General features: G+C 41.9%; 2 protein-coding genes across 2 annotated transcripts; one reads left to right on the plus strand and one right to left on the minus strand.

Moving 5' to 3' along the window:
* The first annotated feature begins 16432 nt into the window (after window positions 1-16432).
* On the plus strand, window positions 16433-39658 carry LOC124676095. Its single transcript, XM_047212179.1, has 7 exons — window positions 16433-16539; window positions 16643-16689; window positions 16774-17199; window positions 18041-18100; window positions 22351-22407; window positions 34852-34953; window positions 39357-39658. Exons 3-7 carry the CDS (start codon window positions 16780-16782, stop codon window positions 39465-39467), a joined length of 750 nt encoding a protein of 249 aa, XP_047068135.1. The 5' UTR covers window positions 16433-16539; window positions 16643-16689; window positions 16774-16779; the 3' UTR covers window positions 39468-39658.
* LOC124676094 lies at window positions 30690-31729 on the minus strand. The gene is made up of 2 exons (XM_047212178.1): window positions 31022-31729; window positions 30690-30777 (listed from the first exon to the last, which is right to left on the minus strand). Exons 1-2 carry the CDS (start codon window positions 31282-31284, stop codon window positions 30714-30716), a joined length of 327 nt encoding a protein of 108 aa, XP_047068134.1. The 5' UTR covers window positions 31285-31729; the 3' UTR covers window positions 30690-30713.
* Window positions 39659-72089: the final 32431 nt, after the last annotated feature.

The following is a 72089-nucleotide window of genomic DNA, read 5'->3' on the forward strand; positions in this document are numbered from 1 at the left end:
TGTCTTGTTCTCCATATCGAAAACACAAAAAAATTAGTTACTTGCATTTACTTTACTTAGTTTGCTTTATTTACTACTGCTAAAATGGGTACTCCTGAAAATACTAAGTTGTGTGACTTCACTAGCACAAATAATAATGATTTCTTATGCACACCTATTGCTCCACCTGCTACTACAGAAGAATTCTTTGAAATTAAACCTGCTTTACTGAATCTTGTTATGAGAGAGCAATTTTCTGGTGTTAGTTCTGATGATGCTGCTGCCCATCTTAATAATTTTGTTGAACTATGTGAATGCAAAAGTATAAGAATGTAGATGGTGACATTATAAAATTAAAATTGTTTCCTTTCTCCTTAAGAGGAAGAGCTAAAGATTGGTTGCTATCTCTGCCTAGAAATAGTATTGATTCTTGGACTAAATGCAAGGATGCTTTTATTGGTAGATATTATCCTCCCGCTAAAATTATATCTTTGAGAAGTAGCATAATGAATTTTAAGCTATTATATAATGAACATGTTGCTCAAGCATGGGAGAGAATGAAATCTTTGGTAAAGAATTGCCCAACCCATGGTCTAACTACTTGGATGATCATCCAAACCTTTTATGCAGGATTGAATTTTTCTTCGCGGAACCTATTGGATTCGGCTGCTGGAGGTACCTTTATGTCCATTACTTTGGGGGCGGCAACAAAACTTCTTGATGATATGATGATAAATTACTCTGAATGGCACACGGAAAGAGCTCCACAAGGTAAGAAGGTAAATTCTGTTGAAGAAACCTCCTCCTTGAGTGATAAGATTGATGCTATTATGTCTATGCTTGTGAATGGTAGATCTAATGTTGATCCTAATAATGTTCCTTTAGCTTCATTGGTTGCCCAAGAAGAACATGTTGATGTGAATTTCATTAAAAGTAACAATTTCAACAACAATGCTTATAGGAATAATTCTGGTAACAACTATAGGCCATATCCTGCTGCTAATGGTAATAGTTATGGTAATTCTTATGGGAATTCTTACAACAATAATAGGAGTGTACCCCCTGGTCTTGAAGCCATGCTTAAAGAATTTATTAGTACACAAACTGCTTTTAACAAATCTGTTGAAGAAAAGCTTGATAAAATTGATATTCTTGCTTCTAAGGTTGATAGACTTGCCTCCGATGTTGATCTTTTAAAATTGAAAGTTATGCCTAATAAGGATATTGATAATAAAATTGTTACTACAGCAAATGCCATCCAAGTTCGAATTAATGAGAATATTAGATTGATGGCTGAATTGCATGCTAGGTGGGAAAGAGAAGAAAATGAAAAACTAGCTAAAGAGAATAATGTAGCTAAAGTTTGGACTATTACCACCACTAGTAATGATAATGCTTCACATGTTGCTACACCTCCTACTATCAATGGTAAAATAATTGGTATTGGCAATGTTTCTACTCCTAGTGCAAAGCGTGCAAAATTGCCTGAAACTGCTAAAACTGCTGAAATTGATAAAACTGCTGAAATTTTTCAAAATGTTGGGGATAATGATTCCATTGCTGTAGGTCATAATGATTTAGATTTTGATGATTGTCACATCTCTGAAGTTATAAAGTTCTTACAAAAACTTGCTAAAAGTCCCAATGCTAGTGCTATAAATTTGGCCTTCACAAAACATATTACAAATGCTCTCATAAAAGCTAGAGAAGATAAACTAAAACTTGAAACTTCTATTCCTAGGAAGTTAGAAGATGGTTGGGAGCCCATTATTAAGATGAGGGTCAATGATTTTGATTGTAATGCTTTATGTGATCTTGGTGCAAGTATTTCGTTATGCCTAAGAAAATCTATGATATGCTTGACTTGCCACCATTGAAAAATTGTTATTTGGATGTTAATCTTGCTGATAATGCTATAAAGAAACCTTTGGGGAGGATTGATAATGTTCGTATTATGGTTAACAATAACCTTGTCCCCATTGATTTTGTTGTCTTGGATATTGAATGCAATGCATCTTGTCCCATTATATTGGGAAGACCTTTTCTTCGAACTGTTGGTGCCACCATTGATATGAAGGAAGGTAATATTAAATATCAATTTCCTCTCAAGAAAGGTATGGACCACTTCCCTATAAAGAGAATGAAATTACCTTATGATTCTATTATTAGAACAAACTATGATGTTGATGCTTCATCTCTTGACAATACTTGATTCACACTTTCTGCGCCTAGCTGAAAGGCGTTAAAGAAAAGCGCTTATGGGAGACAACCCATTATTTTACTTCTGCACTTTGTTTTATATTTGAATCTTGGAAGTTTTTATTACTATAGCAACCTCTCCTTATCTTTATTTTATTGCATTGTTGTGCCAAGTAAAGTCTTTGATAGTAAAGCCAATACTAGATTTGGATTACTTCGCAGGAACAGATTTCTTGCTGTCACGAATTTGAGCAGTAGTCTCTGTAGAAAATTTAAAAAAATCTGCCAATTGAATTGCGTGATCCTCAGATATGTACGCAACTTTCATTCAATTTGGGCAATTTCATCTGAGCAAGTCTGGTGCCTCTTAAAAATTCGTCTTTACGGACTGTTCTGTTTTGACAGATTCTGCCTTTTATTTCGCATTGCCTGTTTTGCTATGTTTGATGGATTTCTTTGTTCCATTAACTTTCAGTAGCTTTGTGCAATGTCCAGAAGTGTTAAGAATGATTATGTCACCTCTGAATATATGAATTATGCACCGACCCTCTAATGAGTTTGTTTTGAGTTTGGTGTGGAGGAAGTTTTCAAGGGTCAAGAGAGGAGGATGATACAATATGATCAAGAAGAGTGAAAAGTCAACGCTTGGGGATGCCCCCGTGGTTCATCCCTGCATATTTTAAGAAGACTCAACCGTCTAAGCTTGGGGAGGCCCAAGGCATCCCTTCTTCATCGACAACTTATCAGGTTCCTCTAGTGCAACTATATTTTTATTCCGTCACATCTTATGTGCTTTACTTGGAGCGTATGTTTATTTTTATTTTTGTTTTTGTTTGAATAAAATCGGATCCTAGCATTCTTTGTTTGGGAGAGAGACACGCTCCGCTGTTTCGTATGAACACATATGTTCTTCGCTTTATCTTTAATGTTCATTGCGAAAGTTGGACTATTTCATTCATTGTTATATGGTTGGAAACGGAAAATGCCGCATGTGGTAAATGGTTTAATGTCTTGAATAATGTGATACTTGGCAATTTTTGTGCTCATATAGATCATGTTTAAGCTCTTGCATCATGTACCTTGTACCTATTAATGAATAACTACATAGAGCTTGTTAAAATTTGGTTTGCATGATTGATCTCTAGAGTCTAGATATTTTCCGGTTGAGGTGTTTGAACAACAAGGAGACAATGTAAAGTCTTATAATAGTTACAATATGTTCATATGTGAGCTTTTCTGCACCTTTTATACTTGAGTTTGCTTCAAACAACCTTGCTAGCCTAGCCTTGTATTGAGAGGAATTCTTCTCGTGCATCCAAATCCTTGAGCCAATAACCATGCCATTTGTATCCACCATACCTACCTACCACATGGTATTTCCCCGCCATTCCAAAGTAAATTACTTGAGTGCTACCTTTAAATTCTATTCTTTGCCTTTGCAATATATAGCTCATGGGAAAAATAGCCTTAAAAACTATTGTGGTGAAGAATATGTACTTATGTGTCTTATTTCTTAATAAGTTGCTTGTTGAGCGGTAACCATGTTTACGGGGACGCCATCAACTTTTACCTTTGTTGAATATCATGTGAGTTGCTATGCATGTTCGTCTTGTCCGAAGTAAGGGAGATTTTCATGATCAAATGGTTTGAGTATGCATACTGTTAGAGAAGAACATTGGGCCGCTAACTAAAGCCATTATTCATGGTGGAAGTTTCGAGTGTGGACAACTAATCCTCAATCTCTTATGAGAATATTAATTGTTGTTGAATGCTTATGCATTAAAGAGGAGTCCATTATCTGGTGTCTATGTTGTCCCGGTATGGATGTCTAAGTTGAGAATAATCAAAAGCGAGAAATCCAATGCGAGCTTTCTCCTTAGACCTTTGTACAGGCGGCATAGAGGTACCCTTTGTGACACTTGGTTGAAACATATGCTATGCAATGATAATCCGTGTTAATCCAAGCTAATTAGGACAAGGTGCGAGCACTATTGGTATACTATGCATGAGGCTTGCAACTTATAAGATGTCTTATACATAACACATATGCTTTATTACTTCCGTTGACAAAATTGTTTCTTGTTTTCAAAATGAAAAGCTCTAGCACAAATATAGTAATCAATGCTTCCTCTGCGAAGGGCCTATCTTCTACTTTATTGTTGAGTCAGTTTGCCTATTCCTTCTATCTTAGAAGCAAACACTTGTATCAACTGTGTGCATTGATTCTTACATGTTTACCTATTGCACTTGTTATATTACTTTGTGTTGACAATTATCCATGAGATAAATATGTTGAAGTTGAAAGCAACCGCTGAAACTTATATCTTCCTTTGTGTTGCTTCAATACCTTTACTTCGAATTTATTGCTTTATGAGTAACTCTTATGCAAGTCTTATTGATGCTTGTCTTGAAAGTATTATTCATGAAAAGTCTTTGCTATATGATTCATTTGTTTACTCATTATCTTCATCATTGCTTCGAATCGCTGCATTCATCTCATATGCTTTACAATAGTATGATCAATATTATGATAGCATGTCACTTCAGAAATTATCTTTGTTATCGTTTACCTACTCGAGGGCGAGTAGGAACTAAGCTTAGGGATGCTTGATACGTCCCAAACGTATCTATAATTTCTTATGTTTCATGCTACTTTTATGATGATACTCACATGTTTTATACACATTATATGTCATTATTATGCATTTTCCGGCACTAACCTATTGACGAGATGTCTGAAGAGCCAGTTGTTGTTTTCTGCTGTTTTTGGTTTCAGAAATCCTAGTAAGGAAATATTCTCGGAATTGGACGAAATCAACGCCCAGGGTCCTATTTCTCCACGAAGCTTCCAGAAGACCGGAGAGGAAACGAAGTGGGGCCACGAGGTGGCGACACACTAGGGCGGCGCAGCCCAAGCCCTGGCCGCGCCGGCCTAGCGTGTGGGCCCCTCGTGACGCCCCTCGACCTGCCCTTCCGCCTACTTAAAGCCTTCGTCGCAAAACCCCCAGTACCGAGAGCCACGATACGGAAAACCTTCCAGAGACACCGCCGCCGCCAATCCCATCTCGGGGGATTCAGGAGATCGCCTCCGGCACCCTGCCAAAGAGGGGAATCATCTCCCGGAGGTCTCTTCATCGCCATGATCGGCTCCGGATCGATGTGTGAGTAGTCCACCCCTGGACTATGGGTCCATAGCAGTAGCTAGATGGTTGTCTTCTCCTCATTGAGCTATCATGTTAGATCTTGTGAGCTGCCTATCATGATCAAGATCATCTATTTGTAATCATTCATGTTGTGTTTGTTGGGATCCGATGAATATTGAATACTATGTCAAGTTGATTATCAATCTATCATATATGTTATTTATGTTCTTGCATGCTCTCCGTTGCTAGTAGAGGCTCTGGCCAAGTTGATACTTGTGACTCCAAGAGGGAGTATTTATGCTCGATAGTGGGTTCATGCCTCCATTAAATGCAGGACAAGGTGACGGAAAATTCTAAGGTTGTGGATGTGCTGTTGCTACTAGGGATAAAACATCGATGCTTTGTCTAAGGATATTTGTGTTGATTACATTACGCACCATACTTAATGCAATTGTCTGTTGTTTACAACTTAATACTGGAAGGGGTTCGGATGATAACCTGAAAGTGGACTTTTTAGGCATAGATGCATGCTGGATAGCGGTCTATGTACTTTGTCGTAATGCCCTGATTAAATCTCATAGTACTCATCATGATATATGTATGTGCATTGTTATGCCTTCTTTATTTGTCAATTGCCCAACTGTAATTTGTTCACCCAACATCTATTTATCTTATGGGAGAGACACCACTAGTGAACTGTGGACCCCGGTCCTATTCTTTACATCTGAAATACAATCTATCGCAATTGTTCTTTACTGTTCTTCGCAAACAATCATCATCTTCCACACAATACGTTTAATCCTTTGTTTACAGCAAGCCGGTGAGATTGACAACCTCACTGTTACGTTGGGGCAAAGTACTTTGATTGTGTTGTGCAGGTTCCACGTTGGCGCCGGAATCCCTGGTGTTGCGCCGCACTACACTCCGCCACCATCAACCTTCAACGTGCTTCTTGACTCCTACTGGTTCGATAAACCTTGGTTTCTTACTGAGGGAAAACTTACTGCTGTGCGCATCACACCTTCCTCTTGGGGTTCCCAACGGACGTGTGTCAACTGCACGCATCAGTGCCTCAAAAAAAATCGTCTTTACGGACTGTTCTGTTTTGACAGATTCTGCCTTTTATTTCGCATTGCATGTTTTGCTATGTTTGATGGATTTCTTTGTTCCATTAACTTTCAGTAGCTTTGTGCAATGTCCAGAAGCGTTAAGAATGATTATGTCACCTCTGAATATATGAATTATGCACTGACCCTCTAATGAGATTGTTTTGAGTTTGGTGTGGAGGAAGTTTTCAAGGGTCAAGAGAGGAGGATGATACAATATGATCAAGAAGAGTGAAAAGTCTAAGCTTGGGGATGCCCCCGTGGTTCGTCCCTGCATATTTTAAGAAGACTCAAGCATCTAAGCTTGGGGATGTCCAAGGCATCCCTTCTTCATCGACAACTTATCAGGTCACCACTAGTGAAACTATATTTTTATTCCGTCACATCTTATGTGCTTTACTTGGAGCGTCTGTTTGTTTTTGTTTGAATAAAATCGGATCCTAGCATTCTTTGTTTGGGAGAGAGACACACTCCGATGTTTCGTATGAACACATATGTTCTTAGCTTTATCTTTAATGTTCATTGCGAAGGTTGAACTGCTTCGTTCATTGTTATATGGCTGGAAACAGAAAATGTTGCATGTGGTAAATTGTATAATGTCTTGAATAATGTGATACTTGGCAATTGTTGTGCTCATATAGATCATGTTTAAGCTCTTGCATCATGTACTTTGCACCCATTAATGAATAACTACATAGAGCTTGTTAAAATTTGGTTTGCATGATTAGTTTCTCTAGAGTCTAGATATTTTCTGGTTAAGGTGTTTGAACAACAATGAGACAATGTAAAGTCTTATAATACTTACAATATGTTCATATGTGGCTTTGCTGCACCTTTTATACTTGAGTTTGCTTCAAACAACCTTGCTAGCCTAGCCTTGTATTGAGAGGAATTCTTCTCGTGCATCCAAATCTTTGAGCCAAAAACCATGTCATTTGTGTCCACCATACCTACCTACTACATGGTATTTCTCTGCCATTCCAAAGTACATTACTTGAGTGCTACCTTTAAAAATTCTATCCTTTGTCTTTGCAATATATAGCTCATGGGAAAAATAGCCTTAAAAACTATTGTGGTGAAGAATATGTAGTTATGTGTCTTATTTCTTAATAAGTTGCTTGTTGAGCGGTAACCATGTTTCTGGGGACGCCATCAACTTTTACCTTTGTTGAATATCATGTGAGTTGCTATGCATGTTCGTCTTGTCTGAAGTAAGGGCGATTTTCATGATCAAATGGTTTGAGTATGCATATTGTTAGAGAAGAACATTGGGCTGCTAACTAAAGCCATGATTCATGGTGGAAGTTTCAGTTTGGACAATTAATCCTCAATCTCTTATGAGAATATTAACTGTTGTTGAATGCTTATGCATTAAAGAGGAGTCCATTATCTGTTGTCTATGTTGTCCCGGTATGGATGTCTAAGTTGAGAATAATCAAAAGCGAGAAATCCAATGCGAGCTTTCTCCTTAGACCTTTGTACAGGCGGCATAGAGGTACCCCTTTGTGACACTTGGTTGAAACATATGCTATGCAATGATAATCCATGTTAATCCAAGCTAATTAGGACAAGGTGCGAGCACTATTGGTGTACTATGCATGAGGCTTGCAACTTATAGGATATGTTATACATAACACATATGCTTTATTACTACCGTTGACAAAATTGTTTCTATGTTTTCAAAATGAAAAGCTCTAGCACAAATATAGTAATCCATGCTTCCCTCTGTGAAGGGCCATTCTTCTACTTTATTGTTGAGTCAGTTTACCTATTCTTTCTATCCCATAAGCAAACACTTGTATCAATTGTGTGCATTGATTCTTACATGTTTACCTATTGCACTTGTTATATTACTTTGTGTTGACAATTATCCATGAGATAAATATGTTGAAGTTGAAAGCAACCGCTGAAACTTATATCTTCCTTTGTGTTGCTTCAAAGCTTTCTACTAAGAATTTATTGCTTTATGAGTAACTCTTATGCAAGTCTTATTGATGCTTGTCTTGAAAGTATTATTCATGAAAAGTCTTTGCTATATGATTCATTTTTTTACTCATTATCTTCATCATTGCTTCGAATCGCTGCATTCATCTCATATGTTTTACAATAGTATTGATCAAGATTATGATAGCATGTCACTTCAGAAATTATCCTTGTCATCGTTTACCTACTCGAGGGCGAGTAGGAACTAAGCTTGGGGATGCTTGATACGTCTCAAACGTATCTATAATTTCTTATGTTCCATGCTACTTTTATGATGATACTCACATGTTTTATACACATTATATGTCATTATTATGCATTTTCCGGCACTAACCTATTGACGAGATGCCGAAGAGCCGCTGTCTGTTTTCTGCTGTTTTTGGTTTCAGAAATCCTAGTAAGGAAATATTCTCGGAATTGGACGAAATCAACGCCCAGGGGCTTATTTTTCCACGAAGCTTCCAGAAGACCGAGGGAGATACGAAGTGGGGCCACGGGGCGCCGCCACACTAGGGCGGCGCGACCTAGGGGGGCCCACGCGGCCCTAGCGTGTGGCCCCCCCGTGACGCCTCCTGACCTGCCCTTCCGCCTACTTAAAGCCTTCGTCGCGAATACCCCAGTACCGAGAGTCACGATGTGTGAGTAGTCCACCCCTGGACTATGGGTCCATAGTAGTAGCTAGATGGTTGTCTTCTCCTCAGTGTGCTATCATGTTAGATCTTGTGAGCTGCCTATCATGATCAAGATCATCTATTTGTAATGCTACATGTTGTGTTTGTTGGGATCCGATGAATATTGAATACTATGTCAAGTTGATTATCAATCTATCATATATGTTGTTTATGTTCTTGCATGCTCTCCGTTGCTAGTAGAGGCTCTGGCCAAGTTGATACTTGTGACTCCAAGAGGGAGTATTTATGCTCGATAGTGGGTTCATGCCTCCATTGAATCTGGGACGGTGACGGAAAGTTCTAAGGTTGTGGATGTGCTGTTGCCACTAGGGATAAAACATCGATGCTTTGTCTAAGGATATTTGTGTTGATTACATTACGCACCATACTTAATGCAATTGTCTGTTGTTTGCAACTTAATACCGGAAGGGGTTCGGATGATAACTCTGAAGGTGGACTTTTTAGGCATAGATGCATGCTGGATAGCGGTCTATGTACTTTGTCGTAATGCCCCGATTAAATCTCATAGTACTCATCATGATATATGTATGTGCATTGTTATGCCTTCTTTATTTGTCAATTGCCCAACCGTAATTTGTTCACCCAACATCCGTTTATCTTATGAGAGAGACACCACTAGTGAACTGTGGACCCCGGTCCAATTCTTTACATCTGAAATACAATCTACTGCAATTGTTCTTTACTCGTTCTTCGCAAACAATCATCATCATCCACACTATACATCTAATCCTTTGTTTACAGCGAAGCCGGTGAGATTGACAACCTCACCGTTACGTTGGGGCAAAGTACTTTGATTGTGTTGTGCAGGTTCCACGTTGGCGCCGGAATCCCTGGTGTTGCGCCGCACTACACTCCGCCACCAACAACCTTCACGTGTTCCTTGACTCCTACTGGTTCGATAACCTTGGTTTCTTACTGAGGGAAACTTGCTGCTGTGCGCATCACACCTTCCTCTTGGGGTTCCCAACAGACGTGTCAACTACACGCACCATGGGGTGGGTACCTAAGTCGAGGTTACGGGCCGCAGCCCGCCTCTCAGCCTGCTTAGCAACCGTCGGCTCCATCGCCTCCGCCCCGGTATGGGAGCGAGCGAGCCTAGCGCTGTGGCGGGACGGCTGGGTGGACTGGCGCAGGCACCTCGGGGCCCTCGCCTTGGCGCCAGCCACGGGAGTGTCGGGGAAGACCGAGGCTGGCTCCAGGACGGTATGACCCGGGGTCGCAGGGCCCATGGGTGAGGTGGGAGTAGAGCCCGGGGAGCGCGTGTAGCAGACCAGACCTGGCGACCTCGGCGACTGCGGGGGGCACACGTCCAACCCCACGCTCGCCGACGACGTCTCTTGTGGGAAGTTGGACCTGTACTCCATGATGGGCAGGCCGCCGGACGCCACGGTGACGACCGGGGAGCGCGGGGGAAAGATGTCCCCAGCTTGGCCAGCGCGCTCTTGTGAAGCAGTGCCGACCCAGGTAGCGCCGACTGCGCCCCAGGTCTGGCGTCCGGAGCCGCAGCAGCCCCGGCCCCGGTAGTAGGAAGCTGACGCAGAGCGGACTCCTCGCCGTCACCGCCCCCGTCATCCTCAGAGTCTCCGTCGGAGGAATCATCTTCATCCTCGGCGTCATCGTCGGGGTGGGGCTGAGAGGGTTCGGGGGAGGGAGACTTAGACCCCGCCTGAGCCTCGTCCCCCTCCACCTCAACCGTCAAGGCCCGGCCACCCTTCCCGAAGAAGACGTGGGGAAGAGTGCAAGCGAGCTTCACGGGGTCCGGGCATAGGATCAGCATGCGCACCGGCCCGGCACCTGGGAGGGAGAGAGGGTCCACGGTGACAAGCTTGCCAATGGTCTGGGAAATGAGCTCGATGATATGCTCACTCCTCGCCTCCTCAGGAATACCGTGGACCCGGACCCAAACCTCCGACAAAGTAGCCACAGTAACGGGATCCACACAAGACGGCCTGACAGAGACGCCGATGTTGTTAGCAGGAAGGATGGTCGTGTTGCTCCAGGATAGGGCGCGAAGGAGCCCAGCCGAGGGGAACGCCACTGCAAACTCAGTAGGCGAGATCTCTCTCACGTTCCACACCCAAGTCGACTCCAACTGAGCGAGCCCGGCGCGGATCGTGTCGACTGTCACCTCGATCTGTAGCGGGGGATCCTGCTTCGGGAGCACGGTGATCACGGCCAGGTGCTGAGGGGTGCTAAGCTCCGCCCCCCCAAGGTCGATGTAGTAGAAGCCCCCATTGATCCCGTGTCCGAGGTACTCAATGACCTCCCGCCTCCTGCGACTGTTGAACCGCTCAGTACAAGCAGCAGTACGGGTAGACAGACATGTACCGAATGCCCATACCGCATCTAGGATCAGTAGATTGAGGGCCACTAACAGATTACGAGCATTGGTACGGGCATGCCCGTCCGTACCACGCGCCCGTACCAAGCCCGCAACCACTCGTATCACACGAGAAGGTAACCGTAGATCGCAAAACTTCATTTTCTTGGTTCTTCTTCCTCCAAACTCTCCAACAACCACCTTTGAGGATCTCTTTATTTATTCTATTTTGGATCAAGTTCTTTTGCATCAACGATCTACAATGCGTTTCTCTTTCGATCCTCCAAGTACTTTATGAAAATCTTTGCACAACATATCGATATTGCCAATCTTAGTTCATAGATGAGTATGAACCGTTTTTCTTTTGAGCATGTATTGTAGTATTATTTTGAGGAGATCTTTACACGTAATTTGTAGAGAACTAATTACTGCTCTAATCTATTGGAACCAAAGTGTGCTAATTTTTTTCCAGGGTTACCATTGTAAGATGTTAACACAAGGGCATCCAAGAGGAGCAAGGCCACAGAGGATGAGTTTCTCGGAATCAGGTCCACCAAATGGGCATGTCCCGTTGTTGTTAATAATCTCAGGATATGTAATGACTAGCATTTTTATTACTAGGACAACTGCTCGTGCGTTGCAACGGAATAAAACTAAGAAGTTTGCTTTGGAGTATGTTGGTGACAGGTGCCAAACGCGAGAAACTAGTAATAATTTTTTAATAAATTAACATGCGCCAGCGCGACCATGCAAGCTTGATAGTATTGCCAAGAGACCAGCGACGATGTTCATTGCAACATGACAACACAACAAAGAAAGAATAGATGTTAAAATAAGACACATGGGATCATTTCCGGCACCACCATAAGAAATTCATTGCTGTGAAATTCCATTCAAATTCTTATATTCCACACCAATAAAAACCTTCACCGAGCTTTTTTCCGTGGGCAATGGAGATGGTCCAATATGATCACTTTTGAATGCACCAATCTTTAAGCGAAAAATCCATAGAAGCCAGTCACGTTGGGATAATATGGAAAATCGAGCTTTAGAAACAAAGCAAGTGGGGGTCGTGCTCCAAAAAAAGTCTGATCATCAATTGAACCTGACTTAAAATGTGGCAGCAGATCCCACCTTACCAATAGGAGGGTGTGTCCCGATCCAAAAAAGAAGCCGGGAATAGTTTTTTTTTTTGAAACAAAGATGGGAATAGTTTTCATCTTCGCTAGACCCTAGGAGGCAGCAAATCGGCAGCGGACGCAAATCACATTTTATGTGGCGCTGATGGCCTCGATCTGCTATGTGCTCGCCTCAATCCCGCCAGCGGCGGCCCAGGCCGGCGCCTCCTTTGGACTGTGGGTTTAGTGCAACCATCACAAGGTGCTATGTTGAGCTGCTCACAGTTATCCGTTGCAATCTCCGCGTTGTCAGCGGCGCCGAGCTGGCCGCGACGAGTTCTATATGGACTTGTTTTCGACGCACGCCTCGCACTGGCCAGGCTCGTCCTCGTCCTCATCACGCGGTGTGTCGGGAACATCTGCTACCTAGCCGCTTCCACGCGCGCAAGCCATCAGGCGCCTCACGATGGCTCGCAGTTTTCGGAGTTGTGCACCAATTTGACCGTGGCCTCAAGTGTTGCCTTGCCGCTCCAGCTTGCCGCCGGTCATCATAAAAACCCGCGTCGTCCCCACCACCGGCCATGGTATTGCCCTCCTTGCCACGTCGCGCGTGTGCGCGGTGGCTTTTCTGCCCTCCCGCCGTCCACGCGCTCGTCTCTCTGCCAAGGTCGTCTGTCGAGCCACTTCCGAGCGATATTGCAGTGCCTTTATATAATTATTAGGGCGAGTGGGCGACGACTCACCTAGAGCAATATTGCAGTGCCTTTATATAATTATATCCAACAACATCAAGAATTCAAGATACAAACATCGTATATGCAACGCAGCTAGCAACATAACACGCTAGCACTCACCAGCTAGATTCTCCTCGTTCTTCTAGAAAAAGAAGGCTACTCCATGCATGTTCTGCTAGCACCCACGAGCAGCTGCTGCGCGCGGAGGTGACACGCCGGGCAAGGATCGGCCACTCCCGTGGTGCTGCACACGGAGATCGACGATGCGTCGGAGGCGGTTCTACCAGTCATGCGCGTGGAAGCAACGCGCCAGGCCAGAGCTTGAGGCATTGAGATGCTTCTCCTGGAGTCGACGCTACAGCGATCGACCATGGCAGTGGTGCCCCACGATTCTAGGGCGTCCTTGTTTTCATGATCCGCCTTGTTCATGCGAGTCGCGCCGCCGCCCTGTCGTCAATATCGATCGATTCTTGGAGGCTCGATCGAGCACTCGAGCCGCATAGCTGCGGAAGCAGCCGACGAAGTAGGGCTCGAGATGGAGTTCCTTTTATTGCCAATGGGCCAAAGTGGAGACTATATCGGGCAACCAAAAGATCCCTTGCGAGTTGCGAGTCGTACGTGACAGGGAGATCGGGCATCAAGAGATTGCTTGCTCGTTAATTGTGCCTGACTCAGTGTTGGAGCGATGGGTCGTATAAGGAAACCGAGGGAGACAGGTTGATACAATGCGCTGTAGAGATACCGTCGAATCGCACCGATAAGTTTCCTTTAGGAACACGAACCAACGAATAGGAGTATGAGGGGGAGATAGGAAAACGTATAGTGGGTTGGACGAAAGCGCAGTTCAACAGACGAAACCAAGGAAATATTAGCTCATTTATTATTAGGTACAGATTTCGGTTTAGACTCCTCATTCCTTATGATTTTTGCACCTTGCTCAAGGACGCTCAAGGTTTAAATTTGGGGATGTTGATGGCTCGTGAAAATGATCACTTTATCTCCATATAAACCAAGAAATTTAGTTATAATATGAAGCGAATATCTTCCTAGATCCACTAATAAGTGCTAGTGAATGCCAAGATGTTCAAATCTCCCTTTTCATTTGTTTTGTGCGGAAATGGAAGTATTTAGGAGGAAATCAAAAGCAATTAATGAAAAATCACGAGCTCGAAACATCACCAAGTCAACCAGGATCCAGAGCTGAGTTGAAGAAGACTGAACAAGCATTAGCAGGGTCGGGCCTGCCTATGTGGCCTTACTATACCATGTGTCGGTGGCTTCGCCTCATCAAACCCAATATAAAACATTACCGATGGCATTTGAGAGACACACGTAGAGAAAAACCACATTCTGACATAGTGAGATCTAATGTCCACTGAAGCCCAATCGCCGCCGCCATCGACTTAACCTCATCATCATCATCATTTCCATCCTCTCCCCTCTACTTTAAATCTTGATTTACTCACGATTGGCGACATTGTAAGACTAACCATCATCCATCTCGTTGAGATTTATAATACAATGTTTACACTATTGTTGATCTAATCATGTGTGAATTTCGTCTTGGGATATGGGCCGAGGTCTAAATTCGCAGTATCATGTGCATGTAACTACTTATGAGATATTGCGCAATATGGGAGTAGATATCCATTTCTAGTATTTAATTTTTTTATCACGATCTTGAAGGTTTGATAGGTATCCGAACCAGAGAGCTTGGTAAAATTATTAAGGTTTGAATATAGTTAGTTGCATGATTCGATGCCATGCTCAACTAACAACATTTATGTCTCATTTGTGTAATTATCTTCTAGGGAGTAACGGTGACATCAACAAACTGAAGGTTGTTATCTGATTTATCTTAAATACCATGATTTCACATGCTGCGTTGGAACTCGAGGTGGATTATTGATCCATACCACGGTCCGCAACATTACGGTGTTCATTAGGACGCATCACCTACAATTGCATCTTCACCTTGATATATATATCCTTACATGTGAGATTCATTTTATCTTTTAAATCTCATATACTAACGCACATCTGCAGGTGAAGCCTCATGCCCAGACCTATCTCCAGCCATTGATACACAACCAACACAACAAAATCATTCTTTCGGTAAGAGAAGAGTTAAATGAAAACTAAAACTCTTGTTTGAGTGATCTTACACCAAAAGTGATTTTCTTATGGATTCAATAAACCTAGGTCTTTAGAGAAAAAAGCTTCAATAACATAATCCGTAATTCGGATTGAAGTTATTGGTGACCTAGCTCATTCCCTGAAAGCCTTGTATCTTCGTACATGCTAGCTCAGTTATGTGAGCAGGTTTTTCGAATAACTGTCGTATTGCAAGTTTGTTATTTTTTCCACTAACTAGGTTACATAAGATGACAACATGGGTAGATTTGTTTTATTTAAATTAGTTATTCCTAAATTAGAACTCACATGTAAGGATCCAACACGCCAAAACAGACGATTTGTGGCACCGTAGGGAATCCCGTGAATCAAACATCATACCTCCAATAAAATAACTCCTTATGCACCTAAAAAAATATTTTTTGGGAGAAAAAAATCAGTAACAAGTAAGTTCTTTGCCAAGTGGGACTGTTTGCCGAGTGTCTTTTTTTTTGTTCCTTGCAAAGTGTAGTTTGTTTGTGGAGTGTTTTCTCGTTTGACACTTGGCAAAGAGCTTGTTTGCCGAGTTCCAAACCAAAAACTCTCTTTGCCGAGTTTCAAACTTAAAACTGTCGGCAAACCGGTGTACACTCAGCAGAAACAAAATTTCCGGTAGCATCATGAGCTACTAACTGCTCACGAAACGTACAAAACAAGATTGCCAATTTCCGTGGTACTGAACGACTCAGTAAGCAAAGTTCATTACTGCACATTTAATTTTTTTCGTATACATGCGATTGCGATAGCTGAGAGCACACTTGCTATGTTGTTACCGCACATTTTGTTTTTATGTAAACCATTTTCTTTCATGTACTTCAAAAATAAATAGTCTAATTTAGCCTGTCCTTGCAATTTCGTCGTAATGTTTCCGGCTGACCAGTTCCTTACAGTTTCCGGCGAAGACTTCGCACTAGTCGTCCCTTCTTCACTATCTCTCTCTCCCTCCCTTCCTCTCTCTCCCTCTCGCGTTGCAGATAAACGCATCATTTGTCTCAAAAAATTGGACTAGCTCGTTCGTGGGGCGAGCATGCCTGGCTTGCTGCTGAGCTTGGAGGAAGAGATTGGGAGGGAATAAAATTGACGATCCAACAAGGTAGGTTGCTGCTGTTTTGTTTGTTTTTAAAAGAGAATCAGCATAGTTTCACTCTCTTTTCATCAGCTATTTTTACGGGTAAAACCAGACCTTTATTAAGCAGGTCGGACTACAAACAGATCAGATCAGGTTCCTGAAACAAACAATCAGGTCCTGACCCTAACCAAACAAATGTGTGTTTCTCCCTCTTTTCATCAGCTTATATTCATTTGATTTTATTGGATCGGCAGACAGACCAGGATGGCCGATGCAGTGGGCAGCGTAGCGAAGATTGTCGAAGTCGCTCTAAAGATCAAGGAGGCGGCAACCACGGCTCGCCAGAATAAGAAGGATTGTCATCACATTAGGGCCCGCGTTGATGTACTCAACAAAACACTTTCGCGCCACGAGAATAACGATGACTTGATGGAGGACCCTGCGGTGATGGCTGCACTTGAGGCGCTCCACGGGATACTCGCTGAGGCACTTGAGGTCGTCACCCGGTGCCAGGAGAAGAGGAACATCTTTTGTTGCCTCTATTGCACCGCTGGGAATTTCTCCCGGCAGTTAGGCAAGGTGGAGCAGCGGATAACGTACCTAAGCACGGACGCAATATTGACCATTACGAGCTACCAACTACCCAGGAAATTTCAAGAAGCTGCTCCATATCCGCCCCCACAGGTCTGGTTATAAATACTCTAGTAAATTCGAAATTCATTACTGTACATCTTTTTTTTTTTTTTGCGAAATGCTGCACATCTTTTTTCTAGACTTGAGATCAGAGACCACATATGCCAGGTGGTGACTGCATATTTTGTTTTATGTGCTTTAAAAGTATTGATTTTAATTTAGTTTTGTGTACATTTTGTTTGTCACCATGCTTGACATGTGTGTTTGGAATTTTTAATTTACTCCCCTCGAACACGCAGTCCATTGCAACCACCAGGTCCGGCGTGAAAGCTAGTAAGAATGATGTTGTACATACATATTACTCCCTCCGTCTCATTATATTTATCTACGAGTTGAGAAGATTTAAATGTATCTAGCTACATACTAAATAGTTATATATATCTAAATTTTGACAAAAATTCTCAAACAACTTATATTTCTCGATAAAGAAAAATATATTAATATTGAAAGGTACCAATTAAATGATAGTATGATCATATCTACCACACATGTGGATTCCCCTGCGCTACGTGTACATATTATAGCCATGCAAGGTGGTAAAGTAGTACACGTAACCCATGTGCAACTTTGAATTTTCAAGCTGAGCTCAAGGCTGGCTCATCCCGAGCTTTTTGTCTTTAGATACTTACATGTGGGCCACATGTGTCAGATATTCAATCATTCGGCTAGCTGACAGTAATTAAAGTTGTTAGTCAATACCCTGAGTTTGGATTATGTACTGAAATATTCTAAAGTTGTAGTTCTTTGTTACAAACTTACAACAGCTTCTGAATGTGTGTTTTGGTGTAATTTCCTCATGTATAATTGATGGTCTGTTTGTATCCTTGACTAGGAGAGGTCGAAACAAAATCAGGATGAAGCCAACAAGAAAGATGCGGCTCAGATATCACAGGTATACTTGCCTAAATATGTACAATCTACTTACTCTTGTCACACTAACAGCTCGTGTTCATACTTGCAAGTTGTATACAGCTAAGACTAGCCACAATGGAAATATCATAAGTAGTATCATGCATGTCATGTTGGCAAAAATCTGATGTGGCTCACCAATTAATGAGGTGAGAGATGAGAGTGATATCATAATATGATACCGTATCATAGCACGTAAAACTAAAAAACTTAATGGTAAACATATCATGTAGACAAATTTACATTGAGATTCTACAAAACATTAAATATGATGATACTGTGATACTATCTTATGATACTATGCACTATGGGGTAGTATCATAAACTAGTATTATGGGCATGATACTAGTGTATGATACTTCCCATTGTGACTAGTCTAAGAGAGTTCACACTGCATGCATGCAGAGAGCATCTCATGTATTTGCATTTAATGAGCCAACTTTTCAGCATGAGGCACGCTCTCACAAGTTACTGCATGCATGCACAGAGCATCTCGCTCTTTTTTTAGCACGAGACAGGCTCTTAATTCTCTTTATTTGCAATTCCCTTTTAGTTAGTTATTTGGTACGCTAATTAATGTTTCTTTCGATGAATTTTTATTATTTTGGGCTTACTTTCAACAATTCCCTTTTGACAATTCTCTTATTTTGCAATTCTGTTTTTTTGTTATTTCGTACGGTAATTCATGTTTTTTTGAATTAATTTTTATAATTCCCTTTTTCGGGCTAGTGGTTTTTAGGGGGAGAATAACGGGTGGGGAATTCACTTGCAACTCAAATGAACTACCACTTGCTACTCAAATTAAATACTCTTTTAAGTTGTAAGCCAACAAAAGTTGCTAAAATATTCTAAAAAGAGTTGCTAAAATATTCTAAATCAAATACTTTTAGGGTTGGTAGTTATTTATATTTACTGTTGATGCATAACGGGGCACCGGGTTGATAGCTTGTAAATTAAGCAAAGTTGAAAATATTCTAATGAAATACAATTTAGGGTTGATAGTTATTTATATTCACCGTTGATAAATAACTGGACACCGGGCTAATAGTTATTTATTTTTACTGTTGATAAATAACTGGGGCACCGGGTTGATAACTTGTAAACAAAAAAAGAGTCGCTAAAATATTCTAAATTAAATTAACTTTTTAGGGTTGATAGTTATTTATATTTACCATCGATAAATTACGGGTAACCGGGTTGATAGCTTGTAGACTAAAAAAGAGTCGCTAAAATATTCTAAATGAAATACTTTTTAGGGTTAGTAGTTATTTTTTGTACCATTGCTAAATAACGAGGCACCAGATTGATAGCTTGTAAACTAAAAAAGATTCGCTAAAATATTCTAAATAAAATACTTTTTATGGTTGGTAGTTATTTATATTTACCATTGATAAATAATGGGGTGCCGGGTTGATAGCTTGTAAACTAAAAAATGGTCGCTAAAATATTCTAAGTGAAATTAACTTTTTAGGATTGACATTTATTTATAATTACCGTTGATAAATAACGGGGTAGCGGGTTGATAGCTTCTAAACTAGAAAAGAGTTCCTAAAATATTCTAAATAAAATTAGCTTTTTAAGCTTGATAGGTATTTATATTTACCGTTGATAAATAACAGGGCAGCGGGTTAATAGCTTCTAAACTAAAAAGAGTCGCTAAAATATTTTAAATAAAATTAGCTTTTTAGGATTGGTAGTTATTTATATTTACCGTTGATAAATAACGGGACACGGGGTTGATAGCTTGTAAACTAAAAGAGATTCGCTAAAATATTCTAAATAAAATTAGCCTTTTAGGGTTGGTAGTTATTTATATTTACCGTTGAAATAACGAGGCATCGGGTTGATAGCTTGTAAACTAAAAAAATAGTCGCTAAAATATTCGAAATGAAATTAGCTTTTTTGGGTTCGTAAATTTTTAAATTTACGGTTGATAAATGACGTATCTGAGGGTTGATAACTTTTAGCCCGAAAAAAAGTTGTCGAAACATATTAACATGGGTGCTAGTTTTGAAGATCTCGTCGAGACGAGTTCATTAGTGAAAACGTATCTTAAATTGAAGTTGTCATTTGGGAGATAAAACATTTTGAATTTTAGAATTAAGAAAGATTCTCGCTTACATTATTATTTTTTATCTCGTAGGGAATGCATGCAAGATTTTCCATAAATAGCAAATTTCGTTAAACAATTGTTAGAAAAGGAAATATCGGCTAATAATATGTGAGCTAAAAAATTCATCAAAATATTTCAAATAAAACTAGCTTTAAGGGTTGATAATTTTATACATTTACCGTTAATCACTCAAGTACGGATGGCTGATTATTCAAATAGAGAGGGTTGATAACTTTTTAGCCAAAAAAGTTGTCGAAACATATTAACATGTCTACTAGTTCTGAAGATCTCATCGAGACGGATTTATTGGTGAAAGCGAATCTTAAATTGGAGTTGTCGTTTGAAAGTTAAAACGTTTTGAAAATTTAAATTTGAAAAAGATTCCGCTGACATCAGCGAATCTGTCTGCTAGCGCATGCATGTAGAACTTTCCCTGTATAGCAATTTTGGTCAGAATTTTTTTTGCTAAAACCGGAAATTTTACCATAAATAGAAATTTCGAATATTACTAAAAATAGAATTTTCTGGTTGGAATTTGACCGCCCAGACGGTCGACCGCCAGCTAGGGTTGCCCGTTTGTATGGTGATTATCATGTATACATCTGTATAAGAACAAGTAACCGAGTAGAGTTCGACATACATATGCATGCACATATACCAACTAGACAAGGTGACCAGATCGCTAGAAGATAACATAACATGCTATGCATAAGTTTATTAGCTATGCATCGTGGTCATGATGAAGCTGAGCTCAAGGCTGGCTCATGTCAAGCTTTGTCCCCTTTCTCCATCTCACTCGCTACAGTAACCCCTGTGGAGACTACCCTCGTGGATACTCTTCCTTGAGCCTCTCGCCAGTTCCCACCACTGGCCTCCCCCCCTCCCCCCCCCCCCCCCCGTCGCCGGCGGCCATGGTGGCCGGCGGCGAGTGGGAGGGGGGCCTGGTTCTTTCTGGTTAGCTTCTTTCCGGCGAATAATATGGCGTCTGGATCCGGATCCACCCCCAACCTTTCTCGATCTCCTCTTCTTCAAGGCCATGGAGGCAACGGGGCTCAGGGATGGAGGTTGAACGATGGTGAATCCTATGCCAGAACCTATCTGCCTAAACCATGGCAACGCCTAGCTTCAGCGGTGGCTGCTCCCACGTTTCCCCCCTTTTCTCTTTCTTCAGTAAAGTTGGAACCTCGGATTTTCTGTGATCCTGTTCATCCAGGCCACCGAGGTGGTGCAGGGAGAGACGATAGGCAAGATTTGGAGAAGGTTCCTACTGGTTTGGATTCGGGTTCTCCAGATCTTGGCGGCGGGATCTATTCGATTCTTTTCTTTGGCTACCGAGGTGGTTGCCAAGAAAAGGAGTCTCGGCCTGATGCGATCGTCTGCAGATCTGTGGAGCATGCAGCTATGGAGACTACGACAAATTTTCAAAGCACTCTCTGGGAAGCTCATCATCAGGGGATCGATGCTGGCAACTCTGCCTTGCACCTGCTCCTCATGGCCGAATGGCGGCTCTCTCCCAGGAGTTTATCCTTCATCTGGAGGTTGTTCTTCTCTACCAAGCGCCGGAGCTCGCCATCGAGACACCCCCAAGTGGTTTGTCCCTAGAGGTGTCGAGAAGGCCGGCGTTTTTGGTACTGCATCGACAAAGAGAGTACGATCTCCTTCCTCTCGGTCCTCGGCGTGGCTTGCGCCTTGAGGTCGCCGGCGAGCGGCGGAGAAAGGCCACAAGAACCTGATTGCTTAGAGTTCTTTTGTGCTAGGGTCCTTTTTGCAAAGTGGAAGGCCTTATCTTCAAATAGTAGGTTTTCCAGGGCAATAGAAGCCAGAGTGCCTTCTTGTAATTATGTACCCGCTGCATTTTAATGAAGCTTCTAGGCCTCTTGAGGATGTTGTCTGTGCAAAAAAAAAAGTCAAGCTTTGTCCTTAATAATTACATGCGAGCTCCTTGTGTCAGATTGAGTCAACTGGCTAATCGTCATGATTACCGTTGTTAGCCATTACTTCTAAGTCGTTATGTTTTGAGGTCTTGTAAGTTGCAGTTTGTCACTCTAATCCTGAAATGTGTGCTTATGTGCATTTTTTTCATCTATAAATGATGGTATGTCGAAATCCTTGACCACCAGATGTCAAAACAAAATCAAGATGAACCCAGCAAGAAAGAACAAACTCAGATATCGCAGGTATGACTACAATACATTAAATATGTACATTAATATGTCTTGCCACTATGTTATGGTGATTATCAAACTAGTAAACCGATTTGTGTTCTGATATGCATATGCTTTCACATATACGTGGTACCAACTAGACAAGATGACTAGATAGTTATAAGGTAATAGGCTATGCACATATGAATTACTATGTGGCATTCTCTTGATGAAACTGTTGTCTCGAAACTCGGTTTCCGGGATGAAAATCCGATGTTGTACCTTTGGTTGGACTTAGAGCATCTCCACCGGCGCCCCCCAAATAGTCGCCGGCAGGGGCGTCGGCACTGTCATATGGAGGACGCCGGCACAACATCCTCCATTTGGGGGAGCTGCTCCCACACCGGCGCGCCTCATACGACAGCCCCAATAGATAATTTGAATTTGAAATCTCAAACACAAGCATAGAAATTCGAATAAGTCTACGAATATGAAGTTTGGGCCAACACACGACCACCAAATTCGAATAGGTTTTGGAATAAGAAGTTTGGGCCAACACACGGCCACCAGATCGCCGTTTCCGGCGCAAAAAAGGGCTTCCAAGCCAGATGATCACATGATCACATGAAGGAGGTCACGAGCGGCTCAACCTCGACGACTTCCTCATCGGCGGCCGGCGATAGCTCCGTCGCTGCAACAGGATCCACGGTCGCCGGGGAAGGCATGAACGTCGACGGTGTCGGGGGAGACATGAACGCGGACGGTGCCGGGGTAGACATGAACTCAGATATCGCAGGTATGAGAAGATCCACGTTCTTTCTTGCTGGGTTCATGGCAGCGGCGTGAGCTTCTATCTTTGCCGCCTCCACCCTCTCACTCTCCAACTCGATCTTCATGTCTTGCTTGTCGAGGATTGCCTTCCACACGACGGCGGCCTTATCGGCAGCTTCCTTGTTCTCCACCGAGAATGAGGTGATCATCTTCTCGATGGAGGCGTCCATGGCTGCCAATACCGGCGCCGCATTCCTGTCGGCCTTGGCCTTCTTGTTGCCAATGGGGCGCCCGGTGGAGGCGCCGGCTGGATCGACCGGCCCATCTTCCCCGTCCTTCAATAGAGTGTGGAGGAGGTCGTCCCATTTCTTGCAACCTTGGAGCTTGTTGTAGCAATGCATGAAGGGAAGTCTTTGTCCTCGTGTTGGTGCTTGTACATTTCGAGAGTTTGGAGCATCTAACAATATATGATGCAAAACAATGGAACAAGTTGGATCATCAAATAGAGATGAAAATAGATGGATCATCAAATAGATATGTAACAAGATTGATGATCAAATAGATATAGAACAAGTTGGATCATCAATTCATATGTAACAACATGGATCATCATTTCATATGTAACAACATGGATCATCAAATAAGATAGGCGTAGATCATACCCAATCCACCATCGTCTTGCCACTCTCCTTCCGTGCCTTGATCTTCTCATAGTAGCCATGAAACTTGCTACACGCCGCCTTGATCAAGTTCCAACGGTGAGAGAGGGCGCCCTCGTTCCGATTCATCTCTATGGTGGCGTAATCACCATAGTTCTTCTTCTCGTTGAAACAATCGAGGATGCCTTGTAGTACTTGCCCCCGGTTTGGTTTGCGCCGGTGATGGGGCAAAACCTCACTTGCTTCCACGCTTCGATGAGGCATTCATCCTCCAAGGACCTCCACCTCGGACCACGAGTGCCGGCGGAACGCCTGCGCGTCGTCATCGTGGTCGCGCCGGTGTCGGCGTCGATCAGCTCCTCCTGGACTTCTTCCTCACCTTCTTCCTCGTCGGCCTCTTCTTCGTAGTCGTCGATGGGGGGTTCGTAGGCATGGCCGCGTATGATGCCATTCAGGATCTCCTCCTCGCCGGCAATCTATGCATAAAGTTACAAACTTTCAGTCGCCGCCGGTGTCTACGATGCACACAACACATAAAAAGTAAGGAAACGCACCTCGTCCTGGCCCATGGACACGCCGGACGCGCTGCCGAATACCTGGTGGGTGTGCCTGCCGTCGTTGGGGAAGAGGTGGCGGGGAAGGCCGGTGCCGTCTGTCACGTGGCCCTCGGTGCGGCGCAGGTCAGGCGACGAGTTCAGGTCGGGGAAGCGGAAGGCACCGCTGCCCCGAGCCGCTGAATCCGGCGAGAACGGCGCGTTGTTGTCGACGGTCATGTCGCTGTCCCCGAACTCGGGGGAGTAGCGGGCGCGGCCGTCCATCTGCGACAGCCGCATCTGCGAGATCGACGACGCGTCCGCGGTGTACCCCGCGTAGTAACCCGGCGACGACGGGGAGCTCGAGATGCTGTTGAGGCCGCCGCCCAAGCTCAGGCACGCTTCCGCAGAGGCCGCCGCTTTCGCTGCGTCGCGGGCGGCGATGCGGCGCCTCCTGCGGTCGGCCGTGACGAAGGCGCGGCGTTCCATCTCCGTCTCCCACTCCTCCTGCGACATGGTCGCCGGCTTCTCCTTCGGCGCGACGGTGCGCCTCTTCAGCGGCGGCTTCGCTGCCTTCACCGGAGCCTTTCTCTTAGGTGCCATGGCGCGGCGGCGAGGGTTTTTCGGGTTGGAGGCTAGATGGGAGATGGAGCGGCTGGCGGGAGAAATGAGCGGTGGAGGGGACGGGGTTTTGGGGGAGAAGATGTATATTTTGTCGTTGTGTGGCTGACAGGCGGCTCCCACGCCCAAAACTTTCAGCCTCGCGAGGCGCCGGCGCGCCCGATTCGCGCCCTTGGCGAAGGGGCCGGCACGGGGTTGCCGGCGCTTCTACTGGGCTCGAAAAATCGCCGGCGCCGTTTGGGACGCGCCGGTGTGAGCCCATTTTCGCTCCCGGTCCCCAAATCGGGCCGCTATCGGGGGCGCCGATGAAGATGCTCTTATTGAAGGCTTTGTCTATGAGTGTTAATTTTTTTAATGTTATGTCACATGTCACTTGACATGGATTAATGGTGTGCATGTCAGAGGATTTGTGATAGGATTGTGGAGATACTACTACTACAATAAACGTCCAATTTGGTGGCCTGGGGTTTCTTTTTCGTTCTATCAAACTATGTCTCTAGGGCATCGATGCTTGACTTCGCTTAGCATTATTTTTTGATTCCGTGTACACATGGACATAACTTTGTTACATCACATGCATTGCTCGTTGGCCGGCGGACCAAACTATGGAAAAAGATACGACGGCCATAACTTTATTACTGTACTATGTCGCATGCGGGCATATTCGGTCACTCATTCGGCGGCCACGCGCGACGCGGGGACGAGATTTTATTACGTCGCAACACTGCCGTTTCCTACGTCGCGCGCGCGGGCGAGTGACCGCGGGCGTTCGGGTCTGGCGCGGCGGACAGGCGGGGTGCAGAATAATATTTTGCCCCAGGAAGTCAAATAGCGCATCTCTATATAGAGACGCCGAGAAACTCTATTAGACACCCTGGGTGCAGAATTACTTATTCTGCACCAGATCGATCGACCGAGCCGGTTTCTCTGGGCTCACCGAACCTGACCCGCCGCGCCCAGTACTTTTTCCCCTTTTTCTTACATGGACGGTTCCTCGATGTTTATGGTCGTGGGGTGCTGCCGTGCTGGGAGCTAACCCATATTCATCAAATCCAGTGCGTGCGTGCGGTTGTGAGAATCGCCGGGAGGAGTGGTGCGGCCGGCGAGCGACTGTTGTGCATTGAGGCCGGCGGCGAGCGGTTTCAATCGAGATTGCTGCCGGCGGCGAGCACCTTCGTCTTGGGATTACGGCGCGCGGTGAGCGGCGTAAGCTGGGGATCGCGGCGAGCGGCGGTTGTCCTCGGCCGCCTGAATCGATTGGGGCTTGAAGTTTCTGGACTTGGGCGGCGACGTCGTCAGCGGAAGGCGGCCAGATGGGCGTCGGCTTCCACACTTCACCGGGCGCCGGACGAGCGAACGCGAGCGCCGCTGGCCCGAGCCGCCCGCTGTCGTCTGCCCCCAGGGAGTCAAATAGCGCGTCTCTCTACCGTGACCTGGCTACCGTCACCGGTACAAATTGTCAAAAGGAGTAAAAAAAGCTAAATTTTCGCACGACGGATGGTCATCACCGTTGCCGACACAATGTGTGAAATGATGTTAAAAAAAGGTGTGGGAAAGTTGTGGCAACGTTTTTTCCTGCCTTTTAGACTGCCTGCAATCACGGAGCGCAAACGTCCGTTCAGTGAAAGACATGAGTAGAATCAAAACTCCTTCTATCCAACGGCTGCTTCCCTATGCATAGCTACCATCCTTGGTAGAAAATCCGCGTCGTACACAGCAAAGCCCAGAATTTAACAGATTCTAGTCAGAAAGAAAATGCAAAGTGCGTAGATCTGGCGGTGGCCACCACCATGGCCACAGATTAAAAATCAACATGGACCTGATTCCCTCAAACCGTGAAGAATCCAGATCAGGAAGGAAAAAAGTGAAACAAAATAGATTAAGGAAAAAAATGGCAGGACTGATTCTCTGAAACCGTGAACAAATCCAGATCGAAAAGAAGAAGAAGAAGAAAGTAAAGCAAAACTGACTGAAAGAAAGAACGACGGAAAGACCTCCACCGGCGTCCCGTATTTCCTGGTTCCGTCCCAGATTCGCCCGATGGAGACAGCGCCTCCCGCCCCAACTGTCTGCTCGCACCGCCAGCTCCCCTGGCTCCTTTCCGACGCCGACTGGGACGTGAGATGCAGGCCGGTGGCATGGAAAAATGAGGCGCAGCCGCCGGTGATTAAAATGAGGCGCAACCACCGACGGGGCGAACGAGGTGCGGCCGTCGACAGGGCAACAGACCAGGAAAAAGATCTGAGAAAAAGGGCAAAGTGAAGACCAAGAAAAGAAGTACTAGAAAAATAGGACACGGTGGGGGTCGCCGGTGGTGGGATTCGCGGTAGAGGCGGCGTGGCGGTTTCCCCGGCAAGGAAGCCGCAAGGAGGCAGGGTGGACCGCCCGCGGGGATGAGCTGCTGATCCCGTCGCGAACCCTTCACAAGCATGCTCCGGTACGCACGCCACCTTGATTTCTCCCCGCGTATGCTGCCGTGCGGGAGGAGGCGATGTAGCGGCCAGCCGCCGGGGGAAGGATGTGAGCAGAGCTTGGAGAGGGGAAAAGGGGACGGGTGGGGGATGTGGGGTTGGGGAGGCAATGAAGAATGGCTACGGCATGTGGGGAACGCGAGGTTGTGGATATGCTATTCTCGGTGTGACGACGTTAGCTAGTTCTGTTAATAAGTTATGCTCCCTGACATGCAGTTTCATGCTTCCTATAGAAGATCTAATTGTTGATGTATATGCATAGCTACCACTCATGGTAGCCCGCTATTTTCCATATAATATATATATATATATATTATATATATATATATATATATATATATATATATATATATATATATATATATATATATATATATATATATATATCGACGCGGATTTTCTATCTAGGGTGGTAGCTGCGCACGGGGCAAGGGCCGTTGGATCATGTCCATCTTAACATGTTGATTAACGGCAAACTTGACGGTCTTCCCAAGCTATGCACGAGAAACAAACGCGAGGTGAGCCTGTCCTTACAGTAGTAAGAGAATCTCCACTCGTTTGCCCTCCCCACGCCGAAATCCGGGGGATTGGACGTAAATTTGGCGTGGGGAGGAGTAGTTTCCCAGCCGCGATCTCAGGGGAAGACGGTGTTTTAAATTTGAAAAACGGAAACTTGGCAAAGTACGGCATAAAACGGTCGAATTTAGACTAAATTTAATGATATTTACTATATAGAGGGCGAAGTTCGTACATAGAGACCGAATTCGACTATATTTCGAATTCGGCTAGGGGAATACAACTGTAAATATGAAAACACGGCGCTCTACATGCCGAAATGGCGGTAGAACACCGCGTAGTCGCCGCCATCGTCGTCCGAGCTGTCGTCGTCGAACTGTGGCGGCGCCGAAGCCGCCTGGCTGCTGCCTTGGCCGGCGTCTCCCCACCGGCCGCTGGTGCGAGGCGGGGACGGCGATGGCTTGTACAGCTCGTCGTCGGAGGCTTCGAGGTCGATGACGGGGACGACGGCGCCGGATGGAGGAGTCGCAGGCCGCCGGAAGCGAGCGGCGTCCTGGAGGTGCCTCGCCTGCCGCTCCGCTTCCTCCTTCTCCCACTGTGCCCTCGACCGGGCGCGAGCCTGGTCGAGCGGCATGGCGTTGTCGGCGGGTACGAGGTCCTGGAGGGACCTGGCGATGACGGCTTCGAGGATGGCGGCGTCCTCGGCGCTTTCTTCCTCCTCGACCTTCACCTTCGCCGGTTTGCGCTTCCGCTCGCCGGAGGTGTCATGGTCGCGCTTGGGGCGGCGCCGTCCTTGTGCCGTCGATGGTTCGCGGATGACGATGCCGCCGCCGCCGCGCGTGCGGTGGCTCGGCGGGGAAGCCGGCTCCTTTTTCACCGGCGCCAAGGATGGCGCCGACCTGGAGATCGACCTCGCCGCCGAATCGGACGACGAGGAACTGGCAGCCATACGCCGTGGCTGCCAGATGTTTCCCCGTTGGCGGCTGTTCGATGCCCTCGATAGAGGGGGCATCGTGAGCCTCGGCGAATTGCCGCCCTCGATGTGCTCGAGGACGTGGTGGAGCGTCCTATCCGGCGCGCTCCACCAACGCCGGCGACCCGCGTCGTTGTTGCGCGGAGGCGGAGGTGGCGGGCCGTCGTAGGACGCCAGTTCGCGCTCCCACCGCCGGAGAAAGAACGAATTCCACCGAGTGTAGTTCTCGGGGTGGTGGCGCGGGTCGGCGCGTTCTTCCTCCGTCATCCCCATCCCCGCCTCCTCGATGGCGACGTCGAGGGCGTGGCCCTGGGGCGACGGCGGGATTGGCACGCCACCAGCGCTTAGCCGCCACCCGCCGCCGGGGGGCCTCGTGTCCGGCGGGCAGGGGTACCCCGCCTGGTGGAGGAGGTGCCCCTCCCACGTGTGGAGAGATCGGCGGGGGAACCCGTTGTTGGATGGGCCGTCGTCGTCGTAGAACGCCATCGTTGGAGGTGGAGGTGGAGGTGGAGGGTGAGTGGAGGGAGAATGGAGGAAGAGTGGAGCAGGGGCGTCGCGGCGAGCGGAGTGGCTTTAAATAGGCGCGGCGGGCGTGGCGGGCGCCGGCGATTAATGCCACGTGGAAGACGATGCGTGCGCGGAAGACGATGCGACGGCATTAACTCGCCGCGTGGAAGCTACGCGACCGGCGAATGCTGACCGGCGGCAGGCTTTTACAGCGCGCGGAAGACGATGCGATGAGGACGACGATCGGTGTCTCTCGCCGACAAGTTGGGGCCACCAGACGCGCGCGAAGTTTCCTCGCCGTTTCACGCGCTTTTGTTTCGTCCGGAGTCCCCGAGAGCTCCCCGGGGGGCCGGGGATGGCGTGGGATCGCCGGATGAATTTAGGCCCAAATCCGGACGAAATCGAGGAACCGGGGGCGCGACTGGGCCGAATTTCGCTGTCCGGATGGAAAAAACGTCGTTCGGGGGCCTCGTCGGGGAGACGAGTGGAGATGCTCTAAGGCCACGTCAAAATTTGAATTTGATGGACGTGTCCCCACGCGGCTTGAATAATTTGTTTCTGGGCAGGTCCATGTAGTACAGTAGTACGGATGATCTGTGTAAAAAAACCATTACAATATAATTAACATAACCTTTTCCCTTGTAAAGTTAAACCTTTATTTGAATATAAACATCAGAAAATTTTGAACCATGCAACAAAAAGAATCTGAAGAATTATAGCCTCATTTCACCGTTTTACCAATCTGAACAAAAATCAAAACGAACAATTCATGGAAACTGTAACCTAATCACCATTAAAAACCATGGAGAACCCAAATCCTGAACGTTCATGTTCCACTGTTACAAACTCATCTTGGAAGAAAAAATGCAAGAAAAATAAAAAAAATTGAAGATGCACATGGAGCTTAGCAAAATAGCACCCACTCCGTGATTTATTTTCTATTTTTCAAAAAAGGTTTGGCATTCACGCTTGAAATATGGCAGGACAGGCAGCATCCATTAATTTTTAGAGCAACAACCCATCAATCCATTAATCTACTGACAGCAAGAGAAAGAAGAAAACAAATTCAGAGTTCAACACATCACTCTGTCCACTCCACAGCATTTAAGCGGACAGGTTGAGGGGGAATTTGGCCTACGAAATATATTTAGCTCCTTCCATCAATTAGAACGAAATATTTCTAGGCTACAAAACCAGACATGATGAACCAGAAGATTTTTTGTCCAACAAGAATCAGCAAAATTTGCTTAAAAAGCAAAACGCCCGATTCAGTTTGAAACTGATTTTATCAGTCTCTCCTTAAAAAAGAATGTGATTTGTTTTCTGCACCATAAAGCACGTCAGACATACGCCTGAAATTTCAACAGAAAGCCCACTTGGATCAGAAACGCACTTCCAGCACAAATTTCAAAAAATAAATAACATGGATCTGGATCGGATGGGAACACACCATGTACAAAAGAAACAAAAATGGATCTGAATCCCTCAAAGAGATCGGCAAAAGAAAACATGTGGAACAATTCTAGATCAAGTGGAGAAGGCAAGAGGATCTGGTGCAGGGAGGCGCCATCGTTGGTGGAGAAGGCGAGTGCAGACCTCACATCCACCAGCACCATGCGGGAATCCAGTTGCGCGACTACGGCACCAGGGCTCCACCTCCGCCGCCCCATGCCTCCACTCAAGTCTCCCACAGGGATCCCGCACGCGAGATGCCCGTCGGTGATGAAGAAGTAGACGCGGCGCGCGGGGTCCAGGCTGTGATGGGCGCGCCGGCCTTGAGGTCGACGCCCAGGCTCGCGGACGTGAAGGAGATGGAGTCGGCATCGAGCATGACGTGGTTGCCGGTCGCGCAGCGCCATGACGCAGCGGAGAAGGATTCCTCCGTTCGGCCGCGGGAGCTCTGCCAGCGGGATCTTGACGGGGACGGGTCACCGGGGAAGCGCGCTATGGTGGTTTCGAGCGGGGGCGGCCTTGCCGTGGCCGAGAAGGAAGGCTGTGTGGGCCGGCGGGGATGCGGTCGCCACGCCAAAACATCCAGATCCACAATCTTGAGCAAGAAATTGTGAGACGAATCAACCACCTAGAAAGTTGTATAGTATAATTTATGCAGATGGAAACGAAATCCTACACAATCTAGGAGGATGCGAGAGAATAAATCTATGAGCATGAGAGAGAAGAAATCCAGGAGAGAGAAACCCGCAAAAAAAGATCTGAGTTGACAAATCGCGTGGAGAACAGCCGAAAAAATCAAATGAAAAAAATGTCCGCGTTCGCGTAGTATCGTGCTCCTAGCCTCCTAACTTCGCGGGGTATATACTACACTCGGGTGTAGTTACACCCACGCGTGTTTCTTATAATCTAGAGAGTATCTGTTATACCGGATAGTATGTACATGTAGTATGAAGTATATAAAACTATTTTGAAAGTATATATATAAAACTTTATAGGTAGTATGTATATTTGTTTTACGTAAACTCATTTTTTACGTAATACATATGCATGTATTTCAGATCTATAGTGCAAACTATGGGTTCACTTGCATTTTTTTCACCAAACTTGATTTGGAGTATCTTAGATATAGTATACGAACGTACTCAAACCGATAAAGTATCGTATATACTTCCGTATGGTACTATATTAGATATGGGTGTAACTACACCTAGAGGTAGGAAGTATTTTTCCTATATATATATATATATATATATATATATATATATATATATATATATATATATATATATATATATATATAGGACATATTCATACTACACCCGGGTGTAGTTACACCCACGTGTGTTTCTCATAATCTAGAGAGTATCTATCATACCGGATAGTATGTACATGTAGTATGAAGTATATAAAACTATTTTTGAAGTATATATACTACTTTGTAGGCGGTATGTACATTTTTTTACGTAGACTCATTTTTTACGTATACATATTCATGTAATTCGGATATATAGTGCAAACTATGGGTTCACTTGCATTTTTTTCACCAAACTTGGTTTAGAGTATCTTAGATATAATATACGAACATACTCAAACCAATAAAGTATCGTACATACTTCCGTATGGTAGTATATTAGATATGGGTGTAACTACACCCGGGAGTAGGAAGTATTTATCCTATATATATATATATATATATATATATATATATATATATATATATATATATATATATATATATATATATATAATCTACATAGTTTGAAATTCGGTATCAATTATATATAATGCAAGCATATATACGTACGATGGGAGCATCATATGTCTATGTAAGTAAGTATACCTAAGTTTGAAATTCACCGTCAAATCTACGGGTACAACACTCCAGTTCTCAGTTGTAAGTATGTTTATAAGTTCATGGGACCAGCGTTTTGGTTGTAGGATGCATATGCTTCCTTTATATAAACGGTTTTGCTAAATCTCAGGCGACTGAGATTTCCTTATGTCTCAGTCGACGTTGAGAACCGTTGGATCAACCTTTGAGATTCGTGCACAGTTCGCGAACAGGTAGAAAAATTATTACACGGGAGGAGCAACGCGCAAAGTCGAACTCAAGACCTGTAGAAAAGGGGTGCGACACCTCAGCCACTAGGACAACATTTTCACGTTATTTTCACTCTCTACGGTAGCTTCTTATATTTTTAGCTCTGTTTCCATTTAGTACAAAGAACAAATGATAGGGCATTTGTGCTGATTTTATTTTCTTCTGCCTTCTTTCTCATTATTTGTATACTTTTTGTTTCATTTCTGTGGTTGCGCCTTTAAAAAAATGTGTAAATACCTCATTTTTTATATTTTTCATTTTTTGCCATCTAAATAGATTGCACTTTTTGTCGACAAAAGTACAATTATTTTTTCTAATTTATTATCTTGTCGAGCCATTTTTTCAAAATTGTTGATCAACATCCAATTTTATCTGATGGAGAAGATATGTGTAACTAGCAAAAAAAAATTAGACACTAATTGCACTTTTCTCAAGAAATACACAACTAGCAAGCTATATTCATGAATTGCACTTTTTCAAAAGAAATATGAAACCGTATCTGGTTTCAATATGAGTTGCACTTTTTCTCGAGAAATATGCAACTAGTAACTATTTATTGATACGAGTTACACTTTTCTAAATAATTGTGTAACTAGAAGTTTTCTATATGAGATGCACTTTTCTCCAACAATATGTAACTTTTCAATATGAGTTGCACTTTTTCTGAAGAAATATGCAACTAGCAGCCTATATTTGATGCGAGTTTCACTTTTCATACGAAATATGCAACTCCATCTGCTTTTTCATTTCGAGTTGCAGTTTTTCTCAAGGAATATGCAACTAGCATCCTATATTTGATGTGAATTGCACTTTTCATAAGAAATGTGCAACTTGATCTGTTTTTTTTTCATTTTAAGTTGCACTTTTTCTCAAGAATTGTGCAACTAGCATCATGTATTTGATGTGAGTTGCCACTTTTCATAAAAAATGTTCATTTTGAGTTGCACTTTTCCCTAAGAAATGTGCAACTAGCAACCGACTATTGATACCAGTTACACTTTTCTAAAGAAATGTGCAACTAGCATATTTTTTTGGTTTTTATATTTTTTTCCTATATTTTTGGGTTGGGTTTGTCTATGTCTTAGCCGAGCAAGATTTTCCTAAGTTTCAGTCAAATAAAAAAGTGTAACTTGGTCCAGTTGCACTTTTCTGCCAGAAAAGTGCAATTGCACTTTTTGATTAAAAAAAATGAAACCGAAACACTTTGTTGTGGATCACTGCGATTTAAGAAATTCTCAGTCGGCTAAGACGTAGCAAATCCGTAATTTGTTTTGCTTGTTCTTGTATTTCAAATCACTCACTCTTTTCAACTAAATTTTATAAAATGTCTAAAGCATGTTTAATTTTAATTTTCGTTCAAGTACTAGTACTAGGCTAAGTGAAATCCAAACTATTGTAGTTAGCTTCGTCCAAATTAAAAGTTTGTACGTCATGTTCTTCAACATGTACATCCGTACATGTAGGTTGCTAGCTAGCAAACCATGGATACACATGCTGTTGTGCATATGCGCGTCATCCGATCGACTGAGACATAACAATATCTCAGTCGACTGCTCCCTAGTCGATCCCTTATATAAATGGTGCTAAAATAAAGGTTTTCAAGAGACATTATTTTTTGTCTTCTTTTGCATAGAGCACAAAAAGAATCAGCTTTTACGAGACTTTACGTGCCCACATAAAATATCAATATGTGTGTGTGAAATATATTTTTCTCGAATTTTTTTCACATTTAAAGATGTGTTTTTTTTGGTAAAGGAAACATATGCACCTAAGACTAAAAGTGAATTTACCTGTATGGATCTATATACAATATCCGACTACTACTGCCGCATACCCCACGATGCATGACATGTTACTTTTTTTCAATTCCTAGGTTCCCGCGTTTGGAGAATGGGGCGCTGCGAACTCGGACCAGACAGAGGACGGCACCATGGTATTCTGCAGGGGCAGGGCCAATAACTACGAGTCGGGGATGGTAAAGTCTTCCATATTTTTCTGCCGTGCTACGAGAGTGTCTACTTTCGCGTTTAATTAGAAGTTACTGTGCAACACATAAATCTTACATTTGCAAGTATGTCAAAACAACCTGGTCATTGCATGGCTTTGCCAATTGCCAATTTCTTCTATACCACTAGTAGAAAACAGGGCTTTCGTCCAATGCCCCTGTGAGTTTTAGTCCCGGCTTAAAAACAAACCGAGACCAGTGGAGGACATTGGTCCCAGTTCATCCGGCGTGGGGCGACGCCACCCACTAGTCCCGGTTCGGTTGGGGCCTTTAAAGGGGTTGCAGCAGAACCCTTCAGGCCGTGTTAGGCCAAGAGCCCCTTTGGTCCCGGTTTGCCTTACCAACCGGGACTAAAGGCCCATATTTATATATGCACCCGAGCCCTGCCCAAGTGTGAGCCACACTTATCATTTTCCACTTTTTAGCACAAGAGAGGTGTATGTTGCGTTGCTCTCTTTTTATGCATAAGAGGTGTTCGATGAAATGCCTAAAAGCTTTTGCCACTTGGGTTCACTCAAAACAAGCCACACTTAAAGCTTGCTCCTGTCTTTTTCCTTCTCCATCGATGTTAACAACTTTATACTTTCATCGGTCATTGATAAAATGCATTTGTATATATATACATCGCTTCACTAATCATGATATTCTGTAATGGTTTTTGATAAGCTTAATTATATCATGCAGATGATGTACATTAACCGATGCCTTCATGAGTTCACTTCGGGCCTGAAATTTTTTATCGATGTGGCCGAGGAAAACAAACGGGGTGGTTTTACCATGTGGAGGACCCTTTAGTCCCGGTTTATCTTTAAACTGGGACTAAAGATAAAGACATTTAATCCCAAAGGTTTAGTCCCGGTTTCAAAACCGAGACTAAAGTCCCAAATGCACCGGAACTGAATCTCTGTTTTCCACTAGTATACAATAACAATGTAAGAGCATCTGCTATGTATGTACAAAGGCTACCATAGGACCGGGTTCTATTCATGAAAATAGTTTGGACCTTGGGACATGGCTTAGGTCAAGGACTGGATCTATCTGTAGACACGGGCCAGTCTCATGAAGGAATCATGTTTTTCTATTTAGTTTTTTTCTTTCAAAAGGGAAAAACCACGCATAAGTGGAGGAATCGCTAAGAGTAGATAGAGAAAATGCTCATTTAACCCATAAAACCGACGCACGCTCACCCACACATTGAGTTGTTTTTCCCACACCGAGTAGTAGTACCATGCATTGTTGACACTCTACCAACGGAAATTTTTAAACCCAAAAATAAATCGGGGGTTTAAATATTACAATGAAACATGTGCCATGAAGTTTTTCTGGGAAAAAAATCATTGATTTGAGGTCTGAGCGAAAAAAAAATGTAGCAAACTAGTCGTGTAGAGACGTTTTCTATTAGACGTTTTTTTATCGCGTCTCTACACGCAGAACCCACTGGATCCTAAGGCTGGTGCCAACGCGGGCGTTAGGGCGGGCGGTACCGCCCGCCGGGAGGCGATAGGGAGGCGATAGTGAGGCGAGACGGCAGCGCGGGGCGGTGGATCCACCGCCCGGCGGTAGCGCCCGCTACCGCCCGGCTGCCGCCCGCGCTAGCGCCGAGAGGGGGGCGAGAGCGAGGCGGTGCGTTGGCGGGTCGGGGCGAGAGCAGGGGCGAGAGGGAGGGGGTAACGGCTAGCTGATGTGGCGCGATCTGATTCATCCACAGATGGTGGAAAAAGAGATTGGTCTGGAAGATGATGACAACGAGGAGGAGGAAGAGGATTAGAATTTATTTTTTATTTATTATGTAATTTTTAAAATTTATTATGCAATTTTATTTATTATTGCGTAATCGGTAACATTTTGAGTTGAATAAAATAATTTTCTTGCATTATTTTGAATGTCTAAAAAAAATCGAGTGAAATAACTTAATCTGAAAAAGAAATGGTGATGTGGAGGAGAGAGAAGTGAGAGCTGGCACTATAGCCCGTGCACTGGCACCGTGGGATAAGAGTGGGGTGAGAGTAGGGTGAGAGTGAGGGTAAAAGCTGACGTGGCGAGGCTATAACAGGTGATGCACTGACACCAGCCTAAAGACGTTTTTTTGAGACGTTCCGTATGTCGTCTCAAAATCAATAGGTAAAAAATCCAACTCGCTAAGTCGGAACCTTTTCCTTTGTGTGATGCTTCTAGAGCAGGTCACGTGTTTATCGCCGCAAAGTATTGCAGAACCTAGAAACCGCCGCTCTGAGTTCACGTCGTCTCCGATCTATTGTTCCTCCTGTAGCCAGATTCACCGCCGGCCGACGTTCACCTGGATGCGGGCGCTTTCACGACCAAAAGCGCCATCGATGAGGCGCCCACCCACCACACGTCACCTCCATCCTGCGCTAGCTGGCATGGTGCGCGGGCGTGACTCGCAAATGATCCTATTTGCAGGTACATGGGTTGGTTCCTCCCGATTTCCATACCTTCAACTTGCAAATGATCCTATTTACAGGTGAATTCGTTTGGACAATTGATGAAGTTTCTATGTTTTGTCCTGTTTACATGCTTGTTTGATTGTACCCAATCTGTTTTGACCCCTTCTGCACATTTTCTGATCGAAATTGCAGTACCGAACTACTCATTCATCTCGAAGAAGTTCTTGGCCTAGAGGGTATGTCCTAATGTATATCATCGTATTGTGCAGTTCGTAACTACATTTGTACTTATTTTTTCTTTTCTCTTTCCTAATCAGGCTGCCATCACGTGTTTTCAGTAAAGATATAAAATATGTTGCTTTTTTTTTAGCCTGTTAGTTTACTTTAGTTTCTATTTTCAAATCTAGTTATATTCAGAACAATGAAGAAGCAACGTAATACTTCCACCGGTAAATCTTGTCATTTTCTGTATGCTATGTTAAGAAGTCTATTTCCACTATTACGTTCTATAATTTATATGAATATGTAACATGTTCTTATTTATTCGACAGGCTGCCTGATGGTTGTTCTATGTGTTCTATACATACCATGACGAATATGAGGATTTGGAAAGCTCATAAGCAATCTACATGATTATTTCCATTGTATTTGTATGTTGATGCTTTTTAACGCAATATTTATCTCTACAACAATAATAATATTCCGTTATTTTATACATGCATGGGAAGAATGATGCTAGCCTCGGTTGCATACAGAGAAGAAGTAGCAGAGTGATTAAATTGTGTCTCACATCTGAGCTAATTCGGGTATGAGTTAGCCTGTTGTTATGTAAGACTCCAACATCTTGGTTTCGGTAGCTACATCTGAATTGAATGAATATCCTTACACACATTGTGTTTAACTCCTTTCTATTACTGCTTTTCAAGTATTTCACTTCAATTTTTCTATGAGTGACTAATATTAGTCAAACTATGGTTTCATTAAGACTTAATTTAGTGGAGTCATAGGCGTGAACCATGCCAACTATTTTTTTTTAATTCTACTAGCTTAATATACAGACATTTTGTTCCATTGTTCTGCAGCTTCGCGAGATATATGCATTTCTAATCTAGTCATTGTTGTTAACTGAAAGAATTAGTCCTTCAGCATGATGTACTCGTAAAGGCAATGCTAAGGTACATTCCATTTTGATTTATTCGAAGTTCTTAACCTGTTTCATCAGATACCACGAGCAATTATCTAATCCTCTAAAGTATGTCTTATCTTTTGTTTTCCACATAAGTAAGCACTCAAATTTTCTGTACAACTGATTAGTATTTAATTAGTAATTGGTTTTTCTTGCAGCAGCCAGGAAGTATGCAACGTTATACCAATGTGAAGAGATACTGCTTCATTATACTGATACTGCTCTCATAGTAAAACACCCGTAATACCTGCTTGACTTGTACATGTGGAAAGTAGAACTTGTTATTGAAATTTATTTCCAGCTAATTTCTTTATGTTTTAGTTGACTTGATCTACAGCGAAATTGTTTTTGAAGATTTTTATGCAACTACACATGGCGATGGAGAGCTGATGTACCATTTCTCCATGCGGAAGCTTGTAGAAATGTTCCAACTACTAGAAGATGAATAAGATTTAGAGGATTTTTTCCGGTCAAGTTTGTAATTGTTTCATGAAAATGAACAAATCACTTGTAAAGTACTCATTACAAGTGAGGTGTATGTTGCGTTGCTCTCTTTTTATGCACAAGAGGTGTTCGATGAAATGCCTAAAAGCTTTTGCCACTTGGGTTCACTCAAAACAAGCCACACTTAAAGCTTGCTCCTGTCTTTTTCCTTCTCCATCGATGTTAACAACTTTATACTTTCATCGGTCATTGATAAAATGCATGTGTATATGTATACATCGCTTCACTAATCATGATATTCTGTAATGGTTTTTGATAAGCTTAATTATATCATGAAGATGATGTACATTAACCGACGCCTTCATGAGTTCACTTCGGGCCTGAAATTTTTTATCGATGTGGCCGAGGAAAACAAACGGGGTGGTTTTACCATGTGGAGGACCCTTTAGTCCCGATTTATCTTTAAACTGGGACTAAAGATAAAGACATTTAATTCCAAAGGCTTAGTCCCGGTTTCAAAACCGAGACTAAAGTCCCCAATGCACCGGAACTGAATCTCTGTTTTCCACTAGTATACAATAACAATGTAAGAGCATCTGCTATGTATGTACAAAGGATACCATAGGACCGGTTCTATTCATGAAAATATTTTGGACCTTGGGACATGGCTTAGGTCAAGGACTGGATCTATCTGTAGACACGGGCCAGTCTCATGAAGGAATCGTGTTTTTCTATTTAGTTTTTTTCTTTCAAAAGGGAAAAACCACGCATAAGTGGAGGAATCGCTAAGAGTAGATAGAGAAAATGCTCATTTAACCCATAAAACCGACGCACGCTCACCCACACATTGAGTTTTTTTTCCCACACCGAGTAGTAGTACCATGCATTGTTGACACTCTACCAACGAAAATTTTTAAACCCAAAAATAAATCGGGGGTTTAAATATTACAATGAAACATGTGCCATGAAGTTTTTCTGGGAAAAAACAACATTGATTTGAGGTCTGAGCGAAAAAAAAATGTAGCAAACTAGTCGTGTAGAGATGTTTTCTATTAGACGTTTTTTATCGCGTCTCTACACGCAGAACTGATGTCTACGGGTGCTTCTATTCTTGTAGACAGTGTTGGGCCTCCAAGAGCAGAGGTTTGTAGAACAGCAGCAAGTTTCTCTTAAGTGAATCACCCAAGGTTTATCGAACTCAGGGAGGAAGAGGTCAAAGATAGTCCTCTCAAGCAACCCTGCAATTAAGATACAAGAAGCCTCTTGTGTCCCCAACACACCTAATACACTTGTCAGATGTATAGGTGCACTAGTTCGGCGAAGAGATAGTAAAATACAGGTGGTATAGATGAATATGAGTGGTAATAACAATCTGAAATAAATATGGTAGCGAGTAAACATGCAGTAGAACAGTAAGTAAGCGGTGTTTGCAGTATTGGAAACAAGGCCTAGGGATCATACTTTCACTAGTGGACACTCTCAACATTGATCACATAATAAATAAATAACTTCTCCTCATTTGTGCTACATACACTCTTTTGTTGGATGACAAACACCATTCATTGTGTAGGGCTACAAGAGCTCCCTCATGCCGGAGTTAACAAGCGCCACAACATTCAGCATTCATATTTAAGTAACCTTAGAGCATAATGGATCTTTGCAATTTAAACCGAGTACTAACATAGCATACACACTGTCACCATTACACTATGAAAGGGGGAATAGATCACATCAATACTATCATAGTGATAATTAACTCCATAACCTACAAGAGATTATGATCATAACCTACGACAAGAACCACACGATGCACACACTGTCACCATTACACCATGCAGGAGGAATAGACTACTTTAATAACATCACATGAGTAGCACATAGACTAGTAGCGATACAAAGCTCATCATATGGATCTCAATTATGCAAAGCAATTCATGAGATCATTGTATTGGAGTACAGAGAGAGAGATTAACCACATAGCTACCGGTACAACCCTTAGCCTCGAGGGAGAACTACTCCCTCCTCATCATGGGAGCAGCAGCGTTGATGGAGATGGCGGTGGTGTCGATGGAGAAGCCTTCCGGGGGCACTTCCCCGTCCCGGCGGCGTGCCGGAACAGAGACTCCTTTCACCCAGATCTTGGCTTCGCGATGGCGGAGTGATACGTCTCGAACGTATCTATAATTTCTTATGTTCCATGCTACTTTTATGACAATACTCGAATGTTTTATACATACTTTACATCATTATTATACATTTTCCGGCACTAACCTATTAACAAGATGCCGAAGCGCCGATTGCTGTTTTCTCGCTGTTTTTTGTTTCGAAATCCTAGTAAGGAAATATTCTCGGAATTGGACGAAATCAACGCCCAGGGTCCTATTTTTCCACGAAGCTTCCGGAAGACCGAAGGGATAACGAAGTGGGGCGACGAGGCGCCGCCACCATAGGGCCGCGCGGCCAGAGGGGGGCTGATGCGCGTATAATTGACACGTCCGTTGGGAACCCCAAGAGAAAGGTGTGATGCGCACAGCAGTAAGTTTTCCCTCGGTAAGAAACCAAGGTTTATCGAACCAGTAGGAGTCAAGAAGCACGTCGAAGGTTGATGGCGGCGGGATGTAGTGCGGCGCAACACCAGGGATTCCGGCGCCAACGTGGAACCTGCACAACACAACCAAAGTACTTTGCCCCAACGAAACAGATGAGGTTATCAATCTCACCGGCTTGCCGTAACAAAGGATTAGATGTATAGTGTGGATGATGATTGTTTGCGGAAAACGAGAGAACAAGTATTGCAGTAGATTGTATTCAATGTAAAAGAATGGACCGGGGTCCACAGTTCACTAGAGGTGTCTCTCCCATAAGATAAATAGCATGTTGGGTGAACAAATTACAGTCGGGCAATTGACAAATAGAGAGGATATGACCATGCACATACATGATATGATGAGTATAGTGAGATTTAATTGGGCATTACGACAAAGTACATAGACCGCTATCCAGCATGCATCTATGCCTAAAAAGTCCACCTTCAGGTTATCATCCGAACCCCTTCCAGTATTAAGTTCCAAACAACAGACAATTGCATTAAGTATGGTGCGTAATGTAATCGATAACTACATCCTCGGACAAAGCATCAATGTTTTATCCCTAGTGGCAACAGCACATCCACAACCTTAGAACTTTCTGTCATTGTCCCAGATTTAATGGAGGCATGAACCCACTATCGAGCATAAATACTCCCTCTTGGAGTTAAGAGTAAAAACTTGGCCGGAGCCTCTACTAATAACGGAGAGCATGCAAGATCATAAACAACACATAGGTAATAGATTGATAATCAACATAACATAGTATTCTCTATCCATCGGATCCCGACAAACACAACATATAGCATTACAGATAGATGATCTTGATCATGTTAGGCAGCTCACAAGATCCGACAATGAAGCACATAAGGAGAAGACGACCATCTAGCTACTCCTATGGACCCATATTCCAGGGGTGAACTACTCACACATCACTCCGGAGGCGACCATGGCGGTGAAGAGTCCTCCGGGAGATGATTCCCCTCTCCGGCAGGGTGCCGGAGGCGATCTCCTGAATCCCCCGAGATGGGATTGGCGGCGGCGGCGTCTCTGGAAGGTTTTCCGTATCGTGGCTCTCGGTACTGGGGGTTTCGCGGCGAAGACTATATGTAGGCGGAAGGGCAGGTCAGGGGGCCACACGAGGGCCCCACACGCCAGGGCCGCGCGGCCAGGGTCCAGGCCGCGCCGCCCTGTTGTGGCGGCGCCTCGTGGCCCCACTTCGTAAGTCCTCCGGTCTTTTGGAAGCTTCGTGTAAAAATAGGCCCCTGGGCGTTGATTTCGTCAAATTCCGAGAATATTTCCTTACTAGGATTTCGAAACCAAAAACAAGCAGAAAACAACAGAATCGGCTCTTCGGCATCTCGTTAATAGGTTAGTGCCGGAAAATGCATAAATATGACATAAAGTATGCATAAAACATGTAGATATCATCAATATTGTGGCATGGAACATAAGAAATTATCGATACGTCGGAGACGTATCAGCATCCCCAAGCTTAGTTCCTGCTCGTCCCGAGCAGGTAAACGATAACAAAGATAATTTCTGGAGTGACATGCCATCATAACCTTGATCATACTATTGTAAGCATATGTAATGAATGCAGCGATCAAAACAATGGTAATGACATGAGTAAACAAATGAATCATAAAGCAAAGACTTTTCATGAATAGTACTTTCAAGACAAGCATCAATAAGTCTTGCATAAGAGTTAACTCATAAAGCAATAAATCAAAGTAAAGGTATTGAAGCAACACAAAGGAAGATTAAGTTTCAGCGGTTGCTTTCAACTTATAACATGTATATCTCATGGATATTGTCAATGTAAAGTAATATAACAAGTGCAATATGCAAGTATGTAGGAATCAATGCACAGTTCACACAAGTGTTTGCTTCTTGAGGTGGAGAGAGATAGGTGAACCGACTCAACATAAAAGTAAAAGAAAGGCCCTTCGCAGAGGGAAGCATTGATTGCTATATTTGTGCTAGAGCTTTGGTTTTGAAAACAAGAAACAATTTTGTCAACGGTAGTAATAAAGCATATGTATCATGTAAATTATATCTTACAAGTTGCAAGCCTCATGCATAGTATACTAATAGTGCCCTCACCTTGTCCTAATTAGCTTGGATTACCGGATTATCATCGCAATACACATGTTTTAACCAAGTGTCACAAAGGGGTACCTCTATGCCGCCTGTACAAAGGTCTAAGGAGAAAGCTCGCATTTGGATTTCTCGCTTTTGATTATTCTCAACTTAGACATCCATACCGGGACAACATAGACAACAAATAATGGACTCCTCTTTAATGCATAAGCATGTAGCAACAATTAATGTTCTCATATGAGATTGAGGATATATGTCCAAAACTGAAACTTCCACCATGATTCATGGCTTTAGTTAGCGGCCCAATGTTCTTCTCTAACATTATGCATGCTATAACCATTAAATGAGTGGTAAATCTCCCTTACTTCAGACAAGACGGACATGCATAGCAACTCACATGATATTCAACAAAGAGTAGTTGATGGCGTCCCCGTGAACATGGTTATCGCACAACAAACAACTTAATAAGAGATAAAGTACATAAGTACATATTCAATACCACAATAGTTTTTAAGCTATTTGTCCCATGAGCTATATATTGCAAAGGTAAAGAATGGAAATTTTAAAGGTAGCACTCAAGAAATTTACTTTGGAATGGCGGAGAAATACCATGTAGTAGGTAGGTATGGTGGACACAAATGGCATAGTGGTTGGCTCAAGGATTTTGGATGCATGAGAAGTATTCCCTCTCGATACAAGGTTTAGGCTAGCAAGGTTATTTGAAACAAACACAAGGATGAACCGGTGCAGCAAAACTCACATAAAAGACATATTGTAAACATTATAAGACTCTACACCGTCTTCCTTGTTGTTCAAACTCAATACTAGAAATTATCTAGACTTTAGAGAGACCAATTATGCAAACCAAATTTTAGCAAGCTCTATGTATTTCTTCATTAATAGGTGCAAAGTATATGATGCAAGAGCTTAAACATGAGCACAACAATTGCCAAGTATCAAATTATTCAAGACATTTTAGAATTACTACAAGTAGCATTTCCCGATTCCAACCATATAACAATTTAACGAAGAAGATTCAACCTTCGCCATGAATACTATGAGTAAAGCCTAAGGACATATTTGTCCATATGCAACAGCGGAGCGTGTCTCTCTCCCACACAATGAATGCTAGGATCCATTTTATTCAAACATAAACAAAAATAAAAACAAACCGACGCTCCAAGCAAAGCACATAAGATGTGATGGAATAAAAATATAGTTTCGTGGGAGGAACCCGATAATGTTGTCGATGAAGAAGGGGATGCCTTGGGCATCCCCAAGCTTAGACGCTTGAGTCTTCTTAAAATATGCAGGGGTGAACCACCGGTGCATCCCCAAGCTTAGAGCTTTCACTCTCCTTGATCATATTGTATCATCTCCCTCTCTTGATCCTTGAAAACTTCCTCCACACCAAACTCAAAACAACTCATTAGAGGGTTAGTGCACAATTAAAATTTACATGTTCAGAGGTGACATAATCATTCTTAACACTTCTGGACATTGCACAAAGCTACTGGACATTAATGGAACAAAGAAATTCATCCAACATAGCAAAAGAGGCAATGCGAAATAAAAGGCAGAATCTGTCAAAACGTAACAGTTCGTAAAGACGAATTTTATTGAGGCACCAGACTTGCTCAAATAAAAATGCTCAAATTGAATGAAAGTTGCGTACATATCTGAGGATCACTCACGTAAATTGGCATAATTTTCTGAGTTACCTACAGAGAATTAGACCCAGATTCGTGACAGCAAAGAAATCTGTTTCTGCGCAGTAATCCAAATCTAGTATGAACCTTACTATCAAAGACTTTACTTGGCACAACAATACACAAAACTAAGATAAGGAGAGGTTGCTACAGTAGTAACAACTTCCAAGACTCAAATATAAAATAAAAGTACTGTAGTAAAAACATGGGTTGTCTCCCATAAGCGCTTTTTTACGCCTTCGGCTAGGCGCGTAAAGTGTATATCAAGTGTTATCAAGAGACGAAGTATCAACATCATAATTTGTTCTAATAATAGAATCAAAAGGTAACTTCATTCTCTTTCTAGGGAAGTGTTCCATACCTTTCTTGAGAGGAAATTGATATTTAATATTACCGTCCTTCATATCAATGATAGCTCCAACAGTTCGAAGAAAAGGTCTTCCCAATATAATGGGACAAGATGCATTGCATTCAATATCCAAGACAACAAAATCAACGGGGACAAGGTTATTGTTAACGGTAATGCGAACATTATCAACTCTCCCCAAAGGTTTCTTTGTAGAATGATCAGCAAGATTAACATCCAAATAACAATTTTTCAATGGTGGCAAGTCAAGCATATTATAGATTTTCTTAGGCATAACGGAAATACTTGCACCAAGATCACATAAAGCATTACAATCAAAGTCATTGACCTTCATCTTAATGATGGGCTCCCAACCATCCTCTAACTTTCTAGGAATAGAAGCTTCACGTTCTAGTTTCTCTTCTCTAGCTTTTATGAGAGCATTTGTAATATGTTTTGTGAAAGCCAAGTTTGTAGCACTAGCATTAGGACTCTTAGCAAGTTTTTGTAAGAACTTTATAACTTCAGAGATGTGGCAATCATCAAAATCCAAACCATTATAATCTAAAGCAATGGGATCATCATCCCCAATGTTGGAAAAAATTTCAGCAATTTTATCACAGGCAGTTTCAGCAGTTTTAGCAGTTTCCAGCGTTTGCGAGCTTTGCATTAGAAGTGGAAACATTGCCAACACCAATTATTTTACCATTGATAGTAGGAGGTGTAGCAACATGTGAATCCTTAACATTACTAGTGGTGGTAATAGTCCAAACTTTAGCTACATTATTCTCTTTAGCTAGTTTTTCATTTTCTTCTCTTTCCCACCTAGCATGCAATTCAGCCATCAATCTTATATTCTCATTAATTCTAACTTGGATGGAATTTGCTGTAGTAACAATTTTATTTTCAATATCCTTATTAGGCATAACTTTCAATTTTAAAAGATCAACATCAGAGGCAAGTCTATCAACCTTAGAAGTAAGAATATCAATTTTATCAAGCTTTTCCTCAACAGATTTGTTAAAAGCAGTTTGTGTACTAATAAATTCTTTAAGCATGGCTTCAAGACCAGGGGGTACACTCCTATTATTGTTGTAAGAATTCCCATAAGAATTACCATAACTATTACCATTAGCAGCAGGATATGGCCTATAGTTATTACTAGAATTGTTCCGATAAGCATTGTTGTTGAAATTATTATTTTTAATGAAGTTTACATCAACATGTTCTTCTTGGGCAACCAATGAAGCTAACGGAACATCATTAGGATCAACATTAGTCCTACCATTCACAAGCATAGACATAATAGCATCAATCTTATCACTCAAGGAAGAGGTTTCTTCGACGTAATTTACCTTCTTACCTTGTGGAGCTCTTTCCGTGTGCCATTCGGAGTAATTAATCATCATATTATCAAGAAGCTTTGTTGCTTCACCAAGAGTGATGGACATAAAGGTACCTCCAGCAGCTGAATCCAATAGGTTCCGCGAAGAAAAGTTCAGTCCTGCATAAAAGGTTTGGATGATTGATACGTCTCCAACGTACCTATAATTTCTGATGTTCCATGCTTGTTTTATGACAATACTTACATGTTTTGCTTGCACTTTATATTGTTTTTATGCGTTTTCCGGAACTAACCTATTAACAAGATGCCACAGTGCCGCTTCTCGTTTTCTCGTTGTTTTTGGTTCCAGAAAGGCTGTTCGGGCAATATTCTCGAATTCGACGAAATCGAAGACCAAACATCCTATTTTTCCGGAAGCATCCAGAACACCGAAGGAGAGTCGGAGGAGAGCCAGGGGCCACCACACATGTGGGCCGCGCGGGCCACACCCGGCCGCGCCGGCCTGGTGTGGGGCCACCCCGTCGCCCTCTCCGCGCCGCCTCTTCGCCTATTTAAGCCCTTTCGACCTAAAAACGCAGTACCAATCGACGAAACTCCGGAAAGACTCCGGGGTGCCGCCACCATCGCGAAACTCCGTTTCGGGGACAGAACTCTCGTTCCGGCACCCTGCCGGGACGGGGAAGTGCCCCGGAAGCCATCTCCATCAACGCCATCGCCTCCATCATGCTCCGTGAGTAGTTTCTCCATGGACTACGGGTTCTAGCTGTAGCTAGTTGGTATTCTCTCCCCATGTACTTCAATACAATGATCTCATGAGCTGCCTTACATGATTGAGATTCATCCGATGTAATCGGTGTTGTGTTTGTCGGGATCCGATGGATTGTTACGTTATGATTGTCTATCTACAAAGTTTATGAAGTTATTGTTGTCTGCAATCTTGTTGTGTTTAATGCTTGTCACTAGGGCCCGAGTGGCATGATCTTAGATTTAAGCTCTATACTTATTACTTAGATTGTATCTACAAGTTGTATGCACATGTCTATGTCCGGAACCAAAGGCCCCAAAGTGACGAAATTGGGACAAGCTGGAGGGAAAGGCTTAGATATGAGGATCACATGTTTTCACGGAGTGTTAATGCTTTGCTCCGGTTCTCTATTAAAAGGAGTACCTTAATTTCCAGTAGATTCCCTAGAGGCCCGGCTGCCACCGGCTGGTAGGACAAAAGATGTTGTACAAGTTTCTCATTGCGAGCACGTATGACTATATATGGGAAACATGCCTACATGATTAATGATCTTGATATTCTATCTTAATGCTATTTCAATCCTATCAATTGCCCGACCGTAATTTGTTCACCCAACACTTGTTATTGGAGAGTTGCCACTAGTGTAGATAGCTGGGAACCCCGGTCCATCTTTCATCATCATATACTCGTTCTACATGTCATTGGAAGTAGTATCAACTATTTTCTCGGTGCCATTGCTCTCATATTACTATTATCGCTCGCTCGTGTTACTATTACTACTTGCTCTCATATCACTGCTACTTTCACATCACCCCTATTATTAGTGCTTTTCCAGGTGCGAGCTTGAATTGACAACTCGGTTGTTAAGGCTTATAAGTATTCTTTACCTCCCCTTGTGTCGAATCAATAAATTTGGGTTTTACTTCCCTCGAAGACTGCCGCGATCCCCTATACTTGTGGGTTATCAAGACTATTTTCTGGCGCCGTTGCCGGGGAGGAAAGGTAAAAGGCACTCATACTCCGGTCCCAGGTAAAGTACTTTTCTGTTGCCGTTGTGTGTGTGCTCGAAGCTATTTCCTTTAGATCCTGCAATTGCATCTTTTTGTTTCTTGTTTACACTAGTTTGGCATAATGGACAACAATGAGCTTCTTATTCTATTTCCTGATTTAAGACATGGATGGTTTGATGCGAAAATTAAAAAACCCATGGAACATATTAGTATGAATGCTTTGAACACCATTGTTGCTAATGATATGGAAAATTCTAAGCTTGGGGAAGCTGGTTTTGATGAGCATGATCTTTTTAGTCCCCAAGCATTGAGGAGAAAATTTACTTTGATGATACTTTGCCTCCTATTTATGATGATTATAATGATAGTAGTCTTTTAGTACCTACTTGTTATGGAGGATAAATTTGATTATGATTACAATATGCCTCCTATATTTGATGATGAGAATAATAATGATAGCTACTTTGTTGAATTTGCTCCCACTACAACTAATAAAATTGATTATGCCTATGTGGAGAGTAATAATTTTATGCATGAGACTCATGATAAGAATGCTTTATGTGATAGTTATATTGTTGAGTTTGCTCATGATGCTACCGAAAGTTATTATGAGAGAGGAAAATATGGTTGTAGAAATTTTCATGTTACTAAAATGCCTCTCTACATGCTGAAATTTTTGAAGCTACACTTGTTCTATCTTCCTATGCTTGTTACTTTGCTCTTCATGAACTTGTTTATTTACAAGATTCCTTTTCATAGGAAGCATGTGTGGTGACCCGGCATACCACTGCATGGTGTAGTATGCAAGTCTGATATAACACCAATGAAACACCGTTCCACTAGTATTATATCGCTCAGAGTGGTACAACAGAAACATATGCGGGTCCAAGGTATGTCTATCGAATTACAACATCGACTCTGTTACATAAGATCATCACAGACCTCCTCGCTTTACAATGAGGTAAAACCGCAAATAAACTTCGAAGAACGACTCGTAGTCTAATCTTATCACGAACTCTATTTGTAGAGTATTTAACTAGCTACGAGAGGCTAAGAATAGATTCTAGCTAATTAGGAGCTAGGTTTAGGAAGCTAGTTCCCTTCTATGGCTAAACTAGGTTTTTTCCTTGATGGATGTGGTATCTGACTCCTCTGACAGGGTCTTGTCTATTGAAGTAGCTGTTGACTCCTCGGCCTTCGAGTTGCACTCTGTGGATCCTCCTTCGATGCCTCCATATCTAAGCGGGGATTTAAGAGTGGGATGAGTACGAGCGTACTCAACAAGTTCATTATAGGAAAGAGGTGTTTAATGCACTAGCTACGGCATTAGACCAGAAAGTCTAATACCAATGCAGGTGTTCATAATCATTTCTTCAAGAGGTTGCTTTTATTCAGAAGAACTATGTCCGTCAGCCTTCACCGGTTTACTAGAACTTCATGGAGCTCCTTTCCGGCCGCGTTCGCAGTTCCATATCCCGGAACATGGAGTGACAGGTCACGGTTCTTTACACTCGCAGAGGTGTGTTGCTTTACCCATAAGAGATCTTAACCTTGGTGCCAACCGGTGATCTTCCCGTCCACACTTCCTATGGTGTGAGGCCCGGTATAAGGTCTAGCCAATCATGTTCCTCCGCTACCTCGAACACCCACCCTTTGTTGCATGCCCCGACCCCGGGTCCACGTCGGTCCCATTATTCCCGTAGATTTCAAGGTGGACCCCGACCACGACAACGATGCTCGGGCTCTACCATACACTCCTACGCCGTAGCTGCAACCCATCCTAGACCGCAATACCGTGGGGACTTAGGACTCCCCGACCTCACCATCTTGCTCCTTCGGGCGACAAGTGTACTACGGACTATGCCGTGGGGACTTAGGACTCCTCAGCCTCACCAGCTTGCCCCCTTGGATTACAAGTGTACTACGGTAAAGCGCATCCGTTGATGAACGAGAGGTGGAAACACTTTTGACTACTCCGTCCCACTCCGGATCTTATGGTTAACACGGGTATTACGGCACAAGAATCACTCGGCGACATTTGTTGTTTAATCCTAGATGGATATTAACCCTTGCAATGGAACCTCCACCATATCAACACAATCCATGGTTCCATTGCCCACCACATAGTCATATTCATAGTTATGAAAGTAGTGGTTTTGGTTTTTATGCAATAGTGATAATCATAGTACTTTGCAAGTAATTTGATAAAGATACTCAAATGACATGAGCAAGCGATGAACTTGCCTTTCTTGACTGCAAGATTATGCAGGCAAGGCCTTCGATACGCAATAACTCCAAATTCTGAAATAGCAATCATCGTCCGTAAGGACGATGTTTAAAAGATTGGCAAGGATGCAATAATGCATAAGTATGAGATGCAATCGCTCTAAGCGTGTCCTAACCCCGATGATTTAGGATCAGTGAGTTGTAATGATTGGTTCAGAGTGTGTTGCACTTTTAGAGTGGTTCACAAACAAGGTTCTTATTCAGGTGTGATTACTTGGAATTATAAACAAGTAGATAATAAGGCATAGTAATCAATTGGGCACACAAAGAATGATACTTGGCATAATGTTAACAAGTAAAGAACAAGTAGTCATTTTTAGTACTATATGGCATGGTTAATGATTAATTAGCATATACTTTAAAAGAATAACTTTTGAAGAACATGTACTTTGATAAAGAACAAGTATGATAATTAGACTGGTGGGGTTCTATGGTTGACTAGGGTTTCATCTAGTTTCTGAAGTTAGTATTAGATGGATCACAACCTAGTTGGATTCATCAGCTACTAGGCTTGTATGGTTGAATTAAGACTAAACATCTAGTTACCAATAGTTGTTATCAAGGTGGTATACCTTGTTGGTGATAGTTGGCTAGGGTTTATAGGTCCTTATAAGCAGGGTTGGTGATGATTCCTTATTTTCTTCAAAAGAATAACTTTTGAAGAACATACTTCTTAAATAATAAGAAGTATATCAATTAGGGTTGAGGTTGTCTAGGTTTGCTATTGGATCTACTAAGTAAGGAATGGTGGTTTCCTAAATAGGATGTTTAATAATTATCTCACACTAATAGGGTTTAGTGTGTATGGGATGTGATGTCAATATTAGCATGGTTGTTATTGGAGTTCATTACAATGATGTGATGCTAAATAGGGATAAATAAGGATGATGGTTTTGGTAATAGGATCTAGGGTTTACACTTGGTTGATCTTAATTGATTACCTTGGTTAAATGGTATGCATACTTGGAATACTAATTTGCTAGTGATAGGATTCTACATTTTATGTGGACATGGCAAGTATTTATTTGCTAATTATGGTTCTATGGATCAAAAGGAAAATATCATGATCACCTATCCTAACCTAGGGTTTAGGTTAGAAGCAATTTAAGTTTCATGTTGATTATTGGAGCTAGGGTTCCTAATTGAATTAGGGTTTTGGGATTACACATAAAATGATGAGGTTATCACTTTATTTATAATGGAACTAGGGTTTCCTAATTACCTTATAATTATTGGATTAATAACTTCAATATAAAGTTGAAGTTAATAATAACTTTGAATTAAAAATAATATTAGACTTGACATTTTCTTATTTTTAAAGAATTAATAATTAAGATAATTATTAATTAAGTTTTAAATCCTTCTATTAAGGATTTAATGAGTTAAAAGTAAAGGAAAATTAATTTTAATGTTTTCCTTATTTACTTACTGGTTTTTATTTATTTTATGAAATTTTTACTAATTATTGAATTTTAATTGTATTTAGAATTAAAATTAAAGACTTAAATAACAAGTATTAAATAATTGAATTTTTATTAAAAATAAAAATTTCATTTTATATTTTTATTGGATAGAGTTTACTTTTATAAGAATTTTGATATCTTATATTTGTTTTTCCGAGTTTTTATGAATTTTCTAAGCATTTGCAAAGTTTCAGCAATTTTCACGTATTTAGAATTAAATGAAAACACGATTTCTACCGTGGCCTACCCTAGCTACTGCCACCGATCGGTGGGGTCATGTCCACCTCAGCTGCCACATAGGTGGAGACTAGTCAAATTGACTCCGGAGTTGACTAGCCACGTCACCTCGCCGGAGAGAGCTCCGGCGATCGACGGCGACGCCGATACTGAGCTCCAGAGGTGGTGAAAATGATCTCGTTCGAACCGGTACTCGATGCGGAGTCTTATGGTACCATCGCCACCAACTAGAAGTCACCGGAGTAGCTCCGGCGAGCTCTACTGCGGCGGTGCAATTCCGGTGATCTCGGAGAACATGCTACGGTGGACCAAATCATGCAAATAAATAGTCCAGAGATGCGCAATCATACCCTGGTGGCGTTGGTGTGGTCGATGGCGCCATTCGTGGACGGAAACGAGCTCAACCTCGCCGATACCGGCGATGAGCTGCGGAAGGAAATCACCAAATTCGCCCGTCTCGAGCCATCACTGGAAGCTATCTTCCTCCCAGAGGGAATAGAAGACGAGGCGCACCTCCAGGACCTCACCGCTGGGCTTGAGACGGCCCCAATCGGCGGCGAGCCGAGATGGCCGGAGAGCTAGGGTTTCGGGATGGGGAGGAACTGGGGCAAAACGAATGAAAATGGAGAGCTCCCGCGCTACTTATACGTCTCCAGGCATGTGCTGGCGGTCAACAACGTCGGCGGCGACGCGGGACGTGGCCCTGGTGGCTCGGTGGCGAGCTCCTGTGCTCCCAGCGAAGGGGACGAAGACGACAACGTCTCCTTCGTTCTTATCCGAGGCGAATGGGTATTGGGCTGATTTGGGCTGTGCTTCAGGCTGGGCCTTGGGCTGCTCCTGGGCTGCCACGGCCAGGCTGCTGCTGGCTTCTCTGCAGGCTGCTGCTGGGCAGGTAAGGTCCAGGTGAGTTTTTCTTTTCTTTTCCTTTTTCTGTTTTTATTTTTCCTGTTTTATATTTTCTATTTGAATTCATATTTGAATTAAATTTCTATTTGCAGGTATTTGTAATTATATTAATTCAATCAAGATATTGTATACTGACTAAAGTATCAGTATTCTATTTGGACAAGTATTTTATTTTGAGGATATTGCATACTTTTGGGCTTATTCAAAATATCAATTAAGCATGAATATAGGTGTTCTTTAAGTTCCTTTTTCATTTGGAATGCAACTCCCTTTTTACTGGTTATGGTTGATAATTCCCACTTCAATTAATTTTAGAGGTTATCATTAGGACTTGACCTCTTATTTTAGAAGTTGGTTAGTTGCATATGATTTCATGTGAGCACCTATTTGTTAAGGTCATTTAGATTTTTCTCATAACCCTATTTTAGAGTTAGCTCTAGAATTATATTTAATAACACTTTGAATTACTTGGAGTAGATATTACTCTCATCATGGTTTGGTCTTGGTTATAATGTTAAGTGGTTGATCAACACCTATGGTTCTTAATAATATAATTTAGCACTATGATAATCTTAAGTTCATAATTGAAATACAAGATGTAGTTTGTGAGCAATTCTAGGGTTCTAATGAGGTTCACCTAATGGCATGTGGTTTGGAACTCACATGTGCACTAGGTTCATATTATGATCACCATAGTGATGCATAAACTGGGGTTGAGATATAATTCTAGGTTATAGAGATGGGATGACACCATATTGCATGTGCTAGGGTTTAATCTCCCCTAACCATGATAAAGTGGTTACTTGCTTAATATTTCATGTGCTTCCCTAATTGCTAAGGATTTGAGAATTGGTTTTATCTTGTACCAATTAACTTCTATTATTATTCTCAATTAATCATTAAAATAACTACAGTGGTTATAGTTTTTTTTATAGTTAACTTTGGTCATATGGATGGATGGTTTCTCACCATATAAAGTATAGAGTTTGACTCTAAAGGTTTTCTTAGGTTCTTTAATTTATGAAATATTGAAATGGTAGGATTCTACTGATGATCACCAAGTGGTTCACAAATTAAGGTTGGGATATAAGCCTAGGTTTGCTTATTAGTGATCTCCCTATGATTTCATGTGGTGAATTAATATGTACTAATCATATAAGTGTTAGCATTTGGATTATTCTCCTATTTCTCCAAAGCATGGTCAATGATTAGGCATGATCCACTTTTTATTACTATCCTTAACTCAAGTTCTTAGGTTTGATGATCATTACTCAATTTATAATGATCAAGGTTTGGCTTCTAAGTTATTTCTCAAGAATTTAGGTTTCTCACTCCCAAGTTAGGTATTGTCTTGATGAACTAAGGTATAGCACTTCTATTTTACTTTCTAGGACAGGCATATTATAGTTGTCTCAATAATTTATACCCCAGAAGAATTGTCTGAGATATTCACTTAGAGTTCTTCTTAATCAATGATGATATGATCATCTGGTTATATGGATAGTTCTCTTCCTTACTTTATCAATTCATGGATAGGGTATTATTTCATGTGATATTAGGTTATCTCACCACTCCAAGGGAAATGGTTTACAACCTAATACTTTAGTTCAAAGATTGTCCTATATTCTTAATAGGTAAAGCTAGAACTCGTATGATTGGTCTCTCTCTCATTTGGGAAGGACTTGAATAATACTCTAGGGTTCCTCTTGAAGATGATGATTTGAATACTTGGATGTATATCCAAAGTTTAACTCAAGGTTTGTTAATGCTTCTCTAATAATTATAATAGAACTCTCACCTCTCTAGGTTTGATGCTTAATAATTTGGGATAGAGAAGAATATATATTTCTTGAGTGGATCTCCTTGTTATAGTTCCAATGTTGAAGTGGAATGAATACCATGAGGTTTCATGGTAGGATCATGGATTAGTTTTCAGACATGGAGAAGATAAGTGAAGAATGGTTTCTCCATTTTATTGTTACTTGTTTTGTAATTGCACAGATGTTCTTATATTATGGCAAGGGTTACCATATTATAATCTTTTATAAGATTAAGCAATTGATCATTAAGTAAAGTGTTGTTGTGTTGATTATTGGTTCCATTTGATCTAACTCCTTAGATCAAATCACCTCTACCCAAAACAAAGTTTTAACATAGTCACATTGAGGTTTATAGCGCTTGACTTGATGAGCTACTTCAATTCCACCAAGGTCAAGTGAAACTTCAGTTACTGTGACTGTTTTACTTTAAAGCGCGAAAATTCCCAGATTTTCTATGCATGAATGCAATGCACACATCTGTTTCCTCTATTTTTGTAACCCCATTACCTGGGATATTACAGTCTCTACCCCTTAAACTAAACTTCGTCCTCGAAGTTTGAACTCTCTCACGTTTCCGAAGTGTGGTTCTGACTTGTGCAGACTACATCTTTTCTCAAACTCCTTAGTGATCTCATTGGATATAATTGAATATATCCCTTGTCCAGATTCTTCCTGGAATCCATTACTGTTTGACATCAAACAACTATTACTTCCTTTTCTTCCATGATTTCCTCCAATATTATAAGCTTGTTTCCTTTCTCATTGAATATTCAATGATTGGGACTTCTTCTCGTCTTGACAGTCCTAATTGAGGACTAATTGGATAACATTCCCTATTTGATAAAATAGGTCTTTGTTTTCCCTTAGTACCAAAATTGCAGTAATGGTGCGTAATAAGGTAATAACTATGAAATTGGTCGTGATGGTTTATTTCCCTAAGAATGGATTAGACTCATTTAGTCCATCCAATCCTGGTTTATGGTTGATACTTATATCTATTTTGGATTCTTTAGGTTCCATGAAAGGAATCATTTTAATAGACTTTAGTTTTGGTATGGTCAATCTGCTTCGGTCTTTGGCCTTCTTGAGCTATATTTGGTCTATGTTATTTCCTTCGTCCAACTTCTTTATACTTAACTTACTTGAGCTTTAATTCTTCTGAGGAGGTACTACTCATTTTCTCAAGTTATAGTCCATATCTTACTTCCTCGAGGTATGAACCTCGGCTTCTGGTCTGACATCCTTCTGAAAGTAATGTTCAACAATCTTATGAAAATAAGATCGAACTTCCTCTCAGTTCAGACCTTCTTCTTCTATCTTGCTTAAAGTATTGAGTCATTGTACATCCAACTCAATCTTTACTCTACCCCCTAGAGTTTTCTTATGATCTTCAACTCCTTTTATTCCAACCATTGGATTGATGATTAGAATATTAGTCTAGGTGTAGCTTGTGGTTTATATTCTTCTAAGGTTTTGCGAAGAATCTTTGTGGTGTATCCACTCAATTGTGGACATCCAATGTGAATCCTTCGACTAAATGTTTATAGATCTAGCTATTTGGCTGACAAGGTTTTTATTTGTTCACAAACTTTTGTTACAAATAATTAAATCGTGGACTATATGTAATACCAACTGATACCAGATGTGGTTATTATACCAACTGTGGCTATTTGATATCTAAAAATGGATTCTATTATAGGTTCCGATCAACTGGACGAGACATCTTCTACTTTATCTCGCAGTATTGATATTATACCAATTGTGGTCTTCTGATATCGACTATGGTCTTCTTATGTCTGCTCTCGATTTCATATATCACCTTCCTTCATTCGAGGTTTATTTTGCAAGAAAACCACTAGCTGACACTATGAATATAGTATCCTAAGTGATTTCCCATGCATTCCCTCTTCTATGTTAACTATGGATCTGCTTCAGCTTCACCATAATCATTATATTTCTTACCTTCATGCTTCTTTCGTACTAAAATACTCCTCTGTTGAGGTAAGCATGCGTTTCTGATTGTACTTCCTTTAGGATATTGTGGTTACTTCCCACAACTTTACTTCCTTTTTCTGATGAACCTTCATCTTGTCTTTAGAATCTTCAGAATTCGTCTCTTCCTCACACGAATACCCTTACCCTCTAGATCTATAGCATCAAGTAATAAATTGATATTGCAACATGCATTTGCATATCAAAGTCAAACTTCATGTATGGATCTAGTCAAACAATGAAAATCCAATAAAATCCAAGAAGATTCAGCTTTGTGCTTATAATACACATCATCATAAGCCCGAATATAATTGTTGAGTAAGACATCTCTAAACATCAGGCTCGATGTGTAGTATAGAACACCACATAATATAGGTTTATATCGTGATACTTAGCACGAATATAGGGAATTCTACTATTTGTCTCAACCTTTACCTTAATTGCACATTTGCAATGAGATAAACTTGAAACAAAGTGGTCTAGGATAGTTGTGGTTAACCTAATTTTCTTTGGAAGTACTACTTAACTTTCATTTTTTTGAGGACTATTTCACATGATATGTCTAGGTTCTAACATTGCTATTCTAAACACATAACTATGGAAATATAGCTCATATACTTTCATATGTTCTTACCATATAACTAGGATTCCGATGTACTTGACACAGTTCCCATGGTTTTGGAACACAATCTTACTCTATTGTTTCGCGTCTAACTTCTTATCAAACTCCTCCTAAGTATTTATGACATTCTAGCCCATCACATAACGATTCTCAGGTGAATCATATATGATTTCTATCTCTACCATGTAAGTAGTCATATATTATTCCTATCCTTTTTTTTTTCCCATGATTGACTCATCATGGTTTATACAACCTCATATGACTCATAGTTAACACTTACTATCAATTGTTTCACATGTCTAGATAGTTTTACTTACTTATTACTTAACTTGGTCTACATCTTCTATTAGGATATCTTAATTACTTCATCAATTGATATAACTCCTATTACCAGTCTGGATATCTCTTACTTAATCATAACATATGTTGGTACACATCTTCCAATAGGATATCTTCCTTATGGTTGTATCCTCTCTTTGGACTACCATGTATTGTATACCAACAGTGATCTACTCATCTATTATTTTTAAGGACTTAGTTGTGTACTATATACTTGGGATTAACTACTAGCTTCACTTAGGAAGAATAGGTAGGAAAGTTTGACTCGAGTGTGTCAGGATTATTCTCAAGTGAATATCCATCTCAAGTCATAAAAATATTTGGTTTACCTAGGACAACTTCCTATAGACACTACCAATCCTATAGGTCTCCTTTAAAGGGTTTTAATCCTAGGGTCAAAGCATTTGCTCTGATACCAACTCGTGGTGACCCGGCATACCACTCGCATGGTGTAGTATGCAAGTCCGATATAACACCAATGAAACACCGTTCCACTAGTATTATATCGCTCGAGTGGTACAACGAAACATATGCGGGTCCAAGGTATGTCTATAGAATTACAACATCGACTCCGTTACATAAGATCATCACAGCCTCCTGCTTTACAATGAGGTAAAACCGCAAATAAACTTCGGAAGAACGACTCGTAGTCTAATCTTATCACGAACTCTATTTGTAGAGTATTTAACTAGCTACGAGAGGCTAAGAATAGATTCTAGCTAATTAGGAGCTAGGTTTAGGAAGCTAGTTCCCTTCTATGGCTAAACTAGGTTTTTTCCTTGATGGATGTGGTATCTGACTCCTCTGACAGGGTCTTGTCTATTGAAGTAGCTGTTGACTCCTCGGCCTTCGAGTTGCACTGTGGATCCTCCTTCGATGCCTCCATATCTAAGCAGGGGATTTAAGAGTGGGATGAGTACGAGCGTACTCAACAAGTTCATTATAGGAAAGAGGTGTTTAATGCACTAGCTACAGCATTAGACCAGAAAGTCTAATACCAATGCAGGTGTTCATAATCATTTCTTCAAGAGGTTGCTTTTATTCAGAAGAACTATGTCCGTCAGCCTTCACCGGTTTACTAGAACTTCATGGAGCTCCTTTCCGGCCGCGTTCGCAGATTCCATATCCCGGAACAGGGAGTGACGAGTCACGGTTCTTTACACTCTGCGAGAGGTGTGTTGCTTTACCCATAAGAGATCTTAACCTTGGTGCCAACCGGGTGATCTTCCCGTCCACACTTCCTATGGTGTGAGGCCCGGTATAAGGTCTAGCCAATCATGTTCCTCCGCTACCTCGAACACCCACCCTTTGTTGCATGCCCCGACCCTGGGTCCACGTCGGTCCCATTATTCCTGTAGATTTCAAGGTGGACCCCGACCACGACAACGGTGCTGGGCTCTACCATACACTCCTACGCCGGTAGCTGCAACCCATCCTAGACCGCAATACCGTGGGGACTTAGGACTCCCCGGCCTCACCATCTTGCTCCTTCGGGCGACAAGTGTACTATGGACTATGCCGTGGGGACTTAGGACTCCCAGCCTCACCAGCTTGCCCCCTTGGATTACAAGTGTACTACGGTAAAGCGCATCCGTTGATGAACGAGAGGTGGAAACACTTTTGACTACTCCGTCCCACTCCGGATCTTATGGTTAACACGGGTATTACGGCACAAGAATCACTCGGCGACATTTGTTGTTTAATCCTAGATGGATATTAACCCTTGCAATGGAACCTCCACCATATCAACACAATCCATGGTTCCATTGCCCACCACATAGTCATATTCATAGTTATGAAAGTAGTGGTTTTGGTTTTTATGCAATAGTGATAATCATAGTACTTTGCAAGTAATTTGATAAAGATACTCAAATGACATGAGCAAGCGATGAACTTGCCTTTCTTGACTGCAAGATTATGCAGGCAAGGCCTTCGATACGCAATAACTCCAAATTCTGAAATAGCAATCATCGTCCGGTAAGGACGATGTTTAAAAGATTGGCAAGGATGCAATAATGCATAAGTATGAGATGCAATCGCTCTAAGCGTGTCCTAACCCCGATGATTTAGGATCAGTGAGTTGTAATGATTGGTTCAGAGTGTGTTGCACTTTTAGAGTGGTTCACAAACAAGGTTCTTATTCAGGTGTGATTACTTGGAATTATAAACAAGTAGATAATAAGGCATAGTAATCAATTGGGCACACAAAGAATGATACTTGGCATAATGTTAACAAGTAAAGAACAGTAGTCATTTTTAGTACTATATGGCATGGTTAATGATTAATTAGCATATACTTTAAAAGAATAACTTTTGAAGAACATGTACTTTGATAAAGAACAAGTATGATAATTAGATTGGTGGGGTTCTATGGTTGACTAGGGTTTCATCTAGTTTCTGAAGTTAGTATTAGATGGATCACAACCTAGTTGGATTCATCAGCTACTAGGCTTGTATGGTTGAATTAAGACTAAACATCTAGTTACCAATAGTTGTTATCAAGGTGGTATACCTTGTTGGTGATAGTTGACTAGGGTTTATAGGTCCTTATAAGCAGGGTTGGTGATGATTCCTTATTTTCTTCAAAAGAATAACTTTTGAAGAACATACTTCTTAAATAATAAGAAGTATATCAATTAGGGTTGAGGTTGTCTAGGTTTGCTATTGGATCTACTAAGTAAGGAATGGTGGTTTCCTAAATAGGATGTTTAATAATTATCTCACACTAATAGGGTTTAGTGTGTATGGGATGTGATGTCAATATTAGCATGGTTGTTATTGGAGTTCATTACAATGATGTGATGCTAAATAGGGATAAATAAGGATGATGGTTTTGGTAATAGGATCTAGGGTTTACACTTGGTTGATCTTAATTGATTACCTTGGTTAAATGGTATGCATACTTGGAATACTAATTTGCTAGTGATAGGATTCTACATTTTATGTGGACATGGCAAGTATTTATTTGCTAATTATGGTTCTATGGATCAAAAGGAAAATATCATGATCACCTATCCTAACCTAGGGTTTAGGTTAGAAGCAATTTAAGTTTCATGTTGATTATTGGAGCTAGGGTTCCTAATTGAATTAGGGTTTTGGGATTACACATAAAATGATGAGGTTATCACTTTATTTATAATGGAACTAGGGTTTCCTAATTACCTTATAATTATTGGATTAATAACTTCAATATAAAGTTGAAGTTAATAATAACTTTGAATTAAAAATAATATTAGACTTGACATTTTCTTATTTTTAAAGAATTAATAATTAAGATAATTATTAATTAAGTTTTAAATCCTTCTATTAAGGATTTAATGAGTTAAAAGTAAAGGAAAATTAATTTTAATGTTTTCCTTATTTACTTACTGGTTTTTATTTATTTTATGAAATTTTTACTAATTATTGAATTTTAATTGTATTTAGAATTAAAATTAAAGACTTAAATAACAAGTATTAAATAATTGAATTTTTATTAAAAATAAAAATTTCATTTTATATTTTTATTGGATAGAGTTTACTTTTATAAGAATTTTGATATCTTATATTTGTTTTTCTGAGTTTTTATGAATTTTCTAAGCATTTGCAAAGTTTCAGCAATTTTCTGTATTTAGAATTAAATGAAAACACGATTTCTACCGTGGCCTACCCTAGCTACTGCCACTGACTGGTGGGGTCATGTCCACCTCAGCTGCCACATAGGTGGAGACTAGTCAAATTGACTCCAGAGTTGACTAGCCACGTCACCTCGCCGGAGAGAGCTCCGGCGATCGACGGCGACGCCGATACTGAGCTCCAGAGGTGGTGAAAATGATCTCGTTCGAACCGGTACTCGATGCGGAGTCTTATGGTACCATCGCCACCAACTAGAAGTCACCGGAGTAGCTCCGGCGAGCTCTACTGCGGCGGTGCGATTCCGGTGATCTCGGAGAACATGCTACGGTGGACCAAATCATGCAAATAAATAGTCCAGAGATGCGCAATCATACCCTGGTGGCGTTGGTGTGGTCGATGGCGCCATTCGTGGACGGAAACGAGCTCAACCTCGCCGATACCGGCGATGAGCTGCGGAAGGAAATCACCAAATTCGCCCGTCTCGAGCCATCACTGGAAGCTATCTTCCTCCCAGAGGGAATAGAAGACGAGGCGCACCTCCAGGACCTCACCGCCGGGCTTGAGACGGCCCCAATCGGCGGCGAGCCGAGATGGCCGGAGAGCTAGGGTTTCGGGATGGGGAGGAACTGGGGCAAAACGAATGAAAATGGAGAGCTCCCGCGCTACTTATACGTCTCCGGGCATGTGCTCGGCGGTCAACAACGTCGGCGGCGACGCGGGACGTGGCCCTGGTGGCTCGGTGGCGAGCTCCTGTGCTCCCAGCGAAGGGGACGAAGACGACAACGTCTCCTTCGTTCTTATCCGAGGCGAATGGGTATTGGGCTGATTTGGGCTGTAGCTTCGAGTCGGGCCTTGGGCTGCTCCTGGGCTGCCACGGCCAGGCTGCTGCTGGCTTCTCTGCAGGCTGCTGCTGGGCAGGTAAGGTCCAGGTGAGTTTTTCTTTTCTTTTCCTTTTTCTGTTTTTATTTTTCCTGTTTTATATTTTCTATTTGAATTCATATTTGAATTAAATTTCTATTTGCAGGTATTTGTAATTATATTAATTCAATCAATATATAGTATACTGACTAAAGTATCAGTATTCTATTTGGACAAGTATTTTATTTTGAGGATATTGCATACTTTTGGGCTTATTCAAAATATCAATTAAGCATGAATATAGGTGTTCTTTAAGTTCCTTTTTCATTTGGAATGCAACTCCCTTTTTACTGGTTATGGTTGATAATTCCCACTTCAATTAATTTTAGAGGTTATCATTAGGACTTGACCTCTTATTTTAGAAGTTGGTTAGTTGCATATGATTTCATGTGAGCACCTATTTGTTAAGGTCATTTAGATTTTTCTCATAACCCTATTTTAGAGTTAGCTCTAGAATTATATTTAATAACACTTTGAATTACTTGGAGTAGATATTACTCTCATCATGGTTTGGTCTTGGTTATAATGTTAAGTGGTTGATCAACACCTATGGTTCTTAATAATATAATTTAGCACTATGATAATCTTAAGTTCATAATTGAAATACAAGATGTAGTTTGTGAGCAATTCTAGGGTTCTAATGAGGTTCACCTAATGGCATGTGGTTTGGAACTCACATGTGCACTAGGTTCATATTATGATCACCATAGTGATGCATAAGCTGGGGTTGAGATATAATTCTAGGTTATAGAGATGGGATGACACCATATTGCATGTGCTAGGGTTTAATCTCCCCTAACCATGATAAAGTGGTTACTTGCTTAATATTTCATGTGCTTCCCTAATTGCTAAGGATTTGAGAATTGGTTTTATCTTGTACCAATTAACTTCTATTATTATTCTCAATTAATCATTAAAATAACTACAAGTGGTTATAGTTTTTTTATAGTTAACTTTGGTCATATGGATGGATGGTTTCTCACCATATAAAGTATAGAGTTTGACTCTAAAGGTTTTCTTAGGTTCTTTAATTTATGAAATATTGAAATGGTAGGATTCTACTGATGATCACCAAGTGGTTCACAAATTAAGGTTGGGATATAAGCCTAGGTTTGCTTATTAGTGATCTCCCTATGATTTCATGTGGTGAATTAATATGTACTAATCATATAAGTGTTAGCATTTGGATTATTCTCCTATTTCTCCAAAGCATGGTCAATGATTAGGCATGATCCACTTTTTATTACTATCCTTAACTCAAGTTCTTAGGTTTGATGATCATTACTCAATTTATAATGATCAAGGTTTGGCTTCTAAGTTATTTCTCAAGAATTTAGGTTTCTCACTCCCAAGTTAGGTATTGTCTTGATGAACTAAGGTATAGCACTTCTATTTTACTTTCTAGGACAGGCATATTATAGTTGTCTCAATAATTTATACCCCGGAAGAATTGTCCGAGATATTCACTTAGAGTTCTTCTTAATCAATGATGATATGATCATCTGGTTATATGGATAGTTCTCTTCCTTACTTTATCAATTCATGGATAGGGTATTATTTCATGTGATATTAGGTTATCTCACCACTCCAAGGGAAATGGTTTACAACCTAATACTTTAGTTCAAAGATTGTCCTATATTCTTAATAGGTAAAGCTAGAACTCGTATGATTGGTCTCTCTCTCATTTGGGAAGGACTTGAATAATACTCTAGGGTTCCTCTTGAAGATGATGATTTGAATACTTGGATGTATATCCAAAGTTTAACTCAAGGTTTGTTAATGCTTCTCTAATAATTATAATAGAACTCTCACCTCTCTAGGTTTGATGCTTAATAATTTGGGATAGAGAAGAATATATATTTCTTGAGTGGATCTCCTTGTTATAGTTCCAATGTTGAAGTGGAATGAATACCATGAGGTTTCATGGTAGGATCATGGATTAGTTTTCAGACATGGAGAAGATAAGTGAAGAATGGTTTCTCCATTTTATTGTTACTTGTTTTGTAATTGCACAGATGTTCTTATATTATGGCAAGGGTTACCATATTATAATCTTTTATAAGATTAAGCAATTGATCATTAAGTAAAGTGTTGTTGTGTTGATTATTGGTTCCATTTGATCTAACTCCTTAGATCAAATCACCTCTACCCAAAACAAAGTTTTAACATAGTCACATTGAGGTTTATAGCGCTTGACTTGATGAGCTACTTCAATTCTACCAAGGTCAAGTGAAACTTCAGTTACTGTGACTATTTTACTTTAAAGCGCGAAAATTCCCCAGATTTTCTATGCATGAATGCAATGCACACATCTGTTTCCTCTATTTTTGTAACCCCATTACCTGGGATATTACAGCATGTTAGGCTTAAATTTGTTTTGAATTTGCTTTTTGATGCTCTCTTTTGCTTCAACTACTATTTCTTGGGAGTGCATCATTAAAACTGCTGAGCCCATCTTAATGACTATAAAGAAAGCACTTCTTGGGAGATAACCCATGTGTTTATTTTACTACAGTACTTTTGTTTTATATTTGAGTCTTGGAAGTTGTTACTACTGTAGCAACCTCTCTTTATCTTAGTTTTGTTGAATTGTTGTGCCAAGTAAAGTCTTTGATAGAAAGGTTGATACTAGATTTGGATTACTGCGCAGAAACAGATTTCTTGCTGTCACGAATCTGGGCCTAATTCTCTATAGGTAACTTAGAAAATTCTGCCAATTTACGTGAGTGATCCTCAGATATGTACGCAACTTTCATTCAATTTGAGCATTTTCATCTGAGCAAGTCTGGTGCCTCAATAAAATTCGTCTTTACGGACTGTTCTGTTTTGACAGATTCTGCCTTTTATTTCGCATTGCTTCTTTCGTTGTGTTGGGTGGATTTCTTTGTTCCATTACCTTCCAGTAGCTTTGGGCAATGTCCGGAAGTGTTAAGAATGATTGTGTCACCTCTGAACATGTGAATTTTTGATTATGCACTAACCCTCTAATGAGTTTGTTTTGAGTTTGGTGTGGAGAAAGTTTTCAAGGGTCAAGAGAGGAGGATGATATACTATGATCAAGAAGAGTGAAGAGTCTAAGCTTGGGGATACCCCCGTGGTTCATCCCTGCATATTTCAAGAAGACTCAAGCGTCTAAGCTTGGGGATGCCCAAGGCATCCCCTTCTTCATCGACAACATTATCAGGTTCCTCCCTGAAACTATATTTTTATTCCATCACATCTTATGTGCTTTGCTTGGAGCGTCGGTTTGTTTTTTTGTTTTTGTTTTTGTTTGAATAAAATGGATCCTAGCATTCATTGTGTGGGAGAGAGACACGCTCCTCTGTTGCATATGGACAATATGTCCTTAGGCTTTACTCATAGTATTCATGGCGAAGGTTGAAACTGCTTCGTTAATTGTTATATGTTTGGAAACGGAAAATGCTACATGTAGTAATTGGTAGAATGTCTTGAATAATTTGATACTTGGCAATTGTTGTGCTCATGTTTAAGCTCTTGCATCATATACTTTGCACCTATTAATGAAGAAATACATAGAGCTTGCTAAAATTTGGTTTGCATAATTGGTCTCTCTAAGGTCTAGATAATTTCTAGTAAAGAGTTTGAACAACAAGGAAGACGGTGTAGAGTCTTATAATGTTTACAATATGTCTTTTATGTGAGTTTTGCTGCACCGGTTCATCCTTGTGTTTGTTTCAAATAACCTTGCTAGCCTAAACCTTGTATCGAGAGGGAATACTTCTCATGCATCCAAAATCCTTGAGCCAACCACTATGCCATTTGTGTCCACCATATCTACCTACTATGTGGTATTTCCTGCCATTCCAAGTAAATACTTCATGTGCTACCTTTAAACCTTCAAAATGCTTCTCAATTTGTGTTGGTGTTTTATAGCTCATGAGGAAGTATGTGGTGTTTATCTTTCAACCTTGTCATTTACTCTTGACAGACTCTCACCAATGGACTAGTGGCTTCATCCGCTTATCCAATAATTTTGCAAAAAGAGTTGGCAATGGGGTTCCCAGCCCCAATTAATTAACTTGCATTAATAATTCTCTTCACATGTTTTGCTCGATTCATCGGTAAGCAACTTAATTTTGCAAATAGACACTCCTTCATGGTATGTGAATGTTGGAAGGCACCCGAGGATTCGGTTAGCCATGGCTTGTGTAAGCAAAAGGTTGGGAGGAGTGTCATCCATAAATAATGAAACTAAAATACATGTGTAAACAAAAGAGAAGAGGGATGATCTACCTTGCTGGTAGAGATAACGTCCTTCATGGGAGCCGCTCTTTGAAAGTCTGGTTGATGAGGTAGTTAGAGTGCCCACTATCATTCGTTGACAACAACAAACACCTCTCAAAACTTTACTTTTATGCTCTCTATATGATTTCAAAACTTAAAAAGCTCTAGCACATGATTTAATCCCTGCTTCCCTCTGCGAAGGGCCTTTCTTTTACTTTATGCTGAGTCAGTTTACCTACTTCCTTCCATCTTAGAAGCAAACACGTGTGTCAACTGTGCATTGATTCTTACATACTTGCTTATTTGCATTCATCATATTACTTTATGTTGACAATTATCCAAGAGATATGCATGTTGAAAGTTGAAAGCAACTGCTGAAACTTAAATCTTCCTTTGTGTTGCTTCGATGCCTTTACTTTGAATCTATTGCTTTATGAGTTAACTCTTGTGCAAGGCTTTTGATGCTTGTCTTGAAAGTACTCTTCATGAAAAGTTTTGCTATATGTTATCTATTTGTTAGCAACTATAGATTATTGTCTTGAGTCACTTCATTCATCTCATGTGCTTTGTAAAAGTATGATCAAGGTTATGTAAGTAGCATGTCACTACAGAAATTATTCTTTTTATCGTTTACCTACTCGAGGACGAGCAGGAACTAAGCTTGGGGATGCTGATACGTCTCCAACGTACCTATAATTTCTGATGTTCCATGCTTGTTTTATGACAATACTTACATGTTTTGCTTCCACTTTATAATATTTTTATGCGTTTTCCGGAACTAACCTATTAACAAGATGCCACAGAGTGCAGTTCTGTTTTCTCGCTGTTTTTGGTTCCGAAAAGGCTGTTCGGGCAATATTCTCGGAATTCGACGAAACGAAGACCAAACATCCTATTTTTCCCGGAAGCATCCAGAACACCGAAGGAGAGTCAGAGGAGAGCCAGGGGGCCACCACACATGTGGGCCGCGCGGGCTACACCCTGGCCGCGCCGGCCTGGTGTGGGGCCACCCTGTCGCCCCTCCTGCGCCGCCTCTTCGCCTATTTAAGCCCTTTCGACCTAAAAACGCAGTACCAATCGACGAAACTCCAGAAAGACTCCAGGGGCGCCGCCACCATCGCGAAACTCCGTTTCGGGGGACAGAAGTCTCTGTTCCGGCACCCTGCCGGGACGGGGAAGTGCCCCCGGAAGCCATCTCCATCAACGCCATCGCCTCCATCATGCTCCGTGAGTAGTTCCTCCATGGACTACGGGTTCTAGCTGTAGCTAGTTGGTATTCTCTCCCCATGTACTTCAATACAATGATCTCATGAGCTGCCTTACATGATTGAGATTCATCTGATGTAATCGGTGTTGTGTTTGTCGGGATCCGATGGATTGTTACGTTATGATTGTCTATCTACAAAGTTTATGAAGTTATTGTTTACGCAATCTTGTTGTGTTTAATGCTTGTCACTAGGGCCCGAGTGGCATGATCTTAGATTTAAGCTCTATACTTATTGCTTAGATTGTATCTACAAGTTGTATGCACATGTCTATGTCCGGAACCAAAGGCCCCAAAGTGACAGAAATTGGGACAAGCTGGAGGGAAAGGCTTAGATATGAGGATCACATGTTTTCACGGAGTGTTAATGCTTTGCTCCGGTGCTCTATTAAAAGGAGTACCTTAATTTCCAGTAGATTCCCTAGAGGCCCGGCTGCCACCGGCTGGTAGGACAAAAGATGTTGTACAAGTTTCTCATTGCGAGCACATATGACTATATATGGGAAACATGCCTACATGATTAATGATCTTGATATTCTGTCTTAATGCTATTTCAATCCTATCAATTGCCCGACTGTAATTTGTTCACCCAACACTTGTTATTGGAGAGTTGCCACTAGTGTAGATAGCTGGGAACCCCGGTCCATCTTTCATCATCATATACTCGTTCTACATGTCATTGGAAGTAGTATCAACTATTTTCACGGTGCCATTGCTCTCATATTACTGTTATCTTGCTGCTGTGTTACTATTACTACTCGCTCTCATATCACTGCTACTTTCACATCACCCCCGTTATTAGTGCTTTTCCAGTGCAGCTTGAATTGACAACTCAGTTGTTAAGGCTTATAAGTATTCTTTACCTCCCCTTGTGTCGAATCAATAAATTTGGGTTTTACTTCCCTCGAAGACTGCCGCGATCCCCTATACTTGTGGGTTATCAATGATCATCCAAGTAGTCAGTCCATGGGTTGGTCAATTTTTAACCAAAGATTTCATTCTTTCCCAAGCTTGTGCAACATGCTCATTATCCAATTGTTTAAAATTCATTATGCTACTCCTCAAAGATATAATTTTAGCAGGGGGATAATATCTACCAATAAAAACATCCTTGCATTTAGTCCATTAATCAATACTATTTCTAGGCAGAGATAGCAACCAATCTTTAGCTCTTCCTCTTAAGGAGAAAGGAAACAATTTTAATTTTATAATGTCACCATCTACATCCTTATACTTTTGCATTTCACATAGTTCAACAAAATTATTAAGATGGGCAGCAGCATCATCGGAACTAACACCGGAAAATTGGTCTCTCATAACAAGATTCGAGTAAAGCAGGTTTAATTTCAAAGAATTCTGCTGTAGTAGCAGGTGGAGCAATAGGTGTGCATAAGAAATCATTATTATTTGTGGTTGTGAAGTCACACAACTTAGTATTTTCAGGAGTACCCATTTTAGCAGTAGTAAATAAAGCAAACTAGATAAAGTAAATGCAAGTAACTAATTTTTTTGTGTTTTGATATAGAGAGCAAGACAGTAAATAAAGTAAAACTAGCAACTAATTTTTTTGTGTTTTGATATAATGCAGCAAACAAGAAAGTAAATAAAATAAAGCAAGACAAAAACAAAGTAAAGAGATTGGATTGTGGATACTCCCCTTGCAGCGTGTCTTGATCTCCCCGGCAACGGCGCCAGAAAACAGTCTTGATGCGCGTATAATTGACACGTCCGTTGGGAACCCCAAGAGGAAGGTGTGATGCGCACAGCGATAAGTTTTCCCTCGGTAAGAAACCAAGGTTTATCGAACCAGTAGGAGTCAAGAAGCACGTCGAAGGTTGATGGCGGCGGGATGTAGTGCGGCGCAACACCGAGGATTCCGGCGCCAACGTGGAACCTGCACAACACAACCAAAGTACTTTGCCCCAACGAAACAGTGAGGTTATCAATCTCACCGGCTTGTCGTAACAAAGGATTAGATGTATACTGTGGATGATGATTGTTTGCGAGAAAACGAGTAGAACAAGTATTGCGATAGATTGTATTCAATGTAAAAGAATGGACCGGGGTCCACAGTTCACTAGAGGTGTCTCTCCCATAAGATAAATAGCATGTTGGGTGAACAAATTACAGTCGGGCAATTGACAAATAGAGAGGGCATGACCATGCACATACATGATATGATGAGTATAGTGAGATTTAATTGGGCATTACGACAAAGTACATAGACCGCTATCCGAGCATGCATCTATGCCTAAAAAGTCCACCTTCGGAGTTATCATCCGAACCCCTTCCAGTATTAAGTTGCAAACAACAGACAATTGCATTAAGTATGGTGCGTAATGTAATCGATAACTACATCCTCGGACATAGCATCAATGTTTTATCCCTAGTGGCAACAGCACATCCACAACCTTAGAACTTTCTGTCACCGTCCCAGATTTAATGGAGGTATGAACCCACTATCGAGCATAAATACTCCCTCTTGGAGTTAAGAGTAAAAACTTGGCCAGAGCCTCTACTAATAACAGAGAGCATGCAAGATCATAATAAACACATAGGTAATAGATTGATAATCAACATAACATAGTATTCTCTATCCATCGGATCACGACAAACACAACATATAGCATTACAGATAGATGATCTTGATCATGTTAGGCAGCTCACAAGATCCGACAATGAAGCACATAAGGAGAAGACGACCATCTAGCTACTGCTATGGACCCATAGTCCAGGGGTGAACTACTCACACATCACTCCGGAGGCGACCATGGCGGTGAAGAGTCCTCCGGGAGATGATTTCCCCTCTCCGGCAGGGTGCCGGAGGCAATCTCCTGAATCCCCCGAGATGGGATTGGCGGCGGCGGTGTCTCTGGAAGGTTTTCCGTATCGTGGCTCTCGGTACTGGGGGTTTCGCGACGAAGACTATATGTAGGCAGAAGGGCAGGTCAGGGGGCCACACGAGGGCCCCACACGCCAGGGCCGCGCGGCCAGGGTCCAGGCCGCGCCGCCCTGTTGTGGCGGCGCCTCGTGGCCCCACTTCGTTAGTCCTCCGGTCTTCTGGAAGCTTCGTGTAAAAATAGGCCCCTGGGCGTTGATTTCGTCCAATTCCGAGAATATTTCCTTACTAGGATTTTTGAAACCAAAAACAGCAGAAAACAGCAACTGGCTCTTCGGCATCTCGTTAATAGGTTAGTGCCGGAAAATGCATAAATATGACATAAAGTATGCATAAAACATGTAGATATCATCAATAATGTGGCATGGAACATAAGAAATTATCGATACGTCGGAGACGTATCAGGGGCCCGCGCCGCCCTATGGTGTGGGCCCCTCGCGCCGCCCCCTGACCTACCCTTCCGCCTACTTAAAGCCTTCATCGCGAATACCCCTGTACCGAGAGCCACGATACGGAAAACCTTCCAGAGACGTCGCCGCCGCCAATCCCATCTCGGGGGATTCAGGAGATCGCCTCCGGCACCCTGCCGGAGAGGGGAATCATCACCGGAGGGGCTCTACAT

Source organism: Lolium rigidum, chromosome 7 (assembly GCF_022539505.1).
Source record: "Lolium rigidum isolate FL_2022 chromosome 7, APGP_CSIRO_Lrig_0.1, whole genome shotgun sequence".
In the NCBI taxonomy this organism is placed as follows: domain Eukaryota; kingdom Viridiplantae; phylum Streptophyta; class Magnoliopsida; order Poales; family Poaceae; genus Lolium; species Lolium rigidum.

What these genes read in the sequence shown, in the direction of transcription:
- LOC124676095 (XM_047212179.1), top strand. Translation starts at nt 16,780, where the DNA reads ATGGCCGATGCAGTGGGCAGCGTAGCGAAGATTGTCGAAGTCGCTCTA. An exon ending in CTCCATATCCGCCCCCACAG is followed by an intron (nt 17,200 to 18,040) that starts GTCTGGTTATAA and finishes ATCCTTGACTAG; the next exon opens with GAGAGGTCGAAACAAAATCA. An exon ending in ATAACTACGAGTCGGGGATG is followed by an intron (nt 34,954 to 39,356) that starts GTAAAGTCTTCC and finishes TATATCATGAAG; the next exon opens with ATGATGTACATTAACCGACG.
- LOC124676094 (XM_047212178.1), bottom strand. Translation starts at nt 31,284, where the DNA reads ATGGCGCTGCGCGACCGGCAACCACGTCATGCTCGATGCCGACTCCAT. An exon ending in ATGGTGCTGGTGGATGTGAG is followed by an intron (nt 30,778 to 31,021) that starts GTCTGCACTCGC and finishes TTGAAATTTCAG; the next exon opens with GCGTATGTCTGACGTGCTTT.